The sequence below is a fragment of the Ptychodera flava genome, chromosome 2, assembly GCF_041260155.1.
Source record: "Ptychodera flava strain L36383 chromosome 2, AS_Pfla_20210202, whole genome shotgun sequence".
Classification (NCBI taxonomy): domain Eukaryota; kingdom Metazoa; phylum Hemichordata; class Enteropneusta; family Ptychoderidae; genus Ptychodera; species Ptychodera flava.
Genome location: NC_091929.1, coordinates 48116489 through 48188577, shown reverse-complemented (window position 1 = coordinate 48188577; position 72089 = coordinate 48116489). Strand labels below are relative to the sequence as shown.

The 72089-nt window shown below is 37.3% G+C and overlaps 1 protein-coding gene and 2 long non-coding RNA genes across 3 annotated transcripts; 1 reads left to right on the top strand and 2 right to left on the bottom strand.

The window, feature by feature from the left end:
* Positions 1 to 42373: 42373 nt before the first annotated feature.
* LOC139122637 (uncharacterized) lies at positions 42374 to 47122 on the top strand. The gene is made up of 5 exons (XM_070688216.1): positions 42374 to 42535; positions 43935 to 44019; positions 45740 to 45935; positions 46033 to 46172; positions 46758 to 47122. The coding sequence occupies exons 1-5, from the start codon at positions 42439 to 42441 to the stop codon at positions 47008 to 47010; spliced, it is 771 nt and encodes a 256-aa protein (XP_070544317.1). The 5' UTR covers positions 42374 to 42438; the 3' UTR covers positions 47011 to 47122.
* A 4303-nt stretch (positions 47123 to 51425) lies between these two features.
* Positions 51426 to 53245, bottom strand: LOC139122631 (uncharacterized). The gene is made up of 2 exons (XR_011549507.1): positions 53141 to 53245; positions 51426 to 52131 (listed from the first exon to the last, which is right to left on the bottom strand). It is a non-coding gene; the product is annotated as an uncharacterized lncRNA (long non-coding RNA).
* Positions 53246 to 53901: 656 nt separating this feature from the next.
* LOC139122622 (uncharacterized) lies at positions 53902 to 56120 on the bottom strand. Its single transcript, XR_011549505.1, has 3 exons — positions 55498 to 56120; positions 54873 to 54986; positions 53902 to 54038 (listed from the first exon to the last, which is right to left on the bottom strand). It is a non-coding gene; the product is annotated as an uncharacterized lncRNA (long non-coding RNA).
* Positions 56121 to 72089: the final 15969 nt, after the last annotated feature.

Genomic DNA, 72089 nt, shown 5'->3' with positions numbered 1-72089 from the left:
CACACAATTCCATGTTCCTTACGTATTGCCAAATATGAGTCATGTACATCTCCCAGGTTAAAAACAGCTCCTTCAGCGAAAGCATTTTCCAACAAGGAAAAAAGTCGATATATGCAGCAAGCATGGTGGTATTGTCATTACCGACATTTGCAGATGCACTCTAACACAATGAGTGTAAGTCTGCATTTGTGTTTAAATTTCTCAAGACATTTTCAACGTTTTTGGTCCAACATCTTTTGTGATATTTAATACCAATGGCTCTAGCATCCTTTGAATCTATTGCACCACTGAGTCTGACTTTCAACAAGTCTGATTTTCCTTTGTTTACTGCCCTTTGTAGTTTTTCCCAGCATTTAATGGGGAGGACCTAAAGAAAAACTATATTGTTGAGAGAAAAAACACATGCTTTTGTCGTATGTACAAGCTGATGGTCTAGTGAAAGCAACTTTAGGTTCAGATGATACAGCACTTTCCATGGTAGATGAGGTTTAAAGTTGCTTTACTTAATAATACAGAGCTATCACCTTGCTCTAATGCTTTTTCATAGCGTAATGTTGCTCTCTGGAGTAGGCCTCTGTGGCAAGTATTTGCATAGCATTCCCTATGCCAGCTACCACCACAAGCTCGAAGGGAAAAAGAATCTTCATCCCCGAGTCTTGAACTTATTTTTGGAAAGACACCATCATCAAATTCACCTCTCTGGTGAACAAACTCCGCACTGTGTCATATGCAGTGGGATTTGACACAAGCTCACCACTTGCTTCCTGACGTATAAGGCACAAAGAGAACGTTCTGAAAAAGACTGTAAGTCTGTTTCAGAACGTCCTCTTTTCGGAGGAATGGTATGTTTTGGTTAGTACAATTTTATGTGTACTGGAGTTGATTTTTAAAAGATACAGATAATAGCCTATATTTCTCAGTGCAGAGGCTTAGTTTTGATAAATGGCTTCTACATGTAGCCTTTGTTTAGCAGCAAGTCTCTAATCCTTGCTATTATTACTAAGGAAACATCCAAATCGTTTTACAAGACTTGGAGAGAAATGCGAGGAAAAGCCTGAGGGATGACTTACTCTCACTACAAGCAAAGAGTACACTGCCAGCTGCACAGTAATCCAGTCTACACTAGTTAAATTCTGCGCAGAGGTCTGGATTTTACAACCTACCAGAGCTGATAATACTGTGGATGGCTTATGCTGAAATGCACAGAAATTGATAAAATAAAGTCTATGATGTAGTTGTCAAGCGCAGTGCATGTCAGAAACTGATCCATGTCATTATGCATGGTTAAAATGTACAACTGCAGCACAAGCAAATGCTTATAATTGCATATATATCCACATAAAACGGTCAAAAACAGAAACAATAATGCCTCAAACAAGGTATTTTAAATCTATTATGAGCTGTTAAGTTCCTTTACACCACTGAAGGTACTATGAAGTAGTTTGGTCAATGATTATAGCCAATTTGTATGCACTACAATGCTAAATCAATGGAATTTGCTGAGTAACGAATGACCTTGAATTTGACCTTGACAAAGTGGAAAGAAAAAATGCCAACAATGTTTTTTGGACTGTCCAGGTATTAAGGAACAAAATGATATATGTTGACAAGAGTCTTCACGAAATGCACACGGAAGCCAAAATCACGACAAGTGACCCCGGACTAATGACCAAACCTATAAGTCCCCCAGGACGTTGTCCGTGGGGACTAAAAATCAACTTTTTCTGGTCTGTACCAGATGCGTGATAAGTAAAGCATCATGGGAAAATCAATTCAGACTACTTTATTCCAGGTAGTTTTTGTGTAACAAAAAATCAGAATTTCTCAAACACTTCACTCTGGCAGAAATCAGTGAAGCATAACAGACTAAGGAAAAATGTCTGAAATGATTTTTACCACAACCAACTGGCATTTCTATCCTTTGCACACAAACTATCGCATGAAAAGTCCTTTGACTCAAAACTACGTTAACCATGGCACATGGCACATAATATTTTTCATGTCATTTCTTTCTACTAGAGGTATTTTCAAATTGTGATATTGCATTTTTTTTTTCATTTGGAAGCTATACCTTTCTGTATAATTACATGAATTGAGAAACTATCATTTTTGCCAATTTAAATAGATGCTTACACAACCTAAACTTCCCTTACCGAAGATTATTTCTACTGCAAATTTGCCATAAGTTTGCTGCAAATATGCAGCAAGCATATACCTTGCAGGAAGGAGTTGCAGAAGTTTGCAGCTAGCTGTGACCCTCCTGCAAACCGTTAAATCAGTTTGCAGCAAATTTGCGGTAAACGACTAAGTTGCTGCAAATTTGCGGCAAACCAGGTTATTGCTGCAAATATGCAGCAACATGATTGACATATTGCCCACTATTTCATTACCAGGGAGTACACACTGTGTACCATTGCACTTTGTGACCGGTCATATATAAGCAACACAAAATTGATCTTTCATGTATATTTTATATTCATTTATTTGTATAACAGACATTCGACTTTTTAAAATTATAATAACTGGTAGATAATGGACAGCTTCAGTTAAGCTGGTGAAAGTGACATAACTCAGCAACATTGCATCTATTGAGTGCATCCATAGTATACCGTAGTGACATTATTATGTAATAAGAGTACCCTTTCCAATCTGGTTGGGTAAATCACCGTGGGTAAGTTATGGTCGGATCGACAACTGAATTTTTTGGAAAACAAATTTTTAAAACAGAGACTTGTCTGTCTTGCAAGTTAAACCCTGTATTTGCTACGAATGATACCACGATGCAAGCAGTTTCGAACGAAATGTGCGTCTGATGGTCTGTAAGGACACGTCGTAGACTTTTGTTTACTGCAAATCTGTTCCTTAAAAATATCGACTGATGAGAACTTTTCATTGTAGAAACAGACAAGTAAATGTCAATGCATTCAATGTTTGGTATAAGCAAGGACCCGCTACTATATACTACCTCCAAGCAGAGTAGTGGAGTGTATGTATCCCATCATAGTATACACGGTGCGTACAATGCACTGAACGCTTACAGTCTGTGTCCCATCGATATCGCTAACAAAATCTCGCCTTCTGATGACATGAATTGTGGTAAAGGCTTGTCCATGCTTCAGCGTTAGAGTTATATTGCCAAGCACAAATTTGAGGTTTCGGATTACCTTCCGTCCTTAGCAGCTGTACAAAAATTCAATACGCTACTTCGCCAGCGTCTAACGCGTCCTGCATTGAGCAGTCGACATGTTTACACTCTCAGGTCACGGTTCATCAAGTTCAGTTCGCGCATTGATATTAATTCTTCGTGCTGAAAGAATTTTACTCTCTTTTTAAGTCTTTTATGATAACAATAACCGTTTTCATTAAACTAATAAATTAAATGCTATATTAAGTATGAAATATAACGGATTGGTGCAGATGTAGAGTCAATTCAAGCGTTTAAAAACGGGACTACATTATCAATCGCGTAATGATTTATAGATCGTACTTCCGTTAAGTTCATGAGGCTTGATCGGCGCGAAGTTAGATTTTGGTACCATCGGCTGCGTACTTGTGATCAAGGAGTTATCTAGTGGACAACAATTTTGTGATCTTTCTATGGAATCGCCATTCAAATGATATCACAGTGTTGCAAAAACGTGTATACAGTACCAGGGACAGATGCAGTTCTAAATTTGTGAACGCGAAAAGCAGTGAAGATGCTGACTATATTTTCTAAGTTTGTGCACACAGCACGGAGAGACCTGCAACCGGGAATCGTCCAGCGTACGTCTGTCTGCGAGCCGTTCACAAATGTAAGTCAATGTACCGTTCGTCTGTACATCGCTATTATGTTCTATAATCGTTGTATTGCTATTTTTACCCACAGTTAAATTTTCTTTGAGTACTGATTCATACTGAACTCACTTTCGTTTCACAATAGTAAGTGCTGAGATTTTTGCAGATTGTCGCCGCCGTGTATGTAAACAACATACGGCGAGTTCAAGTTGTCCGCTGTCGGACATTTTAATTATTATTAATTCGATCATAAATATTTATGCATTTGTTTGCTTCAATTTTTCAACTTTTGGTAAGGGAAATCCTCATTATACATGCAAATTAGGTACCCGGCTCTCAGCGTGAATGATCGAGTTACAACGATGATAGCATCGGACGATCGCTAGGCAAGGTCACAGGCTGAGCAGTTCCTTTTTGGCAGAGAGCGAGTCTTTGTGCGATGAAAAATGCATCTGAGTAGCTAACAGTCGATTTCCCCGGTCTGTCATCTCTCAAATGCGTAATAAAAATATATTTTGTTATGCAAATAGTATTCGTCATTTACATACGGCTCCCTAGGCTATACAAACCTCGAATACATCAACACAGTAAAAATCACATGTCAGCTCAGGGTAGTTTAGACCATAACTGCTCAAACTAACAGCTTCCGACCGACAAACATGGAAAAATGATAATCGGCCTCGTGGTCACCCACGCCTCAGTGTTAATATACAAGTCAACAGTTCATTGACATGATAATTGTACATATCAATACATGCCATTACACCACCAAAAGATCAATATCTTTGCCACGTTTCCTAATTCGATGCAACAACTCTAGACTGATCACAATAATTGCAAAATTTGATCAAATATACAAATTAGCAATTCATTGACATGATAGTGCTTAATGTCTTCACACAATATTACAGTACTGAGAGATCAACATCTGTACCGTGTTTCATCAAATTGATGCAGTGGTTCTTGTCAGGCCAATATTTAGAAAAGTTCATTGTATGTTCATTGAGTTTAAAGAATGGGTTGCTTCAATAAAGAGGTGCTTTGCTCTTACCTTGTTTGTTGTGAAATCAATGCGTTTTATATGACAGATATAGTAGGGAGAGAACTTTTGTTTTAGTTAGACCTGTGTGATTTCGTATTACGGATCAGTCGACCAAGGTGATCCGTATTGCCGGGGCATTTGTTGTTTACTTTGCATTTTTCCCAGCATTCTAAATTAGATTTGTGATGTGATCGTCGGAGAGTTGTGTATTTTTTGCATGTTGCCACTTATGTGCAAGGGTGAATCAGAAATAGACAAGGTGCTAATAAAAAAGGATCGGTAAACCTAACACCGATCAACGAACTATTTGGTAATCTTTTGTTTCACTTGGCGCTTGCATTTTGTCATCAAAGTAAATAAGTAAGGCCTATATTAACTAATTTGCATAAAAAGTCAACCACGTCATGGCGAATCCATCCATAATTGCATATCAAATAGCTTGTTAACCGTCATTTTCCTGAGTTATAGGGTCTCTGACCTGTCAATTCCTAGCGGCGTTACTTGCCACGTGTTGTCAAAATGAAAACAAAATCTTAGTTTTATGTGTTATCAACAAACAAGCAACGATGATATGTTTCGTAATATCTTTTCACAGGTTGCACTTTCAGACTAAAATTTCCTCAAAAATTAGATAATATCTACATACAGCATACCTGTAGCACAATTTGTGAGTCCTCTTTAACAACCCCTTCTGGAACTACCATCTTGATTTCCTCATTTTTTTTAGATTGCAGAGTTTGGCGTGTTTTCGTAATGACAAAGGTTTCCTCAAAGGCCTTTGAAATCGCAATAAACCACGATAGATGATTAACTTCCGCTACCGTGTATCCATTCTCCTACACAAATAAAAATAAAGCTGGTGAGGAATTTCCCCCTTGGTATACTTTCAGATAAATAATGGAACAATAAAGAACGCATGCAAACATTTATGTCTTAATAATTTTGCATATTAACACATCTTATGTGAAAGGATCTGCAATAAAATTAAAATGACATTAAAGAAAGATTTATTCCACAACCATTTCACTTTCTTTTTTTCTTTTGCTAACGTTGCATTATTTCATTTTCCAAACCGCCATCCAAATCTTAGTATTGGTCTTACAGCAAATATTCGTGAACAATTCTTTATTTGAAGGAGGTAGCATACCTCGTAAGTGCTTATCTCTTCCCAATGTTTACCATCATTACTCCTTAGAAATGCAAGCACTCTCTCATATGGTCTCACTTGAAGGCATTTCCTCATAAGGCGTATGGACAGTTTAGATTTACATTTTACATTGCTTTGTGTAATATTGATGATATTAGATTGATAAAACTGATAGTCTTGAAGAGGAGGCTTTTGCATTTTTTCTTCACAGGTAACGATCAACTCGAAGTTTTCTTCAGAGAATTCCATTGTCTCAAGTACAAAGCCAGAGAACAACTGATGCTGACGTTTTTCCTAGTAAAACGGTAACAGAGCAATTTTACATTAAAATTCACATTGTTTGATAACAATTAGCTTCCCTAATACCATATGGCCTATGGGTATACGGGAATTCAACGATGTAACAAACAACACGAGTATTTAATAACTAAAGACAAACAGATAAACAATAGAAAATGTAAAATTAAAAGTAATACTTTATCGGTATCTAGTTTATCATTTTTCTTATTAGAAGTGACTACACGATGTCATGTCATGTCATTCATGACATAAAAACTGAAATCCGGTTGAATTCTCAAATTTTGCTTAAGTTGTGTCAAATTACCCAATACTTAAAATAAATCCACAGATGTTATTTCAAGTGACTTTGCCAAATACTAACATTTCCTTCCATGGAATGAAAAAAATAGAAAATCTGTAACCTTTGTTCGTGTTTCTGAGATTTAACGGACATAGAGATAAAGACTATAATATTATTGAAGGTTAATTTGCAATAATCCCAAAAATAGTTTACAATGGAAACATTAATAACATTTGAATCATGGTACTTTTGGAATTTTCATTTAAAAAGCAAGAAAAGATCTTTCATTTTGAATTAAAATTGCATTCTTAAAATGTCGCATGTGCTAAAATAATACAAAATCTTAGTAAACAAACAACATAACCTTTTCAAAATTTATTTACCTATGAAATACCGTTACGTCGGTATGGTAATTCTTTTACCTATAGAATGTCTGTCCGTTATGAGTGCGTTAAAGGAATTAGAGAGACAGAAAAAGCTATGAGAGAAGATATAGTCCAACAAAGGGTGTGTGTAATTAATAAACAGCACCACCAAAGACTGAGAAACGTACACAGATGATCGCAGGGCTTATGGCTTGGTGAGCAATGAATCACTGCTTAAAGACTTGAACTGTACAATCCGGATATTATGTCTTTAAAATGTTTAATTCGTTTACTTCAAATAGAAAACAAATTATCCACATTGAAATAAAAATTTCTAATGCTCTATCAACATCTACATTTAGTACTATCTTTTTGGCCTTTTCCATATTGTTCCTTTACGATTTCCAAATGGTTGTTAGCAATCTCATTCACTTTACATGCTAGTGATTCTAGAGTCATGGCAAATATACACATCAGGCTAACAGAAAACCGTTTAATAAATTGCTTTGTATTAGTTGCAAATTTATGCACGCACCACAATTAATTTCTAAACATTATAATTTTGCCATACAAAATTACACAGAAATGGATTTCAGTGTTTAAATCCTTGAAATTTTTTGTACCGCCATCTGTCCATCAGGGTCACAGCGGTCTGACTGAGGCTATCTTAATGATTTTAAAATTTCTTGGTCGAAAGTCGGTAATGTTGAGTGGAAGGGCTGAAATCTTCGGAAATCCTTCCCTTTTTTAGTCCTTTTACGTATAAAATTATTGATTGTTCTACGTTTAAAAGATTTTAAAATGTGTATCTGTCCATTAACAATTCCATAGTTGTTGTATTTCAGATCTAGTAATCGTAAGGTTCCAGGAGTGAAACCTTTTTTAGAGATCACCTACAATAAACAACGTTAAACTCAAAAGCGAGAATTATAAGTACTGAATACTCGTACTCAATAATTTTGAAATAACTTTAAAAGGACATTTCTCATCTATGAAAAAAAATATTTCTATAACAGACTTCATAGCATTTTTAAGTAAAAAGTAGCTTTTTTACACACATTACAAATATATGCATACATTTATTCGTGTTTATGAACGGACGCTGATTAAAGCATTGACTATATTTGTGCTTTATAACTCATAATGGTACTGTGTTGTGGAGCGTAAACATACCTGTCCAGCACCAACAGCAATCTTTATGCATCCTGAAAGAATCAACACCTTTATGTAACTATATTATTTTTGACCGGTAACATCTTTGCATAAATTAATGCCATTTAGCTTTCAATTTGTTTAATCAGACAAGGTAGCATCAGTGTTGCAGGATCTTACACTTGACAAAATGCTTGATACACGTTTAGTATATTTACATACATTAACGTATATGGTACATTTACGTACAGTTACGTATATGGTACATATACGTAACATTTGTGTATGGGACATTTCAATTCGTTGATACGCGTAGTGTATACACTCAGTGTGACAGTTTTCGGACGACCTCAGTTTTCGGACATTTAGTGATATGCTGTTAGTTACACTCACTTCGCTCCGTATCGATAGCGTTTTACAGGTCATGTGACCTCATATTAGGTCAGGTGACATTGTTGTCCCGTTTTCGATAGTTTTTTTGGTAGAAGCTATTGAGGGCACTACGAGCGGCGGTAACAAACTGTCGTCTGACACCGCGTCAGTGATACTGTCAACATACTGCCGTCAGGTCAAAGTAACTGAAATTTTGACTAAAGTCCTGATTTAGCATTGAATTTTGAATGTGGGGGAGAATAATGATGTTGAAAATATTCTTTCCATTGTTCGCTACGATTGCATGTAGTTTTAACGAAAACTGCGCAGTTGTTTCGAGAAAAAAAGTACATTTAATGAACGTAAGAAGTGTACAAGTTTTCGGACAGAAAATATTTAGCATAATCGTGTGAACGTAGTAAGTGACTTACCGCGTAAAAACTTGACAGGTAAATAATTCCATACGATGAAATATACTCGCTATTTTTATTAAATAATGCCTGTGCGATTCTAATACAAACAAAATATGCGATGGAAACAATTATAAGTAATACTCACTGAACAAACTTACCGAAGTTAGCCACACCGTACGATACAAGGTGCCGAAAGCAACACACACAGACAGCCCATGTGCGGTAAAGTAAGCGCCACACACGTCGAAATATGGTTGAGTCGTCCATGGATTAAACATAACTAATTATCATGAAATATTCTTATATACAGCTTTCTAAACACATCGACATTAAAAATCGGTGGTTTGAAGTTTCAAATTATCAATACTTAGCTCCTAATCACATTCCAAACACGACGTCCGATTTCTGGGATTGCAGTCCGATTACTACGCCATCGACATGGGGTCAAAACTTTGGCAACTTTGACCCCGAAATATCACTCCCGTCGTGTCAACTGAGTTTGAGGATAACCACAATAAAGTTTTGAAAGGTATGGTAATAAGATTTCGTATTGCTGGTCATTTACAAAACGACTTTGGGCGAAATTTACTACCCTGTCCGAAAACTGTCACACTGAGTGATATATATATGCAGATCAAGAGTACGTAATGCAAATCTTCTTTGCACACCAATTTTGCACTGTACTTATGCATTATACTAGTAGGTATGCTTAAGTGTATACTTAACGTCTTTGACACATTTATAGAATCAGCATCTGTGTATATATTGTTGTATATCAAGCATTTTGCCAAGTGTTAAAATGACCGCAAATTATATATTATCACGAACTTTTCAAGTATTTAGGTTTACAATGAAAGCATTAAACTTGAATGTAGTGGACGGTGTGTGATAGTGTTTGAACAATAAGTAATATTTTAAAATAAACATCATTATATACACATGCGTCTGTAACCTATGGAGTTTTGGAGTCCAATAGCTTTGACGCAGAGTACAATAACTTTAGGTGTTATTGGACGCTATTTTACCTTTGACCTCAAAACACCTTTACGTCAACACGGAGAAAATGCAGAGAATATTTACACTTTTTACAAAAACATATACTTCTTAGTATTAAGTACTTCCCAAATAAAATAGTCAGTCCAAAACCTGCTGACGTACAATTTCTACCATGTGCACTGCACAGCGCGGGTTGAATTTTTTTCTACGCGCTTAGCGGACGCGCTCAACGCGTTTCTAGTCTGCTCGCGATCGCTCAGTACAGTGCGCGACGAGCATGCAAAAGGCGCCTTAGTTTCGACTTTTTGATTGTGAAGTTGGACCAGAAGGGTGTATAATAATAAGGTTATTCCCAACATACCGGGACTTATATCCTCGTTCATCTTACACTTTGATATTGTCCTCGACGCTAGGCGTCTCTGCCATACCTCCGCTGCAAGATGTACTCGGACATAAATCCTGGTATTTTGGGAATAACCTTATATTAGTTTAAGAATGGTTGCATACTTTTCTTCATTAAGCATTCATACATTTCCACATACAGAAACGTGCCAGGATGGATTAGTTGCCTCTCCTTTTTCTTTCAAGTCATTATAGACTATCATGGCAAAATACATGTTAGCGACTTAGTTAGAAACTACAACCGTACAATGAAGTATAAAATTCTGTGAAGACATAAAAATTGTAAATTGATAGACATTTCCTAGTTTCCATGTCATTATGTAGTCAGATTTAGAATCAATTACAAGCAATGATCGTGCTGCAAAACATAGCTTTCGCATTAAAATTGCAAACTGTAGTCGAACAACGCAGCAAAGAGTACCGAATGGTTGGAGTCCGTTAACGTACAATACAATCGCCCAAATGTACCAAGGAATCACACTGAAACGTGTTTTGCAATGAGGAGTGGCCAACAATCTAAATCACAGATCTTGATACTATTCTAATGAAAATCAAGAGTACGATTAAGTAACGGTAATATTAAGCAAAAGATCATGTATTTTGTTAGGGAATCCCAAAAATTAACTTTTTTCAAATGATTTTATTTTTAGTATCGACGTTTTTTTGATTGCAAAGAAAAACCATCTTGTTCATCACTTTGCAAGAGGATTGGCTGATTTCTTTGATTCCAATAGAAGAAATAAGCCTATTTGGCAGGAAAGTAATTTCTATGAAAATGTCACCGATCATGGATCATGCCAAGCAGTTAGTGGCATTACTCCCTAATTGGGACACAGAGATGTTAAAGCCACGCCACTTGTGTAACACAGGGGCCAGGCGGCCCATGCAAGGCTGGCAAACTAGTAAACAAAACGTTAATCTGCTAAACGTGGTCAGGTACCTCAGAAAGTACTCTCCCCTCTACTAATAAGGACGTGCACACATGATTACAATGCTCGAAATAGACTAGGCTGTTTGTCGATAACATCATCTTTGAGTGATAGCCCGGGAAAAGGCATCCATATGATATTTATTGTCACATATCTTATGCACGTCATTCTGGTACATTTCAAAATAAGTATTTTTGGTTTCAATTGAATTCCCTTAGGTATCAAAATAGTCTCTCTAAAGGTGTAAGTATTCTGTCTTTCGTTTGTTTCCTCATTTATATAAACAAATATTATGGGGTAAGGTTACTTTGGCTTTGAAATGTACTGTTTTAATACAAAGGTCAACAATAAATCATCAGTTTTGTAGACTTGCTTACAATTAAGGCTACTCTATAAGACTGAACGAGTTTAAAGTGAAAAGGCACTTCTTTATTATTTGAAGTTTGATACGGAAAGTGTATTCCTTGACGAAAACTTAATGAAGAACACAAGTTATATCATAAAAAGAACTTAACGAGCACTTTAAGTATCTACTAAAATGTTGCTACGGGATTGTAACATTGTAATCGAGCATATTTAATCTAAGAGAGTGTTGACAAAATGTAAATTCTTTAAATTTCATAACGTTAAAAAAGAACAATTATGGTTTGCAGGCGGTATAAATTTTGCATTTTATGCAATCTCGGTAGAATTGACTGCAATCCAAGAGCTTATACGGTAGTTTATACCAACGGTATTTCGTGGTTAAATAGTTGCGTATATTTTTGTCAGTAAATCATTCTCCATAGCTGTTTATAACACAAATCTGAAAATTTCCAAATAAAAAATATTTTATTTCACTTGATTCAGTATAAAAAATACGAACTAGTGTGAGCGTGGAAATGCATGTTTGGAAAAGAAATAAAAACATACTGTGTGATTTTGTCGCACAAATAAGATTTACATTATTAAGCAATGTATCATTGGGTGAATCAAGCTCAATTCAGTGCACTGAAGTTACGTGAAAATCGCTCTGATGCATTACATTTTAGCAGAAATGTCAATCAATACGACCAGACAAATTGGGTGTAGCTATCTTTCAGGGCTTTTACTTTTCTGTAAAACTGCAAACCGGAGACAAGTCTTATAATTGAATAAATCTTTGTAAAGACCAAATATTTTCAGGTATGTTTTCTATAAATTTTGCACTATGATTTTCAAAAAGTAAATAAAGATCTTATATTCAAATATTTAATATAATTACACACACTGCAGAAATTGGCATATTTGCGTATATTAACTCGTAGTTAAGAAATACACATTTATAGAGATATTCTTTGCAATGCTCATTCCCAGTTTCCCATGGAAAATACCGCAATTATACGGTGTCGCTCTAATTTGATCAGAATTAGTATATGCCATTATGGGTACCAAAGATCAACAATGAATGTTGTTTTAATCTGTTCAGTGCAGGAAATTCTACGTTGATGTTATGACAATGATTTCTGCGCAGCACAACCAGAAAAACAACAACAAATATTTAAACCAGAAAGACAAGACTGATAAAAGTAAATAAGGTCTGAAACTTTAGGTACTAGAGGTCAACTTTAGCAACATGCATAGCAGAAACAGCTAGCCCCTCTTAGTTTGAGCATAGACAGTTCCCCCCTCTACTGTCTATGGTTTGAACAGGTCTGTTCATATGTAACAGTTCATAAACAATGACAGGAAATGACTCAGGTCAGTGGAGTTAGCCTGTTTCAGTAACTTGCATGCCACCACTCCTGCACATTTGCAGGATTCCTCTTTTCTTACCTCATTTGCACATTTTTGACACTAACATGTTGATTTGAACAACGTCACATCTCAACCCCTGCATCTACCTGTACACCAAATACTGAGATGGCAGCTTTGGTGGTATGGTAGCCTTTGTGTGTGACGGACGTACATCCGCACATACATACCCACCTACATACATACATACAGACATACAGACGCCACCAACTAATCATACCAGTATAAGCTCTTTTCGGTATTTATATACAAACCAAATGTGAGCTAAAAATGGTGTCTAATGTACAAACATATTTAACACTTCTCGCCGGTTCTAATTCCTCAATTCTGAATCAATGACTGTGGAAAATGGCACGGTGATCTTTATATACAAAATTCATTTTTGTTTTAGATTTTTGAATTTTTTAACGCATTTTTTTTATTTGCATTTTATTTATTGGGCGAATATAAATCGTGAAAATTGCAGAAGATTGAAAAAAATAACACAGAACAGAGGCGAATGGGGACAGAGGCTCCACTGTAATCCTGCAGTGAACGTTATCGATCGATATTCTTTTGTCCGGAATTGATACATTGTGGTTTTGCTCACTTGCAGGTCATTGAAACTGGGCAAAAGTGCGCCAAAATATTCTGAAACATAAAAGTAAAACCAAAACTGAAGAAATAGTCGTCCATTTAATTGAGTACACGAAAACCAACAGATACGTTGATGGTATGGCATATACATTAATAAGTTTGGTAAATGTGGAAATATTCATGAGGTGAACGTGAACTGATTACACGAGTGGCACGCGATCAGATTTCAATCGATATACTATTGAATAAATTGACACAATGTTCACTGTCGTCAATAGCAACCGATTGAAAGTACCCTCGGGTAGGAAATATGCTTCGCCAAATACTGTCGAATTAGGCGCCCTTTGGCCCGCAATGAAATGGACCTCCCTCAAAGCAATGGGCCATGTCATGATGACCTGCTTACCCAATTCAAATTGAGTTACCTGAACAGGAACCTAGGAGGGGAAGTGACAAAACCACTAAAGCAATTGAACTGTTCCGCAAGACGGATCCCCTTACGTTCACACAGATCCATCATCTGGCAAAAGAGATGCTTGCCATAGGGATCAAGTTCACGACCTATCACAACTTCCTCTGCTTGAGTGCTCAGACATGAGTTGACCACGGAAAGGATTGACCAGCTGTACATCCCCAGCGTAATAATCTGGGATGAGGTCTGCACCATGTCCCGGCCATTTCTGCAGACTCTCCCTGACTGACTAAACCACTGGGAGTCAAAGTCATCTGCTGAGGTGACTAGGATCAGCTGCTGCCAATTGCTGTTGAGATGCCACATTAGTGGCTGCATCGGAAGGCTGATTACTGCGAGAAGATCGAGGTCGACCATCTAGCCAAGTTTGGCTCTCAAGGCCCTCAAAAGGAGTATCTGCCTCCAGCCTGACAAAGTCCAGTGCTGAGCGATGCAAAAGGCACTAATTCCCCACTGGCGAGGGTGTGATCAGTTTGTTCAGGCCTGGATGCCTTGTGACTTTATCTTGACTGCGAGACAGAACATTTGTAACCAAGTCCAGGGGCTGCTATTGCAGTGCCATAAGGACTGATTTCAAGGCACCTCTGTGCCCCTCCTGTACTACCCCAAAGACAATGAGCAGCAAAACATACAAGTCACCATCCCATGCACTGACAGCATAGACGACCCGATTCTTAATTCAGCCTCAGTGGAAGCAGCCATCTAAACTGACAACTGGCCCCTCTGATTCAACCTTTTGGTCCACTCCAGCCAGGGCCTTACAAATCATTACATCAAAAGGTCTCGATCATTGACAGCTATCTTCAGTGGTAAAATATTGCCTACCTGGCTGTGTCCTGAGTTGAGCATATGCACCAGCTCAAAAGGGTAGTCTGTCCCCAGAGGAGTGTCCCGAGGTCAGACCTCCAACTGAGCAGCAGCTCGATAAGGTTATTGCAAAGAAGCTCATTGCCAACCTGCCCCAAGACAAAGCAAAGGGATGGATGTTTCACCTTAAGGTCGATCACGCTCTGCATCGCAAGGAGGCCAAAACTAACAGTTGTGCTGCCTTCAGTGAAACATTTGATCTTCAGAATACGAAGCAACATATTAACAGCGCCACTCGTGCCACAGACAAGACCAGTACTTTGCTTGACATAGGCACCACTCCTGCCGCAATATCACCAGCCACATTGTGCGTTCTTCACTCATCTCTCATAGACCACTACTTGATCCATACTGTCCCTCCATATCGGTGTCCCTGTAAACGTCCTGCACTCATCTTCAAATAACACAATTGGAACTATTTTGTGATTATAAGATCTTGAGCATTTTGTTATAATCCATTTAAAAATCATCAATCTAACAGTGTTTTTGTGTGAAGGCGGGGGCAAATTTCATAAATTATTGATAATTGTACAATCATCAAATACATCTCGAACAAATTTTACATTTTTGTCTAGCTTTTCGCATGCTCAGGAAAGGAGAACCCATTAAACGTAACTGATTTGTCAATTTTGTTTAGTTTAAGTCAAAATACAAATTCCCTTTCCAAGGTTGATTTGTAGGCATTTACTGTTCTCACCAAACTATGCATGATAAAATTTTAAATTTTCGATGGGAAAATGGCCTTCTACCTCTACCCAAATCAGTTCTGCTGTAGTGCATGTTTTTTTGGTGATCTCTCTTTCAAATGATTTGGTAGATGTTAAGAAAATGTCTTGTACATATATTTATTTCATATACAAGGAAATGAGACCTGGTAAATTTGATTAAACTACCCTTTTCTTGTGAGTGTGCTAATTAATGCTGGAAAATTTTACAAAATCACTGAATTATTTCAGCCCTTCAATTAAAAATGACCTATTTTTGGTAGATGCAAAGAAATGTAATCAATATCATCTGTCTGTTGAAACCTTAAAATATTAACGGCAGGAACCAACAGTTTTTGTCTGGAATTTTTAGGGACTGTACATGGATGTCTTTGCAGCTTTCAGGGACCACTCCGAGTAGACCCTAAAACTTTTAGAGACCACACTGACTTGACCTTGAAACTTTCAGGGACCACCCAGATCAGTCCTTGAAACTTTTAGGGACCACCCAGATGTGACCCTAAATCTTTCAAGGACTATCCTGGTGTGACCTTGAAACTTTCAGGGACCACCCAGATGAGTCCTTGAAACTTTCAGGGACCACCCAGATGTGACCCTGAATCTTTCAAGGACTATCCTGGTGTGACCTTAAAACTTTCAGGGACCACCCGGATGAGTCCTTGAAACTTCTAGGGACCACCCAGATGAGACCCTGAATCTTTCAAGGACTATCCTGATGTGACCTTCGCTCATCAGCTTGTGCATTCACAAGCATTACTTGGTAAAGCTGACAGGCAGAGGAATCACTGGAAAGATTTGGTCCAACTTCAAGCACATAAGCGTCAATATTCAGCACCTCGAAGATAAGATTATGTAATGGCTTAACCCGGCGTCCTCATGGCTCCGATGTGTGACTGGTCGGCCGGCGCCGAAACACGTCTTTGCGTATTAATCACGCGACGAGATCTACAAGGCATGTTCTCCCTGGCATAAATGTGATGAACTAGGCAGTGGCTGAACCTTCAGTCGATTTAAACGAGTGTCTTGACGATTAATGGCAATGTACTCGCTTGTTGAAGTATGCTGTCGCGAGCGGACGCGACGCTGGTCTTAACAGTAAACAATTTGCATGATGGCATATTCCATTTTAATCTACAGGGACACCTAGGGTGCATCGCGCGATTGTGTAAGGTCCCGGGTAAGGTAAATGTTGCTCTTTTATGCTGTAAAGTTTTCCCACTGTTTAAAATACTGTGGTTGTATGTTACAGTCTTCATGATTAATTTGGAGATGTAGTCAATGATGCTTTTCTCGTTAAGCAAGACACCGAATCGTACACCAAATAATATGGTCCTTGCCAATTAACATAATAAAGGTCACGGGTCACATTGTTGTGAGTCTCTGCATTGTTTCAGGTCGATTGTGTAAACGACGCGACGTTCGAATGAATTTTGTCCACTGCACTAATTCCTTCGTCGGTAAAGGTTACCGATTCTGAATGTAGGACGTCCATTACCCCAATTATTTAATGACAGGACTACATGGAAAGCAACGGAATACAGGATATCGCCGATGAATTTGATGTCTGTTAGCAAGGTCCTTTGTGGAGTGACAGTGCTGTTCCTGATCTCGACAATGATGTCAGCAACTGTGATCGTAGCCAGAACACGACTAAGTCTTTGAGTCCTTGAATCTTTCAGGGACCAATTGAGGTGTCCCCGAATCTTTCGAGGACTATCCTAATGTGACCGTGAAACTTTCAAAGACCGCCAAGACGAGTCCTTGAAGCATTCAGGGACCACCCTGATATGTCCCTGGATCTTTTAGAGACCACTCTGATGTGACCTTGAAACTTTCAAGGACCACCCGGATGAGTCCTTGAAACATTCAGGGACCACCCGGATGAGTCCTTGAAACTTTCAGGGACCAACCTGAGGTGTCCCTGAATCTTTCAAGGACTATCCTGATGTGACCTTGAAACTTTGAGGGACCACCCGCATGAGTCCTTGAAACTTTTGGGGACCACCCTGATGTGTCCCTTAATCTTTTTAAGGGACCACTTAGATATGACCCCTAAACATTATTTGAAATAGTAAAGAACTAATCAGATATGATCCCGAAACCTTCAAATGCATCCAGGTCCTCTAAACAATACAGCAATCATCAAGTTTTGACCTTTAATCTTGACATTTTCAAGAATGTGTATCAATGAGATGAAATATCCTTAAAAAATTGTCAAAAAGGATAAATTTACAATTTTTGAATAGCAGATGGCTTTAAATACTACAATTTTTTCTATACTACTTTAACATTTAGTTCGATAATTACAGTTTTGATATTTTCACTAGAAAAATTGATAATTACTAAATGCTTTGAGTAAACCCTCTCTTAGAGAGCATATTCTGTGACTTTTACTGTTCATCTTATAATCACAAAATAGTTCCAATTGTGTTAAATACATATGCTGCATCAAGAAAATTGACTCTTCTAACTTTATTAACGACTTACAAATCTCCCCTTGAATAATGTAATGCCTGCAACGACATCAATACTGCCTTATCAACATGGAATTCAGGCTGTCAATTATAGCCGGTCCCGGCGGCAAATCGCCGTCTGACACAGGTCTTGCCGCCGCCTGTTTTCCCTATTCAAGGCCTGCAATAATGATCTTTACACACGTTATGAATTCTTTCCTGTCCAAATTCTACCGTTGGCTGCGCTGTGCTACAGAGGCGCAGCCCCTAAGGCTCGTTGGTAGCCGATTTCTGATTGGTTTTAATCGGTACTGTCAAAAAGCTTTACGTGTTCTGATTGGTTTTCGGACGTACACGATCGATATGGCTACGAAAGTCGACAGCCTCGTTGGATTTATGGGTCCAAAAAAGACCCCCGAGAGGCTCACACTAGCTCTGGATATAAAAGTAATGTGCAGATCGTGAACGCTCTTTACAATGAGTAAGAATCGTTTACTCAACGCAAAACAAACTTTGTGGGGATTGACATAATTTTTAGTGAGTTTTGACTACCACTGAATTTGTTTGCACCAAGCCGCCGTTCTATGAAATGTATTCATACGGTAGTACATGCTGTGTACTGTGATTGTTTCGAAGGCCCGAGTATTGAAGTTTGATAAATATTTTCCGACATCCGAAATCTTTCCTCAAAAGCAAATATCGGTATTCCGATCCTTAAAAATCATTTACCAAGACCAACATTTTTTAATGTTTAGGGCAATCACAAAATTTAGCTAGGCTTGACTATATACTTTCGCGGTATCTTGCACGCACGTGGCGGCGCGGCGGTAAACCATGTTTTGGATATGGATATAACATGCACTTGGCAGGCATGGGTTCGATAAAACTCTGACTACTGTGAGGGATATCAGAATAGATACTATGATAGTCATCAGGAGAAAATATTTGATCGTTAACTTTCACGCACAAGGATTTACTACGTAAATAAATCAACATACTCTCAATCTTGTCAACTGAGAGGCCGACGGACAACGAAGGCACGCAATTTCATTAGTGGATGTAAACTTGAGTATTGTAATTGTTTGTATGACGTAGCGTCTACTCAAATGTCTCTGGTAATGGTCTCGTATTTACCCCTTACATTTGTAAATTTTCACACTGGAAATTCATAGCTGGTAACTCTGAGGAGAGGTCTTGAAACAGACAAAATAAAATTACAGCAGTATCAACCAGACGCAGATCGGAATTTGTTGTCGTGACGTTATGACATCAGTTTTACAGTGGGGACAAGATTTTTTAGATTCTAATACGATTAGCTGTTTTTGAATGGGAACGTATTACAATTATTGAATTACTTTCTGCAGATGTTGTTTCTTAAGAAATAGTTTCTGCAGGTGTAGTTTCTAAAGCTACATCTGAACACGGTCTTTTGTGGAGGGACCGTGATCTGAAGAAATAGTTTTTGCAGATGTGGTTTCTGCTGAAGCTACTGTTTCATCAGCCTGAGAATCACACAATATTGAGGTATTGTCAGCTGGTACTGCTATACCGATACAAGCCTTGGGCTCAGATGAGTACTCCAGTGATTCTGATTATGGTTCAGATTATGATCTTTATTAAGCAGGTTGTAATTCAACACAATTTGTAGGCAAATAATAATAACCTGGTGTATCAATAAACATATAAACTCTGTAATACTTCTGTTTGTCTTCCATAATTTATTTCACAAGATTCAATTTCATGTTACTTTTTATACTTCAGTTATAATAAACTTGACAGTAAATTGCCCTCAAAAGTGCCACCACAGGCCACCAATTGAAGATGAATAATTAGAAAAGCTTCAGCTTCAGGAGGGGGGACACCCCCCTCCTGGCCTCCCCCGCGTGCGCTTCCGCGCACGCCGCCTTGCTCCGCTTCGCTCCGCACAAGGCTGTACCCTCCTGTTCTTTCACTTGTACCCTTCTATTCTGAAAAACATTGACAGCCCTGGGAATTCACTTTATACAAGTGTTCTTGACAATCATGCACCTATCATCAAAGTTAAAGCCGACCAAAATCCAGCCCATGGATGACAATCATGCACCTATCATCAAAGTCAAAAGTCAACCAAAATCCAGTCCATGGATGACAATCATGCACCTATCATCAAAGTCAAAAGCCAACCAAAATCCAGTCCATGGATGACAATCATGCACCTATCATCAAAGTCAAAAGCCAACCAAAATCCAGTCCATGGATGACAATCATGCACCTATCATCAAAGTTAAAAGCCGACCAAAATCCAGCCCATGGATGACAATCATGCACCTATCATCAAAGTCAAAAGCCAACCAAAATCCAGTCCATGGATGACAATCATGCACCTATCATCAAAGTCAAAAGCCAACCAAAATCCAGTCCATGATGACAATCATGCACCTATCATCAAAGTCAAAAGCCAACCAAAATCCAGTCCATGGATGACAATCATGCACCTATCATCAAAGTCAAAAAGCCAACCAAATCCAGTCCATGGATGACAATCATGCACCTATCATCAAAGTTAAAGCCGACCAAAATCCAGCCCATGGATGACAATCATGCACCTATCATCAAAGTCAAAAGCCAACCAAAATCCAGTCCATGGATGACAATCATGCACCTATCATCAAAGTCAAAAGCCAACCAAAATCAAGTCCATGGATGACAATCATGCACCTATCATCAAAGTTAAAAGCCGACCAAAATCCAGTCCATGGATGACAATCATGCACCTATCATCAAAGTCAAAAGCCAACCAAAATCCAGTCCATGGATGACAATCATGCACCTATCATCAAAGTCAAAAGCCAACCAAAATCCAGTCCATAGTTAAAAGCCAACCAAAATCCAGTCCATGGATGACAATCATGCACCTATCATCAAAGTTAAAAGCCAACCAAAATCCAGCCCATGGATGACTATCATGCACCTATCATCAAAGTCAAAAGCCGACCAAAATCCAGCCCATGGATGACAATCATGCACCTATCATCAAAGTCAAAAGCCGACCAAAATCCAGTCCATGGATGACAATCATGCACCTATCATCAAAGTTAAAAGCCAACCAAAATCCAGTCCATGGATGACAACAGAAATAAAGAAGAAAATGCAGCTTTGTGACTGGTTTCGAAAAATGCACCATCACTCCAGTCTTCATGTCTACTGGTTTGAGTTTGTGAAATATCGAAACTTGATAAAAAACGAGATAGTGAGTGCTAAATCTCGTTTTTACGAAAACATAATCAACGAAAACATCGACAACACCTACAAAGTCTGGAAAGGATAAATAATTTACTGAATCCTTCCTGCAATGTACTACCTGCTCATGATGATCCCGCTTTCAACCATTACTTTTCCAACGTTGGTACGCTTGTCCAGAAGAGGCTCAATTCTGCAAAACCACTACTGGATCACATCAAATTGCCTTCGAACAGTTTCAAACTTCAAGTGTTACAGAACAACAAGTCACCTCTGTTTCGTCTTCACTGCCATCTAACTAGTCCTCGTCAGAGAACGACCTTGACTCTCACTTAATCAAACTGTCCATACCAACCATTGTTCCTTCACTGACGTATATATTCAATATGTCTATATCTCAGGGAATAGTGCCAACTGACTGGAAGAATGCTACAATTATTCCCATTTTTGCTCACGTGTTCACACACGTGAGCATATGTCGCAGCGATGTCTGTGTGTCAGTATGTCAGTGTGTCTGTCTGTGTGTCTGTCTGTCTGTCTGTCTGTCTGTTGGTCCGATATCTTAAAAACAGCTGATGAGATCAGAATCAAATCTGGTACATACATTGAGTTTGCAAACGGCAAGAACTGATTAGTTTTTGGTGGGTCTGGCTTGCATACTTTTTACTCATTTGCATAATTAATGATTTTAGAAAAAACGGATATACATTAAAAACGACTACACACAATTTGATGAGATTTGCTACACATGTTGATCACACCGAGATATATCAGCAGTGGGAACCATTAAGGGGTGACATGAAAGATAGTTGCTAATTTGCATATTTCATGAACTTTCCTAATTAGGGATATATATCTGAATTGACTTGACCAAAGTTGACAAAACTTGCTACATGTATTGGAGATACTATGATACAGCATTATTGAAAATCATTAAGCATTTTTACTTCAGCCAATTCCCAATTTACATATTTAATGAACTTTCCTAATTAGGGATATATGTCTGATTTGACCCGATCAAAATTGACCAAACTTGGTATGTATATTAAAGATACTATTATTTAACATTATTGAAAGTCATTAAGCGTTTTAACTTTAGCCAATTCCTAATTTGCACATTTAATGAACTTTGCTAATTAGGGATATATATTTGAATTGACTGGACCGACGTTGATGAAACTTGCTACATGTATTTGGAGCTACTATGATACAATATTTTTGAAAGTCTTGAAGCATTTTACTTCAGCCAATTCCGAATTTGCGTATTTAGTAAACTTTCCCAATTAGGGATATATATCTGAATTAACTTGATTGTAGTTGTTGAAACTTGCTATATACATCAAAGATACTGTGATATAACATTATTGAAAGTCCAAAGACATTTTTACTTCAGCCAATTCCGAATTTGCATATCAAATGAATTTTCATAATTAGGGATATTTATCTGAATTGACGAGATCAAAATTGATGAAACTTGCTATGTACATTAATGACATTATAATACAATATTATTGAAAGTCATTAAGCATTTTCTCTTCAGCCAATTCCTAATTTGCATATTTAATGAACTTTCCTAATTAGAGATATATATCTGAATTGATTAACCAAAGTTGACAAAACTTGCTACATATATTGCAGATACCATGATACAACATTATTGACAATCATTAAGCATTTTTACTTAAGTCAATTCCTAATTTACATATTTAATGAACTTTCCTAATTAGGGATATATGTCAGATTCGACCCGATCAAAATTGACCAAACTTGGTATGTATATTAAAGATACTATTATTTAACATTATTGAAAGTCATTAAGCGTTTTAACTTTAGCCAATTCCTAATTTGCACATTTAATGAACTTTGCTAATTAGGGATATATATTTGAATTGACTGGACCGACGTTGATGAAACTTGCTACATGTATTTGGAGCTACTATGATACAATATTTTTGAAAGTCTTTAAGCATTTTTACTTCAGCCAATTCCGAATTTGCATATTTAATAAACTTTCCCAATTAGGGATATATATCTGAATTAACTTGATTGTAGTTGTTGAAACTTGCTATATACATCAAAGATACTGTGATATAACATTATTGAAAGTCAAAAGACATTTTTACTTCAGCCAATTCCGAATTTGCATATTAAATGAATTTTCATAATTAGGGATATTTATCTGAATTGACTGGATCAAAATTGATGAAACTTGCTATGTACATTAATGACATTATAATACAATATTATTGAAAGTCATTAAGCATTTTCTCTTCAGCCAATTCCTAATTTGCATATTTAATGAACTTTCCTAATTAGAGATATATATCTGAATTGACTTAAGCAAAGTTGACAAAACTTGCTACATATATTGCAGATACCATGATACAACATTATTGACAATCATTAAGCATTTTACTTAAGTCAATTCCTAATTTACATATTTAATGAACTTTGCTTATTAGGGATATATACTGGGATTTACTTGATCAAAGTTGGCAAAACATGCTATGTACATTGATGATTATACCTGGTTAAAACAATATCGAAAGTCATTTCACATTTTCATGTCAGCTAATTTATAATTTGCATATCTAATGAGCTTTCACAGCTCGGCATATATGGCTTGAAGGACTTGGCCAACGGTAACTACACTTGCTATATAAAATGGTGATACAATGACAGCAGTCAAAGAACTTTAATATTTTTATTTCAGCTAACTACATATTTTTATACTTCATGACCTTTTAGAATTAATCGGCGGTGATTATTGTTCATTATGTTGATCATAATAATTTAAATGAAGTTGCAAACATGTGGCAAAGGTTCAATTTACACATTACCGGTATATAACGAAATACGTGAGCATTTTCAGTTCATATCTGGTTTAAAAAAGGGAAACAAGATAAGCAAGATGTTACAAATTACCGTCCGATCTCGCTACTCCCTACCCTGTCAAAAGTTCTTGAACGTTTAGTCTGCAACCAGCTCAACTTATTTTTAGAATCAAATAATATTCTCTTTCCAACTTTTTCTGGTTTTCGTCCCAAACACTCTACAGCTACTTTACTACAGCGTTTAACCGATGACATCCTTGATAACATGTACAATAAGAAAATTTCCTCTCTTCTCATGTTAGACCTTTCAAGGCATTTGATTCAGTTAAGGTGGCTGGAAAGGCTATTTTTGCACCAATTCTTTTCTCAGAGTTAATGCCAAGTTTCAAGTGTTAGAATCAAGATATTTAGTTCAAATTTTCAGGATAACTCCCTTACTTAATACTGTCTCCAAAGAATATAAAATTGTATATTTGCAGCCATGATTTTGAAATATGACACCAGTAAATATTAAATGTAATTTTTCATTTTTTTTACATATTTGAATTTAATAATAATTGGATAGTATTGATATTACCAAATTAGTTATAAATATGTTGACACTATTTATTGTAAGATCTGTATGGCAGGATTTGTAAATAAAATTTGTTTTTATGATTTTACATGGGTTTACATAGCAAAATATTATTAAAAATTCTTTCAAATTTAAAAATGTGATATTTCTAAAAGTACTTCATATACAGGAAAATTGTGCCATACAAATATTATCTGTAACCTTGTTAATAGGCTGTAAAAATTCCATGCCCATATCTCATTTCAAAGGTTGGATTAAATTGGTATACAGTTATGTAGGAAAACTGTTATTCTGTCAAAAATGTTGAAAACAAGCCATATTTGCACCCCTCTTTTGAAGTCACTGAGCAGTTTTGTGGTTAATGTCACTTTTGACACCTCTTTGACACTCAAAGAATCTAAAAATGCATTTACAATAGCAGAGTCACTCACTCTGAATGAAAGCACTGCCTTGTCAAACTTTCCTGAAAAACAGCAAATAATGACTTTCCCATTTCAAACATTTATTTAAAGCTAGGGGACCTCTACCATAGTTAATACTTACACTAAGGACTCCCCAACGTCTTCTTATTTGGTCAGTTTTTCAGAAGTTTCAACAACTCTGCAATGCCTTTGACCCAAAATGTCTATTTTTTTATTCCACAGAGAATGTTGACTACTTTTATATTTTAATAGTTTTATTGAAGTTTATAACTGACGCTCTAGCCTTTCCAGCCACCTTAACCATAACATTATGCTCAGTAAATTGAAACGCTACAATTTTCACCCGTCTACAATTCAATGCTTTAGTAGCTACCTAACAGGCCGTACTCAGTGTGTTAAAATTGGTAACATTTCATCCAACTTTATTCAAGTCAAAACGGGTGTACCTCAAGGTAGTGTTTGTGGACCGATTTTATTTTCACTTTATATTAACGATCTCCCCACATGGCTTCAATCCACAACACCAATTTATGGTTTTGCTGATGACATAAACATCCTAAAAGCGTCCACAATTTCTGATATTGATAACCTTCACGATGATCTGGAACATGAAATTCATCATCTAACTACTTGGTTCCATTCCAATTCTCTGAAACCCAACATTTCGAAATATCAATACATGCTCTTCGGTACTAGGCAACAACTCAAGAAAATACCAAATCACATAAAAGTTCTTTCCAATCAAAGTACTACAATCAAAGCATCTCCTTCTGCTACCTGTTTAGGTTTAAGACTTGACCAAGAACTCAGCTGGTCCAACCATGTCGCCTACCTCCGTCGAGCATGTGGCTATCGTCTGACGAAATTGGCCCGTGTCGAACGATGTATTCCAGAAAAGGTTCGCCAAAAATGTTATGTCAGCTACAGTTTTCTCCATTTTAGTTAAACTACTGCGACACTGTCTTTTCCAACTGTAATATAACTCTCAAAAGCAATCTACAACGCATAATTAATTTTCAGTTCGCATTCAGTGTGGACTAAAAAAGTCAGACCATGTTACATCTTACAGAAATTTACTCAACTGGCAAACTATCCAGGAAAGGCACGACCAACACTTAAAAAATCTAGTTCACAAATATATCAAAAAAAAAGTTCCTGTCTACTTGTCTGACCTTCTCACAAAAAATTCAACAATTAACCAGTATAACACCAGAAGTAAATATCATGTTTCAAAGCCCACAGTCGCTCATTCAAATATCGTTCATCCACCATTGCCAATACTATAATTTAAACTACTTTAAGGGGGTCTCTATGCTGATGAATATTTTCATGTAAGGTTTCCGGATCATATCCTAGAGAGAAACCTACACATAAATGCTCTAGAGCTGTTAGTAGTTACTGTTGCCATTAAACTGTGGGGCCATCTCTGGGGTGGTAACAAGGTGCAAGTATTTTGTGATAATCAAGCCACGGTTTGGGTGATCAATACAGGGAGAGTAGGAGATAAATTTATGCTTAGTTGCTTGAGAGAGTTGTGTTTGGTCAAAGCTGTACACAATTTCGAATTGCGCGCTGTACATATTGAAGGCATGAGAAATGTGTCAGCTGACTACTTAAGCAGATGGCATTTAGGCCCACAATATGAAACACAGTTCTTTGAACGGCTTGGAAACCAATATAAGATCAACAGACCAGTTAATAACTCACTTTTTGAGTTTTCTTATAAGTGGTAATGCGTTTATTGATGTTGCATTGCAGGCATCAGGAAACCAGCACTCCATTAGCCTTAGATGCAGAGGTCCGTCGCTCACAACAGTCAGCTCTGGCCGAAGGTACACGCAGTGACATTCATTCACAGTTGAAAGGTTATTTACTGTTTTGTAGAGCATTTAGTTTAGTCCCGTTGCCAGCATCTACTGACACCATTTGTCATTTCATTCATTTTTGGCACGTTCTGTTAAAGCTGCTGGAACCATTCACAACTATTTATATGCGGTTAAAGTGTATCATCGACTCAATGGTTATGACACAGCTCCTTGCCAGCATTATCTTGTCAAACTTACTATTCGCGGTTTGCGTAGAACCACCTTGCTCCCACCCAAGCCTAAATTGCCTATCACGCCTCGCATACTGTTAGATATGTCTTCTTTCCTCAATTTAGCGCCACCTAAAGATGCTACAGTGTGGGCGGCTATTTTAGTCGGTTTTTTCTCCTTTTTCCGCAAGTCAAACCTAGTACCCAAAACTCCCTCTGCATTTGCCCCTGAAAAACATTTGTCCAGGGGTAAGATAGTATGCACAGATTCTGGCTTGCTGGTGGGTGCAACATGGTCAAAAACCATCCAGTTGGTGAAAAATGTTTAACCATCCCCCTAGCCGAGATTCCCAAATCTCCACTCTGCCCTCTACAAGCGTACAAACACATGTGTTCTCTCATACCTGCTTCCCCATCTAGCCCAGCCTTCATTTTTCCAGTTGGTGGGAGTGTGTCATGCTTAACCCATTTGGGATTAGTTTCTTCTCTCAAAGAGCTCCTCCTAAAGGCAGGTTATCAACCTGGTCTGTATTCTGGCCATAGTTTGCGCAGAGGCGGAGCATCGTTTGCTTTCAGTTGCAATGTACCAGGAGAATTAATAAAGCTTCAGGGAGATTGGCAGTCCAGTGCTTATCTCAGGTACTTAAAGATTCCATTTCACACGCGCTACCAAGTCACCTGGGTTATGAGCACGCACATTCAGTCAATGTTCCAGGCTTAGTATGTTTATCACTATCAGTGGGCTGGACACTTGTTTGGCAGTGGTTGGGCCTGCAAGAGCCTCTCTTCCAGTTACCTTCATTAAAACATTACAGGCTCTTGCCTACTGACTGCCAAACTCGTGTCCTTGTCAGTTATTTCACTTCATAATTACGCATGTTGCATGTCAATTAAAGTATGGAAAAGCGTTTATATAATTGCAAATTCCGTGCAACAAGATGTTAATATTAGAAAGAACATGCCAGTTAGTGGACGCTTAAATCGTTCTCTCTCTCTCTCTCTCTCTCTCTCTCTCTCTCTCTCTCTCTCTCTCTCTCTCTCTCTCTCTCTCTCTCTCTCTCAGTTTATAGCCGTTTCGATGTTTTTATTTTGCCAAAATTAATTTACGGGTTCTCGGTCACCATTTGGTGTCCCTTTCAAGTATCGGATATGTCTCTGTCGTCACTTTAATATTTAATTCTTTCTGTGTTCAATATCAGACACTCAAAACAAGAATAACGCTGGTAATTTATATTATATTTTGTTTCCGAATGGACGTATCTAAATTGACGGAGCAATGATACCGATTTCAGAGGTTCAGTGTATTTTTTATCGTGAAAGCCGGCGAGTAGGTTTGGTTGGTCCTCACTTAAAAGTAACACCAAGAAAAGTTGAGTATTTTCTTAGTAAACAAGAAGCACCTGACACACTTCTTACAATATGATTCTTTACAATATGCCAGCACATCTTTCTGTCACGACTTTGACTGACATGTGTACCCGTGCTTTTGATTCATAGAGAAACATAATAACTACCGACCTGTTGCACTAACGTCAATTCCAATGAAATGCCTGGCACGAATCCTTCTGCAATATTTGGTTTCTCAAACATTACCGTATCAACACCTACTACAAATTGCTTACCCTCAACACAGGAATAAGGAAGATGCAGTTCTTTATCTTCTGCATAACCTCACACAACACCTTGACACTTCAAATAAGTCTGTTCGAATTTTATTTGCCGACTGCTCAAGTACGTTTGCTATATCACCAAACTTTTTATAAGAAAATTGAAGAAATGTCATTCCACAGGCAGCTAGTCGGTCGGGTTGCAGTTTTGTTCTTTGTTTGTTTTCTTTGTTTTTTTATTAGTAGACCACAGTTTGTTAAGGTACATTCGACACGAACGTATGAGCGATTGACAAATGCCGGCTCGTCTCGACGTTAGGTTATACAACCATAATTATTCACCATTTTTACATCGAAGTGTACTCCTATGCTTGAGGACAGTAATGATAACCTTTACAAATTTGCTGATGATAAGGCTTTAGCTGGCCTCATCAGCAGATCAGACAAATCTATAAGCAAGACTGGAGTGAGCATATTAGTTACATCATTTGATTGTAGTTCCTGAATGTAAAGAAAACCAAAAAAATGAAAATTTATTTAGGAAAAAAGTTCAACTGAGTCCACCTCCGTTCAAAATCAATTTTAGGGAGATTGAAAGGATAAACAGTTTTAATATATCGGGGACTTTCTTACAAACATGGATTCTTGTGATGACCGGCCACATTAATATGTCAAATCGTAAATGTCAACAAAGATTGTTTTTCCTACGTAATTCAGTTGCATACATTTGAAGTATCAGGGAATCTTATATCATATGTTTTACAGATCAATGGTTGAGTCTATCATTTTGTCATTGTATTTCCTGCTGGGGTGGTATATTGCCTCCTCTGATGAAAATCAGATAAATAGTGTCATCGAAGCAGCTAGGAATATTCTAGGCATATCATTGCCTAGTTTTGATGACATGTACATGAAATCAATGAAAAACAAATAAAGGACTATAATATCTTACAAAGCTCATCCACTGCATAGAAATTTTATTAAAATGAGGTCTGGTCCAGATATCACTCAATTAGGTGCGGCACTAACAAGTTTAAAACTATTTTTGTGCCCTTAGCAGTTAGGATTCCTAACTAATTTTTTTCTATGAGGTGAAAATCGCATTGCGGAGATGGCTAAGGTCACAATTATTTCAAATTTCATGAAAAAGTACTGTAGCGCCAGAAAATGAACCGTTGTTTTGTGATACGATCCAATACAGCCGCCGTGCGGCCATTTTTTACGATTTTTTCATGTATGGAGCCATAACTCAAGCACATCTCAACCGATTATATTCAAATTGGTACAAGGACATTGACCTATACGAAACATATGCACGTCAATTGTTTTACGATATAATCCAATATGGCCGCATGGTGGCCATTCTGTTACAATTTTTCATGTCCTTAGCCATGACTCAGACATGCATCATTGGATTTTAATCAAAGTTGGTACAAGGACATTGACCTATGTCATAAATATGCATGTCATTTCCCTTACAAAAGAGTCCTATTGGACTCCAATAAGAATCAGTCCGATAGGATTGTCCAATAGTATTTTGAGACAATGTCCTATGAGACAGTCCCATAGTAGTCCAATAGGAATGCGACACCTGTCCTATGAGACTGTCCCATGGTAGTCCAATAGGAATGCGACACCTGTCCTACGAGACTGTCCCATCATAGTCCAATAGGAAAATTAGACATGCCCTATTAGACAGTCCTATGGTAGTCTAAAATATGTCATATTAGAAAGTCCTATGGTAATCCAATCGGAACATAAGAACGTTCCATTGAACTCAGCCTATACATGTGTAGACATTGTTATTGTTGAGAAATAAATTCTTGTCTGGACTGGAATTAAAATGTAAACAATAATAATTTTCATTTTACACATACAGACGCTAAGAAGACAAGCTATATAGTGGGTGTTTCAATGTTCATTAGGGAGAAGAATAAGAACTTACAATGGATATACTTTTGAACAAAGAAATTTTATTTCTATAATCAGAAAGAATGACAGGAAATTGAAGAGAAGTATAAAATATTATACAAAGCTGTATGTAACAACTATCTAATTAAGCTATTATAGCTGAGACTACAGAAGCATATTACACATAGAAATTAAGGTTTGCCTTCATGAAATTTTTGATTTGCAGCTTTATAATATGGCTCTTGTTTTATGTGATAAGTTCATTTGATGCTGCTATGTAATGTATCCAAAAGTTATGACACAGAACATTAAATTTTCAGTATCATAATTTTGATAATTCAATAGCCAAATGAGCTCTATCAGCATAGAAAGAATTCAGGTTTCATGATGACAACACTGAGCAGAAATTCTTGAGATATTAACTTCCTGTTTGTTATGTAACAGTGGGTCCAACCCCATTGTTCCATGACTCCTTTGTCTCACTTAAATATCAATGCATTTTGACCATATGTATCCAATCACTAACTACATTACTACCTTCGCTTTAAACTTCACTCCTGTTTATATTCTTTTTGTGGACTAAAATGCCATTGTCAACAAGCTAGAAATCACACAATGGGTATACACTGATCATGAGCAGGGAAGTAGACAAAGGACTATTGTAAACCTTGCTATTTCTGTAACTATTCAGTCTTTAAAAGGAAACACTGACATATAATAATCTGTCCTACCTAACTTTGCTGTACTACAGTGATATAAAAGCTGTCAAACACCCGGGTATGCTGCCACAGAGTCATTTTTCAGAGCTACAACTGCCTTTTGTCTGTTCTGCAGCGGCCATCTTGTTTTGATGATGCTAACCCATAATGCACTGCAGCCGCCCAAATGCATTCTTGGCTTAGGTTTTCCAATAGGACAGTCTTATAGGACTTTAGAAAGGTGTACAAAATATGTGTTGGTCAGACACATATAATATAATGAGGTGATATTGATTCTCATTTATGAATTTGAAGTGCTGGTAGTTGTAATAGTCCTCAGTCTGTGGAAACTCAATGATATTGTAACTGTGCGTTACTTATATGTATGTATGAGCCAGCATGTAAACTTGATTGCTGGGCCTATTTATTGATTATTTTATTGATTTAAGTGTTTGTTTATTTATTTATGTATTTTGCTTGCTTTTTTTCATTTAATTCTAGAAATAACAAAATGCAACATTTTTACAAACCATGTTTCCTTCAGTACCAGGCCAAAGATTAATTGCAAATTAATTTGCAAAATAGTTTACTCTCTGAGAATGATAAGAATAATTTTGTCAGAGCAACAGCAAAAGCTAATGATTCTGACAGCATTGAATAAATCCTATTTGAATGTCATTGACAAAAGGATTGTTCCCAAAGGACAAGCATGGTCCCACTAAGTTCCTATTGGAATTTCATTTGCAATGGGATTGTCCAATAGGACTTAAAATCATTATTCCTATAGGACCAGCCTGGTCCTACACTATTCCTGTGTTACTCCTATTGGACCACGGTCAATCCCACTTAGGTCCTATATGATTTCTCGTAAGGGTTGGTATCGCAAATGATGCAATATGGCTGCCTTATGGCCATTTTGTTATGATTTTGTCATGTCCTGAGCCATAATTTGGATATGTATCAAATGATTTTTTTCAATGTTGGTACAGGACATTGACCTATCACGTCATAAATATGCATGTCTATTGGTTTCACAATTCAATGCAATATAATAGCTGCCTGGTGGCCATTTTGTTAGGATTTTTTATATGTGCAGAGCTATAAGTCAGACATATTTCCACCAGAGTATCATTCAAAGTTGGTACAAGGACATTAACCTATGTCTTACATCTGCACATCAATTTGTTTAATGGCATGTAGCAGAATTATGTCAATTATTGAATTTTCGTAACTGGTCTGATATGTCAAGAAATACTGCATCAAATTTAATGAAACTTGGTACAGGTGTTAAGCTCACATTGCTTTACCAGTGATAAAGACATTTATCAGTGTCAAGTTAATTAATTTGTTATTGCATATGTTATGAAATGTTCTTAATTTGAGTGATATATCCACAAATAGAGCGTTAAATTTGATGAAACTTGGTACAGATTTTGATCTCATAGTGTTGTAAATACTATTCAATGAGACATAGTGGTATCATTTATATATGACACAAGACCACTAATTAATTCCCATAGGCCACCACAGTAGCGTTGAGCTGAATTTTCCTATTTTAAAACATTCAGGGGCACGAATCCTCTTAACAGGTGTTAGGTCAATGTCAGCTTGACTACTGATGATTTTTTCGTGCGGGCAAGTCCACGGAAATTTTGAGATAGCGATGAAAATAGCGCCGTCAGTGTGTTTTTGACAAAATTCAGGCTTATTGTTATGATTTCTATGGCCCCTAGAACTCCTCATATTACCACTGAATGCTTCAGCCATTATTCACAACAGTCTGCATTTTGATTCAGGCAGAAAAATATCTTTACAAAAATTCTTGACATTAAAGTTCAAACTAAACAAGCATCCATGCAGGTATCAAAACTTCAAGGTCTGCACTATTTTTCTTCCGAACTATCTTCGTGGGTAACGAACCGGAAGTGAATTAGTGATCTTGTGCCAATATAGTGAACCTTAAATTGACAAAAGTGCACAATTTTAACACCAATGAAAGTACTGGTGAATCTGACTCAAATACTAAAATTAAAGAAAATTTAATCTTACTATTTAATTGCTACACCTGCCTCAAAAATACATTCATTGGCCCTATGGCAGTAATTTGCGTCACCTCTGTACCAAGCCATATGACACCACATGACATAAAAACACATTCCTTGCAAACAAATTCTGTGTCCAAAACACTCATATCAGAATACTTTTACAATCGCTTTGTTGATTTTGTTATGTCCTGAGCCATAATTTGGATATGTATTAAATGATTTTCTCAAAGTTGGTACAAAGGAGATTGACCTATCATGCCATAAATATGTATGTCTATTGGTTTCACAATCCAATGCAATATAATAGCTGCCTGGTGGCCATTTTGTTACGATCTTTTTATGTACAGAGCTATAAGTCAGACATATTTCCACCAGAGTATCATTCAAAGTTGGTACAAGGACATCAACCTATGTCTTACATCTGCACATCAATTTGTTTAATGGCATGTAACAGTATTATGTCAATTATTGAATTTTCGTAACTGGTCCGATATGTCAAGAATACTGCATCAAATTTAATGAAACTTGGTACAGGTGTTAAGATCTTGTGTCATATCGAAATTAATTGCTAGTTTGCATTTACATATTAATGGATTTTTGTTTTTAGGGTGAATGTCCAACGTACTGCATCAAACTTTATGAAATATGGTACTGGTGATAACTATCAGTGTTAGGATAGGATGCAAAAATGTTTGGCAGCATTCTGTTGATTAAGTACTAAATGATTCATTTAATTACCTTTTATAATTTGTATGGCGACTTACATTGGTCTAATGTTTTCACAACCATGGAACTCATTTTTGACCATTAAGCCCCATCCTCATCGCAGTATTTTTAATCACATACCTAATTAATGAAGAGGACTCTTTCCTCCCAGAGGACTTGTAATTAAAGTACACATTAACAAGCAGGGACTGTGTCATTGTCAATGACTTGTTCCATATAGATAACTCTCTTCTGTTCACTCACCAGTTCCTTTCCATGATGGGGAGACTGGGAAACTGCCAAGAGATTTGTAAATGTAGCAATTTTGTCTGGTGGTATGATGTGTTTCAAAAAACGACTCGATACTTCTTTATAGTGTTAATGTTTTGCCCGTTTTAGATTAGCCGGGATACAAAGCCCTCCTTCTGATTCCGGCAGTTCGTATGTAGTGTTCTCTCAAAAGGGTTTGTAGCGTATCGAGCCCGATACCGTTTTCATTTGCCGATATCTGATCAATCAACTCGACAACATATCCGATAGGCTAAGAAAATACCCAGTTACTCGAGTTTTTCACGTCTGTCCTTGTTTCTTATCCGCACTCCTGTGTCTTTTGTACCAAACAATGCATATCGCATCGCGCAGTTACCTCCATGATCGTATTTTATTGTGCTGTCAGAGTTCGCATTTTCAAAGCTTGCTCTATTTGAGCGATTGACACAGTGACAATGCCATCTTCAAATGTAAAATAAGAGATCGAGCGATACAAAATAGACGACGTGGAGCAAAGTCAGCGTGAAAAGAACTGACATCGCTGTCCGGTGCGGCAGGCTTATGATTAGCTATCTTGAGTAAATTGACAGTTAATAATAATAATTTATTTCACCATTAGAAATGTTTTACATTTCATGAATATGACTGTATGTACAATAGGTTGGGACCATGAAATATGGTTCAGCAGAACTAATCTTCCTTCATGGCCCCAACAAAATATATGAAATAAATAATTTTTATATAATGAAGGTATTTAGAGTTACAAAAAAATTATACATGTAGAACAAAGTAGGTGCGTACTCTGCTACTGAGTACATAAAGAAATAACTTCAAAAATAATCGGTATGGTGGGGAAAACAGAACAACACAGAATATCATAATTTAGGAAAAGGGATGATATCAAGAAATAAAAAAGAAACAGTACAACAATACTTATAACTGAAAATACTTATTGAAAAGAAATGAAGTCTGACAAATTACGAAGAAGAAAAACTAAATCAATCAACCATAGAATGGAGAAGGTGTTGTTTCAACTCCTTTTCAAATTTTTGTCTTGATGTTTTCTGTTGAATTGAGGAGGGAAGTGAGTTCCAATGTTTTGCAGCAGCGAACGTAATTTGATTTTCTGTGAGTGTGAGATTATGTTTTGGGATACAAACATTTCCAGCAAGGACTTGACGAGTAGAATAATCATGCACAAGTGATCGGAAAAATTTAGTGATGTCATGGGAATAACGATTATTTTTAGGTTTAAGACGAATTTACAAGTTAAACATTTACAAATTGATGGAAAAATGGATTAGAGTGGACGCAGAATCGGAGAAGGTAATAAACCGAACAATTTTCTTTTGTAACCTATGGATAGCTTCAGGGTGAGAAGAGTAGGTGTTGCCCAAGATCTCTATAGAGTAGCTAAGATGAGGTAGAATTAAGGTATTATAGAGAAGAATAGTGTGGATCTAGGGACATAATGACGAATACGAGATAATATTCGAATTTTAGTTGTGGCTACTTATTCGATTTGACCGCAGTTTTGGCTGTTCACCTTTTGTGAATTAAAATATCTTCCGATGTAACAATAGTGCCGTCATTGACAAGCGACGATGTAACTGAGCTGTCACGATCCCTATTCGATTTGCCCCGACGTTTGAATCGTGTCTATCCGAGTTTGAATAATACCCTGTACCTGTGGGTGACCGACCATTGCTGAAGATCAACCGAGTATAGTTCCTGGTATTCCAATGCTTGGTAATCACAGAAAAAAGTTGGTTTTGAAAACATTGTTTTCATGCAGCGTTGTCGGACTAGGTCCTGTTCGTAGGCAAGCTATATAGCTTTGAGCAAAGGAATTTTGTGTTTTTTCATTATTTGAGTAATGACATCGCCATTGTTGCAAATTTTTAACACGATCTTGTCTTCCCTCACCGCACAATCACGAAGTCACACGTGCCCTTGAAGAAGCAGGAATCGGAAAGTCGAAAGAAACAATTGCACGTCCTGCAGACTGAGTGGTTATGTCGCTTTCGGATATAGTTGTCATAATGGCACCAACCTTGGCAAAATACAACTACATCCTATAGGACTACAAAAACACGGAAAATAAAGAATCAGCAGTTCCGATTGCAAATATGTCTGCATGGTCCACTTCCTATGTTTTCTCTGAAACCGAGTAAATGGCCATTACAGGGCAATCACCTCCTCCAAAAAGAGAACTACCGTAAACGCATGTCTTCATGCTTATCAGATTGATTTCCCAATCATAACGTCAACCCAAACTTTGATGAATAGTCACAAATCTGAAACAGGGATTTGTAAAAATCCCCTTTTTTTACAAAGACTGAACACAAATTTTACAAAGCGTTGTGAATTACGGAATAAAGTTGAAAATTTTACATTTAGAGAATTTAAATGAATGGGTTGCTTCGGTTAGGTGTGTCGCTTTTATCTTGTTTGCTGTGCAATCAATGTGTTTTAATATGGACAGCACTAGTAAGGAGAGAAATTTGGCGTCAGTTTTGGGCCTTGTGATTTGGTACTGCTGATCAGTCGACCAAGCTCATCCATATTGCAGACGCATTTGTTGTGTACTTGGCATTTTTTCCAGCATTTTAAATTAGATCTGTGGTGTGATCATTGTAAAGTTGTGTATTTTGTGCGTGTCGGCACTTGTGTACAAGGGCCACGGTCCTTCTATCGTGCAAGGGCGAATCAGAAATAGATAAGGTTTTAATAAAAAGATCAGTCAACCTTCTGCCGATCCATCGATGAAGCTGCAGGTGTGAACAACAAATATTAGGCCATCTATTGTTTCACTTGACGTTTTGCATTGATACTTAATTGTCTCCTTTTGTCATGAAAGTAAATAGCCACTCACATGAGTGGCAGCTTGTAGAATGGAAGTTAAAGTGACGAAACCGCGAGTACAACCAAACATTTTGCAGTAATATTCAAAGCCTAAGCACATAGCGAAAATATTCCGCCAGGTGTGAACTAATAAATATTCATGAATACAACAAAGTATAAAGTAGTCCCAAGGTGAGACAAGGTGTCATTGCTCACACAGCCAGGGCGGCGACGACAACGAGCTCAGAGGTTTAAGCTTCCACTCTTCATACCAGCAGTGCAACCTCGGCGACTGCCCAGGCATTTCAGCGCATGGAGAAATCCAGACTCCAAAACAAGCTCCAGCAGTCGCTACGTTCATGGGCGCACATGCATTAACATGGCAGAACAGAATGTTGCCGTGCTCTCAGGCCTAAGCTACTCCTACTGTGCCACATGCGTTTGCCGGTATGGCGTCCACTAACATTAGTGGGGATGTCCAACTCTCGGGTAGAGAAAGCGTCCAGGTACGTGTATTTTTGAATGAGCCACGTATTGTGGATGGATTTTGTCTCAGACATTACAGAGACCATGACAGCATTGATGTACATCCATGATGACAGTTACATAGCTCTTCATCATTATGATTTGTGTGTGGCAGTGGGATACTTATTTAGCTGTAAAGCAAGCTATACTATTACAAGTTTAGTCCATAAATGGTGCAGTTGTCCCATTATTTTCCTGCGTAAGAATTGAAAATGCATATAATAACGAGTTGATAAATGCAGTTAAGAGTTTCTTACACAGTTTCTTATAATGTCCATATTTTTTCCTTGTAAGGGACGGAATGTATATTAAGGTGGTGCATGCGATGCACACCCTGTCTTCCTTGCGAGGGAATGATGTAGTCCCTGTGAAGGACTGAATGTATAGTAAGGAGGTTGCATGTGATGCCAACTCTGTCTTCCCTGCGAGGGAATGATGAAGTCCCTGTAAGGGAGAAATGTATAGTAAGGTGGCTGCATGCGATGCCAACCCTGTCTTCCCCGCGAGGATGTGGAAGATGTAGTGACTGTGGTCACGGCCAAGGCTAAATGGGAACGAATTTCTCTCGGCGAGGTATTGAATGAGTAGTAAGGTGATGCATGTGATGCCCACCGTTGCAGTTTCTGAGAAACTTCTAGACATTTGAGGTGTGCTATTTTGAGACTGTCTTTCTGTGTATATGCTTATAGATGCGGCTGCAACTGTCGGAGTTATAGAACAAAATATTTGATGAGTTGAAGAAGTCTGCTACTACATCCCAGCGACAGAGTTGAAGTGCTTTATCTGTTGTGTCAATTTTCGCTTTTTGCTCAGTTTGGTATTCCAAACTGGAAGATGTAATATACAGTTGATCAGTGTTCAGCGTCGGATAACTTTTACCTGGGTAAGCTAGAGGGCACGTTCAGACATGGATCAGACACGCGTGTCCATAAATAGAAGCAGTTTTGGCAGGCAGGAATAAGTCTCCCATAACGACTTGACCTTCAGAACCCTAAATGTGTTCATTGCAGGAAAGGTGCATTATCATTTGCAACTTAGCATTTGTTGAATGAAAATCTGAAAGGTAATCCCATTTTAACTTTGGCTCTCTGAAGGGGTAAAAGTATCAGAGTGCAGAACTTCGTTTAAGGGCATGTTTAGAGGGAAGTGTTATCACCACCCATCCCCATCTCCTGTGACACGTCAGAAGAATTTGTCATGCAAATATTTCGGCAAGTTCATTGCATCCGCTATCTATGACAGATGTACCAGAATATCGGAGGTTATATCAGTCGGGGTATAGTATAATTTCTTGAATTTTTTTGTGAAATGATTTTTCAGTGCTCTTTTATTTCAAATGTATATGAGTATGTATGGGGAGAATTGTGGACTGGGAGAATTAGGATTTATGTGGTTGAGATTTTATGGTAGACTAGGTTTTAGTAAAGGAATACGTTGTGTTTGGTGTGAAGCAACGATGCTCGCATCCTATCCAATCCTTCATACAATAGGCAATATCACTGAGCAAAGTGATTAGTCTCTACACTGCAAATTCTTCTGGCTTGAAATATAACCACTTGGTTTGTAGGTGGCTTGTGGGTGAACCAGTGTGTATATGTTTGAAATATTTCGGTTTGCCCGAAATCCACTAAGATTTTTTGGTTTGAAGTCACGCCACCACACAGAGTATGAATGGCATGTATTCATACCAATACATAAGTGGCTTATTATCAAGCCAGTCATGGCATAAATTTAAGCCGAATGGCTTCTTTTTAAGCCCCTCAGAATATAATTTATTGGTTTAAAGTTGAGCCACTGGCGTCGTTGGTTTGTTTATATACCGACAATTTCATTGGTTCATCTTTAAGCCAACCACAAGTGGCAACTTTGTGAGTATGGCTTAAGTTTAAACCATTCAAGCACTTGAAATCAATCGGCTTATTTTCAAGCCATTGTCATGACAGTCACTGGTTAATATCTTAACCAGAATTGAACATCACGTCACTACATTGATAACAGTGAGGACGATGAGCATCCATGCCTGAATTCTGTTTAATTTTGTAGTACGATACAATTTTGTGAAGTTTCCAATTGAACAGAAGACATGGACTTGCTTCAAGTATGTAGGCATAAGCTTATAAATATCAAAACAATAAATTGAACTGACAAATACTGAAATATCGTTGATCGCAAATGACGTCATTTTTCTTTCATTAACATGCAAAAATAAATGTAGGGCCTATGCGTCGGATGGTCCGCGTTTTCACAGAACATCGAAAGTAAAAACCACAATAATGTATGATTTAGACTAACATTGCAACAACAAACTTTGGTCGAATTTCAGGCAGCGATTGTCGCTCGCGTACAGCTAGGCCTAAGCTTATAGCATGGAGGTAGCAGAGCCCATGCGTAACAAACCTGAAATCGCGATCAACGCTATTGTTGGCATATCCTGATTTTTTTTCAAAGCCACAGCCTTGATCCTGGGACAATGCCGATGTATTTCATTAATAAGGACATGTTTGAAATGGATATTCCAATCCCCTGAATTGTGCCAAAAATATGCAAGCCATAGCATGCTAGCACAGCTGATGACTAGACGCGAGCGTGTGTCAATAATAATGGTCAACGGTCGCGGTCGTTCCGTAACCTTTCACCCACGGTACGGTTCACCCTTTGTAACATTACGCTTGAACATAGTTCAATTTTACACAATGATTTGCCGAGCCAATGTTAACTCCGTTATAGATATTATATCTTCTTATGTAAGAATTATAGTACTTGCTGATTGATCGTACTCTTAAAGTGACCGCTCGCCAGTGGAATCCTCACCCCTTAACTTTAAGGGAGTGGCGTATTAATTCCTTCTCTGAGCACAGAGAGCAAAGAGCGCGCCAAACTTCCAATTTAATACGGGCCTTGCAGTGCCGCAAAGATTGTATTCTACGATCGTCCTACGATTTCATTCCATACAACCTACAAATTTCCCACACAACAGTCGACAGTAAGGGACTGGACACAATTACAGGGGGGGTGGGCCGGTGTTTTTTGGGGGTGGGTCGCCATTTTTCGCGCAAGCATTTTTGAAGGGTCATAAAATTTGTGCAAGCCTATGGGGGAGGGTCACCTTTTTTCATGCATCAAAGCTGAAATTGCATGTGCACGTTATGGAATACTGAAAAAAGAAAAAATACCTCCTGGCACTTTCATTTTTTGCCATTACTATTTTCGGCGCGCCCTTCGGGCGCAAATTTCAGGTATAATAAACAATGTATTGATGATCCAAGCAGCCACATTGATTTAAGTTGTCATGATTTCTACTTATTCAACACTATTGTGCATAACTGTCCCCTATAATAACTCTTTCAATAACAATTTGGGAGATTACTTATTTGACATCATTCTCCCATTGACAATACATTGGGTATATGTCGGTGTCAAACGTTCATGTCGCTGTTTGTACATTTTTTAATTTCTTGAGGACATTGACAAAATACAAAATGTTCAGAATAGTGCATAGTGTCTTCAATAACAACTGGAAGCTTCAGGTCGAACAACTTTTGAATAACAATTTAGGATCAGATAACCTATGAGTTATTTGTAGTTTCCTCATAGCCTACAATGTATAGTGAATCAACATTTTGGTGAAATTCCAAAATCAAATTTCTTGCACAACCATTGACTTGAAACCACTCTAGTCTAATCATGAATATTAATACTAATAATTAGGTGTACATAAATGCACAGGTTTACCAAGTTTTGTATTGGAAAAAAATTATTCATAGTTTCATCATAGACTGCCATGTATAGTGAATGGACATTTCAGTGAAATTCCAAAATCAAATTTCTTGCACACCCATTGACTTGAAACTACTCTAGTCTAATCATGAACATTAATACCAATAATCAAGTGTACATAAATGCACAGATTTTCCTATTTTTTTTATTGGAAAAAAATTATTCATAGTTTCATCATAGACTGCCATGTATAGTGAATCGACATTTAAGTGATATGCCAAAATCAAATTTCTTGCACAACCATTGACTTGAAACCACTCTAGTCTATCATGAACATTAGTACCAATAATGCAGTGTACATAAATGCACAGATTTACCTATTTTTGTATTGGAAAAAAATTATTCATAGGGTTTCACCATAGACTGCCATGTATAGTGAATCAACATTTCGGTGAAATTCCAAAATCAAATTTCTTACACACACATGGACTTGTAACCACTCTAGTCTAATCAAGAACATAAATATTAATAGTCAAGCATACATAAATACACAGATTTGTCAAGTTTTGTATTTAAAAAATTATTCATAGTTTCTTCATAGACTACAATGTATAATGGATCCACATTTCATGCGAAATTCCAAAAACAAAGTTATTGTACACAGATGCACGTGTTACACACCCTCTTCTAATCAAGCACAATTATGTCAATTATTCAGGGTCATATATACACAAATAGTGCATATTTTTAATTCTGAAATTTTTTTTTTACAGTTTTGTCATAGACTCCCATGTATAGTGGATCAACATTTTATGCGAAATTCCAAAAACAAAGTTATTGTACACAGATGCACATTTTACCACCCTCTTCTAATCAAGCACAATTCCTGATTTTCGAAATAAGAACTCTCGCGAGATTTCATGTGCGCGCATGCGTATTTATCTTAGTAACGGGAAAAGGTAGAACAACAGATTGCGTAACATTTCGAACAATGGCTTCAAGCACACGGAAGAAAACAGTCGGTGAATTGAGAAAGTATTTAAGAGAGAGGGGAGTGAACACGAACAATTATAGAAAACAGGAGTTAGGGGTGGACCATTTGATATCCTGGGGGGCTTGGAAGATTTGGGGAAAAAAAAAGATGCCAGGTGGAGTTGCTCGAAAAAAAAATCTGGCTTTAAGTGGCTGATGGAAAAAAATTATGGACCATTGCGACTCGGAAAAAAAAATCTTGGCAATTGTTCGATGCACACTGCAGCATCAATAAAAATCAAGCAGTAGCTCTGGAGTTTTATAAAGCATAAACCATTTCAAGCTTGAGGAACAATAACTGAATATGAACAATTGTACAGTATACATGACCTTCTGATTAGAGGAAGTATGCTGAAATTGAAATTGCTCACCAGTGTTTTCCAGAAATGTGTAAATCTGAATGTAAGGATTTTGTCAAAATACCACAAGAAGAGAGACAGCCTGCAAACATTTTACTATTATCGTTTGCGTATAGAAAACTCACAACAATGAAAAATGCGTAGAGACTCAATCCAATGTGTAATATTATTACACATTGGATCGACTCTCTACACATTTTTTCATTGTTATGAGTTTTCTATATACGCTTGTTTTATTCGTAAATGCGAACACTGTTATAGTGAATTATCTTACCAATGTTTTTCTTACAAAAGCGAATGTTTTTTGATTAGAATTGAATGAGTTTGATGGTTTTGGGGAAACTACTATGTGGTAATGAAGAATGGAAATGAGCAATGAAATGAGCAGACAGCAGGTGATTTAAGATTAAATGTTACATCTTCACTGCAAATAAAACCATAAGTGTGTCATAAATAATACAAACAAAACAAAATCATGTTTGTTTGTTTTGTTGTATGTGAGCCACGTCCAAGACACACAACAAAAGTACTGTTTCAGTCTGTAAATGTCACCTCAGATGCCACCAGAGAAAACCATTTCCACTCCAAAATTTCATCTTTCGCCTTGCGAGAGGGGGGACACCCCCCTCTCGCGCTCTCCCGCCCTCGTTCGCTACGCTCACTCGCCACTCAGTCGCTTCGCTCCTTCGCAGTCCACCCGTCTACTTTCTTAAATTACCCGTCTACTTTCAATGTAAGGACAACACTGACAAGTAAATGCCATAAATGTACATAATTTTACAAATATGTTTTTGTAAAGTGAATCAAAAATGTACATGTATTTACATAACTTCATTTCGTTTCTTGAATATATAGTCTGTGTGCGATAGAACAGCATCTTGTTACTGGGTGTGAAAAACCAAGCAAACAAACATTGCACCGAAATTTGGTAAAAAAAAATATATCTCGAAGAAGGAAAGTGAAAAAAAAAGTTGCCAGCATATGCCCTGTAGAAAAAAAATAATTCATGGTGAAGCAGGTGGGAAAAAAAATAATGGCTCTCCACCAATCTTCCAAGCCCCCCCCCCCCCAGGATATCAAATGGTCCACCCCTTAGAAGAACTATATAAGAACGCAGCAGAGAGGAAGATACCAATCGAGAGAGATGATTTTTGTCGGGAGAGTGATCTGAAAAGGAGAAGGTTTGTAAAGTTTTATTTGTTGTACCGTAATTTTGTTTGCAAAATGTCAGCCGTGGTAAAGTTCTTTAAAAAAGTTGGTTTTTCACAAAATTCAAAATTTAAGATGTTATTGGTGTGCGCCAACTAAATTTATCGATAGCATTGTATGACATGTTGTTTGAAAGGAGTAGATACGATGAGGTTTTTGCGTTTTTTCATCAATGTTTTCCCCAGATTCGCGTCGGTGAGCGTCCATCTCTGTTCGATGGCACAATAGCATTTCGTTCGGTTTTTCGTGAACGCGTCTATCGAACATGTGAAGAAATTCGGTGACGTACTGCTGAATAAAACGGTATTCAGATCGTCAATTTACACTAGAAATGCTTCTTCAAGCTGAAAGAAAGTCGTGTACAATAATATATGAATGACACGTAATTGTGTCGGGTTGAAAACTGTTTGTGGAGAGGCCGCGCCGTAGTAGCTGTGATTGAGCTCAGCGGCTTTGGCCGCAGTGCGATCGATCACGCATCGTTGCCCAATGTTGTACAACAAGGCTAACTTACCCTAGACCTGGTCTGAAATATTTTAGCAACGCCTGTATTGCTACTATTTACAATCACCTAAAGCTCGCCAAAATGATGGCGTAAAGAAATAGCCCTCGTTTTACAGTAGTAGCCCTGCGTACAGGTCTGTGTGTTGCCGGCGTTATACGGCATCCGCCACATAACGCCGGGAACACACAGACCTGTACGCAGGGCTATCGTTTTAGCTGCCGTAAATGTAACTCGTTTGGGACATGCAATGCCTTTCTGAACATCTCGTTTCTCAGGCTCAGTCATGTATTTTATTTTGTCATTCGGGCTGAAAACTGAATTATACGCCATAACGGCAACACGTAATGTCGCCCGGGCCTCTATACATAGTTTGAATGAATTTGGAGGCCGACTGGCGAAAAAACGGGAGGGGTGTCAATAGCCAAACAGAGGGCCTGTTGGCTATTGACACCCGGGTGTCAATAGCCAGGAGAAGCTCTATATGGCTATTGACACCGGGTAATAGACTCGGCCATACATTAAGGATACACAAATGGTCGACTTGGCGGGTCGCGTAACATCGAACAGGAACCAGTTTGCTGGGGTGCGTATAGATAATACTGACGCTATTATTTGTATTTGAGGCTGCGGTGATGGCAAACGAAACAAACGCAAACCTTAGGCATTATAATAGATCATGAAGATCCATTCGTGGATTTTTTGAAACGAAAGCCTGACTTTGACCGCGACCACGGAAGCTCGTATCGTACCTCCATGACATGATCAGGCTTTTCTTGCTACTGGGGCAAAGTTCACTGTGTAAGCTTACTAAACGTGTTGTGATTGGATATTAAGTTGATTTATGTTAATTAAGAGGGTCAGAGAAAGGCGCTGGGTTGTAAATTGTAATGTTTATAATGCAGTGTTTTTTTTGCTATTAAATGATTTTTTTTAATTCTACTTTAACATCTCATTTAATATCAACCCAATCCCAATAAATGATTCATAATTGTTGAAAAACATAAGGAGTTACTCAATATCCACTTGTTAATATGGACTCATATAGATCATGGTGCAGCTCCTTCTTTAATAATTCACTTTACCTGTTAAATACTTAGAACTTGTACAATGAATTTTGAGTAAATATATATTTGACACTGTACATTATAATGTTGGTTTTTTTGGTTTTTTTATTTTCAAATGGAAAGGACCACTACTGATGGCAGATTGCTGATCAACCCAGACAATGTAAGGCAGTGGGAAGATGACCTGAAGAGTTTGCCAGACGTTGAACTTCCACATGTGATTGTGTACTTACTCAGTAATGGATGGTCAAAATCAATGATTAATAATTATAAATTGTCAGATGGTTGGAGGCTCCATAATGATGGTCATGTTAATAAAGTAAGTAGTTTTTTCGTCTTATTATCATTTTCTTTTAATTTGAGCAACATCATATTTATTTTTACTTGACTTTTCAAAAAAATTTCATTTATTTCAGGTACAACTTTACAAACATGACAACAATTTCTTGTATGTCAGAGGAGTGTGTGTCAGGGAAACAGAGCAACATGCAGTTTACAAGATCTGGTTAATTTTGGATACAAATAATATAATGTCATCATCTTGTGAGTGCCCTGCGTAAGTAAAAATAAAGTCATGAATTCTAGAACTATGTCAAGTTTGTAATTTGAACATTAACCCATTATAATATTTTTGACTTCAATGTATGCAGCAAATGCTTTTTGAATTCCTGAGAGAGTAACAGTGGGAGAAGTCCTCTCATTTAAAACCATCCTGTTCTAAGATCATCACACAAATGTTAGTTTTTGTTGATATCAGTATCATTAAGTTTGAGTTTCGATTTAGTTGTTATGAACCAGTCTGCCAAAATGAATAAAAATACCACATTTTTTACTATGCTTCAATCATGCATAATGTTTGCACAGGTGAACTAGGAATGAAGTCTAAGAAATATCATATAATATCATAGCTAATATCAACAATCATGAAATAGTAATGCGTCATGATCTTGTATCAGGGCCTCTCAGTAATATTTGAAAATTCACAGAACATGTATGTTTTATATGTGACATATAGTCTACAGAGTACCCAGTTGGTATTAATAATTCTGATATTAATATAATTTATTCTTTTGATTATTCATTTCTAGTATATTTTATTATAACATGGTTATAATTAAGTAAACTAAATTTCTTTGCACAGTGATGATCAAGCTTGTAAACATGTGGCAGCTTTGCTGTTTGGATTGTGGTCATTTACTGACCGACACCAGGATCGACACACTGCTGTTGGTACTGATATAGCTTGTACATGGAATCGTCCGAAAAAGGCAGTAACCCCACAGCTCCTAGATGAAATTGATATACGTATGAAAAGGTCCTCTCCTCTTGTTAAACCAACAATTGACAAGTACAAACCCATACTTGACATACCTGATGATCTAGAGAAAAGGTGAGCTTCACAACTTATGAATATCATTTTGATGGTTTACAGGAAAGCATTTCCATAATAATTTATTAAAATGTTCTATGAATCTAATTTACAAACACACACACCCCCAGCCTCACATCCCCACACAGAAACAGATAACAATTGTACAGTTACATTTGCCTATAAACAATATCATACAAATCCATAACTGCATAGTAATTCAGATAATCTACATAAACATGTGCATTTCATAATATAGTAAAAATCTATATATCCTTCATACATACATACATACATGTATGTATACATACATACATACATACATACATACATACATACATACATACATACATACATACATACATACATACATACATACATACATACATACACATACATGCATGCATATACATATACATACAAATACATACATACATACATACATACATACATACAGACATCTATACATAAAGACATACACACATGCATGCATGCATCTATACATACATACATCTATTCATTCATACATACACACATACATGCATGCATGCATGCATACACGCCTGCATACAGACATACATACACACATCCATTTGTTCATTCATTCATACATCCAATGGACCCATCAATATATATGTACCCATAAATACAAACATACATACCTAATTCATACAAAAACTTTTATAAATACACACATATACATGCATACAGATCTACATACATACACACACACACATACATACATACATACATACATACATACATTCATACTATACGTACATTCATACATGCTTTAATTGGTCAACCGCAACCCATCCGTTTATACATAAACACAAAAATACATACCTAATCCATGAAAAAACTTTTAGAAATACACACATGTGCATGCATACATATCTACATACATACACACATACACATACATGTATGTATACATACATTCATACTGTACATACATTCATGCATGCATTATGCACCAAACCCTTTGTATATAAATACAAACATACTCGCATACATACATACATACATACATACGTACATGCATCCATACATACATACATACAGTGTTTTTACATACATACATACATCTACATCTATACATACATATTCATACATATACATATATACATACATAAACCGGTACATACATACATACATACATACTTGCATGCATGCATATATACATACATACATACATTTAATCATACATGCATTGCACCCATATACATAAATACAAAAATACATAACTAATCCATACAAAAACTTTCATAAATACACACATATACATCCATACATATATACATACATACGCATACATACATACATATACATACATACATACATACATACATACATACATACATACATACATACATACATACATACATACATACATACATACATACATACATACATACATACATACATACATACATACATACATACATACATCCAAAGGTAAGTCCATCCATCCTTCCATTGTCTACATGCTGACATGCATATATTCATCTATACATTCATTAAAAAATCCAACCATTCATATGTTCATATTCATAAATATATAAAATACAAACACACTGACATACATTATATGTATACATACATACATACATACATACATACATATATACATACATACCTACCTACCTACCTACCTATATACCTACATATATGCATTCACATCCATCCCCATTTATACACACATGCATCTCCAATATTTACATATATTTAAATTCATACATACATACATTCAGACATCCATCTATCCCATTCATACACATATCTCTTGATATATATATATATATATATATATATATATATATATATATATATATATATATATATATATATATATATATATACATACATACATACATACATACATACATAAGGCTGTTTTCCCGAGGTACAATGTTTTATATTTGGATGTGGTTACAAATCCAATAGGGAGATACCGGTATATTTGAAATTAAAAACTATCTACTGTTGATTGACCAATCAGAGTGCTCAATTCAGGGTGTTTTATCTGCTCGTAAAGCCTTGGTCACCAAATTCCAGAAACGAATGACAGCGCCATAGTAAAGTACTGTCCAATCAAAAGTGAACATGTCATATTCTGTAGACATCTGGTACGTTTTAATATTCAAATTTGGTAACACAGCGGAAACCAGCTGCAACACAAAATCTGCTGTGCCCTAGGGCATTTAAACTAATGTGCCCTAGGGCATTTATAGGATGTTCCATTACATTAGAAGGCTATTTCACAAATAAAAGTTTTAATTCATATCCTAAACATGTTACATTGACAAAGGGGACGGTTGACGTAAACACATTGAAAACGAAAATATATCAGTTTGGGGCGATAGTTTTTAAGTCGGATAAAACCCTCGTACTCGGGCTCTTCTGGTATATAAAATCCAACCCTACGATAAAATGTCTCGGCCTGCAGCCTCGACATTTTATCGTTGGGTTGGACTTTATATACCAGAAGAGCCCTCGTACTCGGGCTTTATTCTATACATAAAGTAAAAAGTTGATGGGGACTAGGAGAAACTATATAATATAATTTCACCTCAGGGGAAGATTCACTTGCTATCCGGTATTTGTCTGGCAGTTCAAGTAGTGATTCTGATACAGATGACATGACAGCCCCTACATTCTTAGAACTTTGTAGACAACATAGAAATGGTGGACTTGAAACTCTTGCATCTGAATTTACACAGGGCACATGTGATGCTATTGAGGAAAATACCAGGGGTCAAGCAAATAATCAAGAGTGGGTAAATCAAAGGTTAGGGAGAATAACAGCCAGTGTTGCTCATCAAGTCATGCATGTACAACATCTTTCTCAGACTCATTCACTTCTCAAATCTATCCTTGGCCAAAGCAATTTTTCCGGGAACATGCATACACAATATGGTAAAGAGAGAGAATGTGTTGCACGCAGTATGTACAGTGAGCAAATAGGTAAATTACACAAGAATTTCAAGATTTGGGAAACAGGGCTGATTGTTGTTCCTGATAAACCCCACCTAGGAGCAAGCCCTGATGCCATGGTTGAATGTAAATGTCATGGGAGAGGAGTTATTGAAATAAAGTGCCCAAGTACAGGTGCTGATTGTAGTTTGGAAGAGTTTGCTAATCTCAAAAGCAATAATATAAGTATAGATGAGAACAAGTGTGTTCACCTTGGTTCTGGTCCATGGATGACACAAATTCAGATGCAGATGGCATTGGCTAAAGTGGAGTACTGTGATTTTGTACTGTTTTTAGGCAAACATCCATACATTCATGTAGAGAGAATTTACCATGATCAAGCATTATGGGATGTGTGGCACTCCAAGCTTACAGACTTGTTCATGTCATGGATTTTTCCAAATATTCAAAGGCAATCTTACTTTTAATCATTGTCCATTGCATTACTGTGGTTTGGTGAGTATATTGTTTGACATGTTGAAAGATACTGAATGAATGGGTGACCATGCATATATTCAACCCTGGTTTTGGACAAATCAAACCATCGCGAAAATGAATTAATGGTCATGACCATTAATTCATTTTTGCAATGGTTTCATATATCATGTCTAAAACCGGGGTCGAATATGTGAATGGTCACCCATTCATTCAGTATATTTCAACATGTCAAACAATGAGTAGTATCTCTTATCAAACAAAATTCAGGAAAAATGGCAGACTTTGTCCCTTTAATGGAAAATCAAAATTTGCTGTTCCTCGTAATTGAATTTATACTAGTACTAAGGGCAATTGACATTAGCATGGCTATAAATGATGAGAAGAAATCAAGAAATATTTATGTATCTGTCATAAAAGTAATACTGTAGAGTTTTTATTCACAGTAATGAATGTATCAACATGTAATTTCAACACTGATTTTATGCAAATAAATCAAGTTTCTTATTTATTATCCATCTTTTAATGTTTGGTGTAAATATGTCTTTCAATTAAAAAAGACAACAATTGCTTCCTGGAAGATGTTTAATGGACACACTGTCAACTACTTGATTGCTGCCGTCAACAATTTGTTTGTTTAAGTGTTAGAAGTATCCCATGACTCACTCCAATTTGTGTCATCACAGATGACAAAAAGAAACATGGAAATATGACAGAGGGAAGCACGGTAAGAGAAATTCTGATGAAATACATCAAAGAGAAACATTCTTTCCATAAGCACTCTTCAAAATATGTGACCTATGTTTTCACAGTAATAACCTGTTCATCAGCACAAGAATTGAGCACTCAAAAGGTCTATCCATTACTGGCAAACTTGTGAGACACACTCCGTGACATGTCTCTGAATCATGCTACCTCTTCACAAGTGGTTCATAAAGATTGCACAGTGCTGCTGCAACTATCAACATCTGATTGGCTACAGGTTTTAGAGACAATGGTACTGTACTTGATAAAAGAGAAAAAAAATTATCTTTCGATGGCTCTCTCAACATGAATTCTCAATCGAGCAATATTTCGTGTCTGAATGATTTCTTTTAGACTCAAATGTTTCCCCTTGCCCCATGAGCACTTGCGTGTGAAAGGTGGAATTGCAAGATCAGCATGTCTCTTTAAACATAAGTCTCTGATCAAAAACCCTCTATCTGCCATGACCAGGTCCCCCCTTTCGAGCAAATCAATGATACCACATTCCTTGGTAATATAACGATCGGATGCATTCCCTCCCCACAACTCTGAGACAAAACTGATGTAGCCATCTGGTGTTATACCTATAAGAGCCTTACATGTATTTCGTGATTTATAATTAGAATATGTAATGTACTGAGCTTTGGGCATTGATGGTTTTTGAATGTAAAACTCTGTGCAATCAATTATAACTCTAGTGGCCCTATATTTCACCTTAAAACTATGTGGCATGTTTTTTAACACTCGTCTCTTCGAGGGCCATTTCAAAAGTGGAGACATAGCAGTACTCATTACAGTAATCCAGGTGATGAAAACCTGGGACACCCTAGTAGCTGACGTACCAAACATATCAGCTAAAATAAATAATGACAATCCCTGTCGAAGCCTCAAAAGCGTTATCAAAAACTCTTGAAAAGGACTGAGTTTCCTTTTCCTTCCAGGTTTTGAATTGGATCTTTCACTATGATGTTGTCTTCTGTTGTCCATGTCACTGAAAATTGAACAGAAAGATTAAAAAGTTAATTTCATTCTATAGACTGATTATGTTAATGCTATCTGTAATTTGGCATATTTTTTTAATTTGGACATCAAACACACTTTCATCTTCTTCACCATTATATATAGTGTTCTGCACGTCAACAAAGCCAATACATTTAGTGATTAAACACAATATGGAAAGTGCATAACATTTTCAAACCAATGAGAAGTTTCTGAAAAACTTTTATCTTGACCCTTGGCCTAATATTTTTTCTACCAATCCTTTAGCTTTACCTACCAGCACTCTTTAAATGTTCAAATGTTCTACGTGAAGTAGTTTTCATACTCTCTACAGTATGCTAAAATGCACAGTCATGTTTGTCAACACAACTAGGATATGTAATGACCACTGTTTATAAATGAAATAATTTTTACAAAATACTCATTTATGAATGCTAAGGGGCAGTTATGATAACTTTTCATGATTTTTTCACTATTTTTGTTTTCAATGTCAGCTCACTGAATTTATTATTATACTCCTCAAGCAATATTTAGATAAACAGTATATAGCTTGTCAACTCAGCATGTGTGTAAACTGAACTGTTATCATTGAAAAGTTAACCCTGATCTGGACTAGATTTCACAAGTTGTCAATAACAGTACTCATATAGACTCTATGTTGATATACTAAACAGTAGATGTTTTAACACTCTTTAGGGAGTAGAATACAAAGTTGAAATTGTTTTCTAAAATAAAAATTTGAACAAATCATCAAAAGTTAGTATTACTGGCCCATTACTCACTTTAAAGTAGAGTAATGTATGTAAAGATAATTTAGAGTATCATTGAACATATTGGGTACATACTTAAGTCTACACTAGACAAATAAGAAGACTTCTATCACAAGAACATGATATACAGACCTACCATGTACATTGAGCAAATTGAATTGTTTAAACATTGTTATGTTGTCATTTATTTCTAGATTTGATCAAAAACAATTCACAAGCCTACAAAATTACCTGAGACTATGTTTGCCATACCAGTATCCAATATTTTTACCACCAGCTGTTGCTGTTGATACTGTATTGAAAACATCAGTTAGCTGGCTCCTTGATTTTATACCTATTAGTAAATACACAGTACAGAGAAAAGAAATTAAAGAGCTGTAAAACACTTGAAAAATATATTAGCGCAAGATCTATGACCAGTCACTTTCCACCAATACTGTAGTCATACAGGGCCATACATTATGAGTTTCAAGAGAAAGAATTGATCCTGGATGAGAAAAAATACAAAGCGATAAAATAAAACTTTTCATCAGAGTCTGAGACCCAGGTACTTTTGACTGTTTGTAAGTTGATTGGATGTACAAACTGTAATTGTACAGAATAGAAATGTGCAGTATTCTTAGCTCTTACATTTTCTTTGTGAAAACTGCTTGATTCCCAGGTTTGTGACTAAAGTGTCCAGTCTTTTTTATTCTGTGTAACAAATTTATTTTATTTTATACTTTCTCTCTTCTTATATTTTATACTTTCTCTCTTCTTATTGCATCCCAATGTAAAATCAATATTGTTTTAGCAAATAGAAATCAAGACCAGACTTAAACATCAGACACTAAGCAAGAAGGTACCTCCTGAGAAAATGACTACAAGAGAGATGAATGTCATTTGTACTTCTATACTGCTAGATACCGAAATATGGCTAGCCAACATGAGTCTTTTTTACTATACAAGCATGATTTTATGAGAAAATTAAACCTACCTGTATATTTCATGCAGCTTTTATTATCTTTGAGAACACTGTCTACAATCAGGTCTCGCCGCAATATTTCTTTATCAGTGAGAGCATTCTCAAACTCATGAATCCTCCCTTGTAAGAGCAAATTTTCTTCTTGGATTTGTGATATATATGACCCTATTTATAAATTAATAACAATGAAGGGTTGTTGTCCTAATATCAGATAAAATTACATTATAGTTGTATTATGTGAGATTTAGTATTATGTATATGAAAAAATATCAAAATCACACTAAATAAAGTATTGAAAGCACTATGAAATGCAACCATATTTCTGCTGTTTGTATATCAGTACCCTAAGAAATTTTGATGAGGTTCCCTTTAAAATACCAATACAAGTGTAATGGTATTGTGTTGCAATACCATCTTCCAAAACCTTTGCAAAAACACTGAAAAAACTGAATTGTGTTTCAGGTATAAATTTCTACTCAAAATACACAAAACTTTCACTGGACAAAATGCTTGGTATGCACTTAGCATATTTACGTATATTGATGTATATGGAACACAATACTAATTGCATACGCTGTGTATATCTTTGTATATGGAACATCCCAATACGTTGATATGCATAGCGTATTTCTATGCAGATCATGAGTATACGTAATGCAGATCTTTGCACACTAAGTGTACACTGTAGTTTTGCATTTTATTAGTATACGTACTGTATACTTAATGTATTTGACACGTGTACAGAATCAGTATATGTGTATATATTGTTGTATATCAAGCATTTTGCCCAGTGTTTAATCAAGTGAAGTTCATCATTTCCAATGATGACATGACAATCAGACTAACATTTATGTATTGTGACTATGATCAACTATTGACAAAGTAAACAAAGATGAACAAATTTTTGAGGCTTTCTTATATTCAGCAGTAAAAAGATAAAAATATTATTGCAGCTTTTGAGTTAATTATAGGTACATTTTACGATGAGAATGGTGATACCTGTAATGCCAGTCTGAGTTGCAACGCACACACTTGATACTTCATTTACATCATGATCAATTTTGCAATACACATGATCATCACTTGGTGGGTTGGTGATGGTAATTACTGCGTCTATCAAGGAAAGAAAACAAAATAAATTACATGAGTACTACTACTTGTATATATTGACTACTAAAACTTTCGACGAGACCACTACTAAGGCGACAATACGAAAAGATGCATGCAAGAACAAAAATTCCAAATTCTATTAATAGAATGATCACAGACGCGCTCGGGCGTACGACGCGCAAACTTTTGAACGCGTACTAGAAATTATTATGTTTACATCACATCGGTCAATAAAATTGTATTACTTACATTACAAATGCATTGTAACTCATATTCGATTGCAAGAAATATGAGAAGCCAATCCTTATACAATCAAAATTTCGTTCATGCAAGGCAGCCGGCGCCGGCTACAAGACGTGGAAGTCGCGCAGAAGATCATCTGGCCGGGTAAAATGGCCATCGATGCACGACCGTGAACAATGAAAATGAATTTGGAAAGATATAAAAAAGCACACACACACAAACAAACAACATAAGACTCTAGCAAGCATGACATTAAAATTAATAAACTTACTTTTCATGCACACGGACGGATAACTCTGTCGATTTCTAGAATCCGTCGATATCGTGACGTCAAGAGATGTAAGTTGAGTGTCAGTCTCGATGTCATGGTCAACTTCTACGTTATTCTCCGTTTGTTGTGCACGAGCGCTGTCTAAACTGCGGTTTACCTGCCACTGGTTTCTCGGACGGGATGGATCTGACAAATTCCCCCAGTTGTTGTAAGGGAATTTGTAGGGAACGATACAGTGATTCCGGTTACGGGCAGCGGGTAAATTGTCAGGATCAAAGTGACGTGAACAAACTCTGGAGAACTTGTTGGGGACCCATGATGGCTCGCGATGACAGAGATCAATCCATTTCCGGCGAAGATTTCTCTGCGATATTCGAAGAGGGAAGGCGTGGAAAGTCACCCCACTCATCCATGGATACTTTTCCAAATTTCGGAGCTTATGGGTATGCGATTTGCAATCCCGTACTGCACACTGGAACTCCGGCATATCCCTAGCAACCGCTGCATGTACTCGTGATTCGCGGTAAAAAATTGTCCTACCGTCTGCTCCAAAACAGGAAAATCACATTCAATGCGCATGCGCACAATGTTAACTCACGCGAGAGTTCGCAATTCGAAAATCAGGAATTATCTCAATTATGAGGGTCCATATATGCACAAATAGTGCAAATTTTTAATTCTGAAAATTTTTGACAGTGTTGTCATAGACTCCCATGTATAGTTTTTGTCATAGACTCCCATGTATAGTGGATCAACATTTTGACAGAAATTCCAAAATCAAATATCTTGTTCACATGTGCACTTGTAAACAACCCATGCTAATCAAGTATATCTATATCAGTTATTAAACATCTGTATATGAACAGATATAGCTAGTTTTATACTGGAAAATACACGTTCGTGGTTTTCTTATAGTCGACTACATGTATAGTGAATCAACATTATCGATAAAATCTAAAAATTACATTTTTTGTACAGGCATGCACTTTTTACCTGCCACTTCAAGCAAAGTACATTTACATGAATTATCACACACATATGATTTGATATTTCTTGGACAATGCATTATATCGGCCACATTTTGCCTTCCTTTCGGGAGGGCGACTTAAAAAGTATAGCAAGTCAGAAGGGGGTCTTTAACACATTGCGGGTTTTTTTGGGGGGTATTGAGTAACAGGGGAGGGTCACTTATTTTCATGCACGGATAAGGGGGAGGGTCACTAATTTTTGTGCATGAACTTTTGAAGGGTCACTATTTTTTACGCAGCGGTTTTTCGAAAAACACCGGCCCACCCCCCCTGTAATTTATGTCCAGTCCCTAATGGCTTCCATCAACGATGAGAATGACTTCGGAAGAACTGGTTATGTAGCGATAACTATTATTTGCGTTCATACGTCTCTGCTAGTGCTACCTCCATGGTTCAACCATGGTCCATGGCATGGAGCCTGTACTAGAAAGAACGAAGCGACGTCTGGAATTGAAGGCATGTAAGCGTACGGTACGTATTTGTTTTATTCCCTGTTATATTCCGTGTAAGATGTGCAAAGTCATTTATTTAAACCGGGCTTGAATTTGTTCAAACACGTCGATGCCATTCCGAAAAGCGAAAACATTTCTGGGAGCCGCCATCACCAACTTCCGGTACAGGCGGCTCCCGTTTGAAACACAGATGCACGGATGCCCCACGCTCAATATTTATGGAACGCGATCGATGTGTTTGAACAAATTCCAAACCCCATGAACGACAAGGTTAGTGTAGTATGGTGTTTAGTCTTCAGAAGTGATAAATCGGTACGACCAAATGCAGCAAATGTGTAGCATTTCACATCAACACGCCTCGTCCAGTTATTTGGAACTCTACAGGGCGGGCCGGGCCGTCGGCTGCTGGTGAGCGAGGTCACAAACACCAAAACTCACCGACTGCCTCACCGTAGTGCTACAATTTTGCAGCTAGTGCTAGTATAGTAAGCTAGTGCATATATTCATATCAATGATCATTGCCAATAATGTAACAAATTGGCCTTCAATTTCATTTTATGAGACTGAACTGATGTGTGTGTGTCCCTTTTATATGTTATTGTGTTTGTATGGCTTTGCATGACTGCGACATTGTGAAAAACCCCAGAAAAAGTTCAGTAAACTGCACATTTGTTTTAGCTACCTTTCTGTGTGATCTTCAGGCAAACTGACTTGCCATGGTTTAGATGTATCCTCATGCCAATCGTTCAATAACAAACATAGACTGTTTCATGGATGATATTTCTTGTTTATGTTGATAATAACCTCAAACTGGCAACTTTTTTTTTTATGTATTTTTTTTATTTCGGGAGATACGAGCAAAAAATAATTACATAACTTGAAAAAAAAAAAAAAAAACATGAGCTCTTTATATATTGGCAATCAAAGCAAAAATGTTACAATTACAGAACTTGAGTAGTGTTTTTGAAGGTTTATGAAGGCTGATATTTCATGCCTGATAAATATAATTACACTTCAAAATTTTCCCACTAAAGTAGAGCTCTTTCATACAGTTATTTCTTTTGGCAATGTACATTTCAACTTTCTTGGCGGTTTTAACATTTATTCTCACAAGATTAAAAGACGGTATGGCATTTTTAAGTTTGCAATCATAAATAGACTTTTTGGCGATGAGGATCACCTGATTTAACAATAAGTTGAAAGACTTGTCTCCAAGCAGAATTTGCTTAGCTGAGAAACTGGATGGTGCTTCGAGAGCAGCACCCCACAGTCCCAAAAGGCTTTTCCATATTGATTCTACACATTCGCAATGCAAAAATAAATGAAGAATTGTTTCATCAACTTCCTTGCAAAATGAACATAAGCTGTTGATTACTCTTGGTGGACTCATGCGAGATAGGACATAATTAGTATAAATGATATTGTGGACAACTTTCCATTGAAAAGCTTGCAGTTTTGTTTCCATGGTTACATTAAATGGTAGTAAAAAGATATCCGTCCACTCGTTTTCATCTACATCGAGAAATTGTGAAAAAAACAATTTAAATTTCGGTGTGATAAAATAATCTGATGTAAAACGTTTTTCTGATACTCTTTACTGTACAATTTTTGAGTGGCATTATCTTATCATTGATAACAATACTGACAGGCAATTCCGGTCTAACTAACTCTGGCTTGCACTTCTTCCATAACGGTGGTATTGACAGTAAAATACCTTGCCATTGTAACAAGTGGTTTAAATTACAACCCATTGCTGATAAGTCATTCCATGTTTTAAACTTATTTTCTTCATTGAAAATATCTGCAACATATACAATACCTTTTTTGAAAAGAAAATTATCAAAGATCGACCTCTTTTTTACAAGAATATCTTTGTTGTTCCAGATGATTTCGTGGGCAATACCAAGGGAATTACACGGGTTTATCTCACTCCAAAAATCCAACATTTCTCTGTAAAATTTTGGCAAATGAATAGGAAGAAGCTTGGTGCTAAAATTGCAACAAAAGACAAGATTGCCACCAACTGGAAGTAAAAGAAAATTCAAAAATACTTTCCATGGGTGATGTACATCGTCTGCTAAAAAACGTTTTATCCATGAAACTTTAAACGCCTTATACATTGCAAAAACGTCAACCATTCCTAAACCCCCATCTTTGATATCGCCTATCAATGAATTTCTACTGATACGATCAGGTCCTTTCCAAATGAAGCGATGAATGACACTGTTAATGATTTTAAATCAGCCATCTTAATGTTAATAAGGTTAAATAAATACAAAACTTGGGAATAATCAATGCCTTAATTATTTGGATTTTACCAATCAGAGAGAGACCTCTGGAGCTCCATAGGTTCAGCAAGCGGGACATAGAATCTAGAGGGCCACTAATATTATCATGGTAGGCACACTCGGAGTTGTACGAAAAATAAACACCAACAATCTTGATAGGAGAGTTGGGCCAATTGATACCCAAAGGCTTGTCCTTTCTGAACCTCCACTTCCCCAACCATAAAGCTTCAGTTTTGCTACGATTTATTGACAGACCAGAAACAGAATGAAAACTGTTAAGCAGAGAAAGGAGATTTGAAGCTGACACTTTATCTGCCAGGAAACACGTCAAGTCATCTGCAAATGCAGAGTTTTTGATAACACTGTTGAGAATCTCAACTCCACGAATAGAATCATCTTGTTGAATTGCTGCTAAAAGAACCTCTATTCCAATAATAAAGAGCGCAGGAGAAAGGGGATCCCCTTGGCGAACACCCCGTTCAAGTTCAAAATAGCCTGTAGATAGGCCGCGATTAAGGACGCAACTGGAAGGGTGTGAATAGAAAGTGCGAATCCACTTGATAAGTGAGGGGCCAAAATTGAAGACTTCGAGTGCTTTATACAGAAAGGACCACTCTAAACTATCGAAAGCCTTCTCGAAGTCTATTGCCATTAGAATACCAGGTAAGTTCTCCCTCTGTGTGTAATCCATTATGCCCTCAATAATTCGAACACAATCACCTATTTGACGCCCCTTGATGAAGGCTGACTGGGTTTCATTAATAATTTTGGGCAGAATCTTGTCTATACGTCTTGAAATACATTTAGCAGCAATCTTGTAATCTACATTTAAAAGTGTGATGGGCCTCCAATTTTTAATGTAACGCTTATCTTTCCCTTTCTTTTCAATAAGAGTAATTACTCCCTGTTTTTGGCTATTGCCAAGGTCACCTTTTTCATATGCCATATTTAGAGCACTGACAACATACGGGCTGATCAGGGGCCATAATTTAACATAGAACTCTACAGAAAGACCATCGTTACCGGGTGATTTATTTGTGGGCATGCTGTTCAGGGCTTGAAGGGCTTCGTTAGCAGTGATTGGGCCATCACAGGACGTCTTCTCAAAATCACTTAACTTGGGAAGACTGATTCTGTTAAAAAAGTCCGTAATAGAGTTAAGGTCATTCTTATTTTGTCTGCTACTGTAAAGTGTGTGGTAAAAGGACTTGAGCTCCACTAAAATGTCGGGGAAATTCGTAATTGCCTTGCCATCATTGTTTACAATCTGCGTAAGATGTGATTTTCTAGAGTTTACCTTTTCGAGACCTAAAAAGTACTTTGTGTTCTTTTCTCCAAACTCGTACCAGTTTGACCTCGAACGGATTATACTACCTTCAATTCTGTGATCCAATTCCACCTGTAATTCTTTTCTAACTCCTTCGATTTCATTGCTTAAATAGTTAGAAGAATCTGACGCTAACGCAGCCTCCAAAAGCGTGAGCTTAGACTCAAGCTCTTCAATACTGTCCTTTCTGGCTTTCGCCTTTTGCCGGCCATACGTACAGGAAACCTTTTTAACTTTGTATTTTATAAATTCCCATAAATGAATTGGATCTTGTGAATGATACTCTTCAACCCAGCTTTCAAAATTACTGTAAATGAGATTTATAAACTCCTTGTCCTGAAGGAAACTATTATTAAACTTCCAGTAAGAACGTCCAAGGTTTTTACGACTATCTCCTATGGAAAGTGTAATTGCAGAATGATCGCTATAACTACAAGAAATAATATCTGTGTCTATAACAGCCAGCTGAAGAGAACTACTTACAAGAAAGTAATCCAAGCGACTCTGTATTAACTCAGGACGCAGTCTCCGCCAAGTAAAGCGCTTCATAGAAGGATTTCGAACTCTCCAAATATCGGTGAGATCGTGCTTGGAACAGATATCGGTCAGAGAAGAAGCGGACTTTTTCTATATTATGGGGTTGCCTCCTTGTCTATCTGCGTTTACATCTATTGCCATATTGTGGTCCCCTCCCCATATTATCTCTCTATCTTGTTCTATATTCATATCACGAATCATTTCACCAATGTGCAAAAGGTAGGAAGCATGCTCATTTTCATTATTTGGGCCATAGCAATTGATCAACAAAAATGGCTTATCAAAAATGTCAACTGAAATAATAATAGTTCTGCCCTCATCGTCAGTATTAACCTTCTTAATCGAAAAGTTGATATTTCTAAGAATAGTGGTTACGCCTCTGCTATTAGAGGAACCGTGCGAAAAATGAAATGGCCCGGAAATAAGCTAGGCCACATTAACTCGTCTTTTTGGACACTGTGGGTCTCTTGTAAAAAAATAATATTGGGATTTTTCTTACTTAACCACTGAAAAACCCCTTTTCTCTTCTTATAATTGGCTATACCACGAACATTGACGGAAATAACATTGAAATTCTCAGTCATCAAAACTAGTTAGTAATGTAACACTACTGCACAAATCTCGTTCAAAACTTGTATGGCTCCCGAGTTTTACAAAAGGACAAACGAAAAAAAGAAAAGGAACCCTGATTTCTACAACGAAATCAGGAAAAACGAAAAACAAAAAAAGGAACAGAAACGACAAAAACAAAAGCAAAAACAAAAGGCAAAAAGTGAGGCAAAAACATGGCTTAAAGGCACATGTTTCACAGAGATGTAACGACGTCATGGCCTAATAGCAACTACCAAACCCCAAAAAAGAAACTAAGTAAAAACAGTGGCAGTTGTCAGTTGCCAAAAGCTGGTTACACTAAGAAACACATAAATACAACCTAACAGAGATACGTTTAACTTACGGTCGAACACGAAAACAAAATTCTCACATGACTATAGATGCAAATGATTATGGAAGAGGAGATAACATCTCCAAAGTATCCGTTCAGACACATAAGCGCAACACATTCCGTCAAACAGTTGACTCTATAGCCTGCTATAATGTTATTTTTCCGATGGAGATTTGTACAACATGTTGTTAATGAAGAGCTGACCATTGATGAATCTAACTGTCTTCTTCTCGTGGTATGCTTTATCCATTACCTTCCGAAGACTCTGCTTGACTTTGTAATCCGCATGGCAGAGGTCCGTTTTAACAAAAATCTCCGTATCTTCGAGAGCTTTACGCCAGTTGCTCAATATAACACTTCTTTGTACCCTAAGAGGGAGTTTTGCAATTATGTGCCGCGGTTTCCTTCTGGTGTCTGCGTTCTCCCAGTTCTTGCTTGGAGCGCGGTGGGCATTGTCAATCAATAAGTCCTCCATTTTGAATTTCTCGGCCGCGAGCTTCTTCACAATATCAATGCAATCTTCACCTTTTCTTTCAGGTATTCCCCCAATGCGGAGATTATAGTTGCGCGAATATCTTTCCAAATTTAGGGCAGATTTCTCGACCAATGCTATTCTTTTTGTGGAAGCTTGTAATTCAGCTCGCAAATTCTCCACTTCTTTCAAAAAATTTTGGTTCTGGGCTTTCACTTGCTCTAAGTCGTCGTCGAAAAAATGCATGGCTTTATCGAGCTCAGTATATTTCGCTTCTACGACTTCAATTCTACTTGACAGCTGTCATTGTTCAGATATAATAGTCGATACGCTTTCTGAAATCGTCTCAACCTTTTGTTCTAAATCATGCAGACATTCTTTCACTATGGATTTCAGCAAAGTGGGAGACATGCTGCCTTCTTCGCTCACCTTACGTAACGGTAAAGGTGTGCTCTCGCCATCTTGAAAGTACGTTGAAATTCCCTGGCTGTCAGCGCCAACCTTTTTGGATTTATTACGACGTCCGCTTGCCATGCCAATCGTGAAAACCTCAATAAAGAGGTTGCTGGTCACTTTGAAGAGCAGTTCGTAACGACGAGTATCTCAGCTAGGAGTTCTACACGCAATAAATCAAACCAGCCTTTGGCAACGACGCAACCACGCTGTCTACTCCGGCATCATGACCTGTGACCTCTACCCAAACTGGCAACTTAGATGATTTAATACAGACAGATATACCTCACAAATCATTTGTCCAAAATGACGTAATGGTTGATTCTGTTATTCAAGGCAAATTTATTTTTCCACAGCTTGATTTTAACTTGGGTCCTTCAACATCATTGCTTACAAAAATCGTGTGAGCCATCTTGTCATTCAAGACAGGAACATACTAAAGTGATTCATTTTCAGCAAATAACTTAATGTACAAATGTTGACCATTGACTTCCACTTACCAGTAATAGAAAATTATTTGTTTCTTTTTCAACATATTGTCCAGGACATGATATACTTGATACAGAAAATGCCTTCAGCTCCACAAATTTAACAATGGATTCTCTGAGTACAATGTGGAAGCAGAATGAAGACACTGCCCTCAGATATGGTGGAACTCAGAAAGTGGATATAAAAGGTGATCAAATATTGTTGTGTACAGCGATAATAATCACGTCAGGCATGAATGTTCCTCATATTTCCGCACTTTGTTTTTGTTCAAATTCAGCTGTTATTACATATCTGTGACGTCTCTTTGTCATGGTCACATAACAGACATACACGTTTACACTTATCATTGTTATAATTTAAGGTTACTCACAAAATACTGGGATTTATGTCCGAGTACATCATGCAGCAGGGATGTTGTCATCGACGCTACACCTCTCGGACATACTGAAGTGTACGATGTATAAGGACATAAATCCCAGTATTTTGTGAATAACCTGATTGTTACATCCCTTTTTTAGTCCAATTTTAGTGCAAAAAAAGTCAAAATTAAAGCGTTTTGGGGATACCCGTCGCGTAATACACATAGCAATCACAAGCGAACTGAGAACGCGTTCAGCGTGTCAGCTAAGTGCACAGAACGAAATTTCAAACCAGCGCAGCGCAATGTACGTGATAGAAATTGTAGGTCAGCAGCATAATTTCACTCTAATTCACAGGGTTTTGATTCACCACTAGTAACGTTGTAAATTACTGGATGTTTAGAAGTATACTTTTTGTTAAAAATTTAAAATCATCTCTCCTTTTTCCCTGCGCTAACGTAAAGGTTTTTTGAGGTCAAATGTCAAATAGCGTCCAATAACACCAAAAATTATTGTACTCAGCCACAAAGTTATTGGACTCCGCGTCCTCTGATACCAAAACTTACAGTACGACGAAACTCCATAGGTTACAGACGCAGGTGTATAATAATCAATCATATGAGGGGAGCCACTTGCATGCACCTTGTTTATGATATTGAATTTTACTTGGATGTATCAAAACTAAACATAATTTGCCATTTTTCTTACTGTTAAACAGGCATCAAAATGTTGGCAGCTTTTTTCTCAAGAGTGTCTTTGGCAGAAAAACTGCAGTTGAAAAATGGTTACAGTTGTGACGTAAGTATTTCTTGTCAAAAAAATTATGTTTAATTCAGTGCAAATTACATAAGGCACATTAGCTGCAAGTTTTAGCAATTTTGTTCAGTCTTTATTGTTTAGCAATTTTGTTCAGTCTTTATTGTTGTGTGTATAAACCGCATTTTCGATAGCTACAAAACAGCATCTTGAATACCAACATTCTGCTTGACAACATACTGTAAAACAACGGCTGATATTGTTGACAAATGAATTCTATTCCTGACTGAAATTCCAATTTTCTAAATATACACATATGAACTGGGTTGATGACCTAAATGCTGAAAATCATTATGCCTTAAGAAGTAGAACAAGAAACTGCAATACATACACAACACAAAACTAATACGAAACTGCAAATTGTTACAGCTAATGGAGATTTAAATATGCCGGGACTGATTTCTGTAAGACTCAGTACTAACACTTCTATATATTTTCTTAGGGCTTGTTCAGGGATGTGCATATAGCTGTACCAGCCCTGAGGAACTACAGAGACTACCAGCTATTACAAAGATATCCCCAGTACAGCATAGTCAGAAAAATAAATATGACAGCTGCATTTCACATTCATGTGCCTAGTGTGTCAACAGTCCAGTACAATAGTTTTGCAAATAGTACATGCAACATGGGTTTGAAAAACTCTGCTTGACCATCTGCTTCTCAGTCAGCCCTGTACCAGCAATGTATACAGTTCTGTATTGGGGAAATTCCAACATAGCTGGTGCATGAATGTGTGCATAGCCACAACGGCACTGTGTATTTACAATAAGACTAGTACAGGGAGGTAAGAATCTATGTGTCCAAGGTGAAAAAGGGCTGAAAATTTTAACAGGGCTGGTATGCGGATGCGTTCATCACTGTGCCACAAATGCTAAACACAGGCCCTGGTATAGGGAAGTGAAAAGCACTTCTGGTACATGTATATAGTGCTAGGCACAATACATACCTACAGCACACATCCCATACTAGAGCTCTGTACAAATTATGGCTGCTACAGTTTTGTCAAGTACATAGCTGGTACAGGGATGTGTTCCTCAAAGCTGTGCTAGGATGTTGGCACAGCCCTGTGCTAAGATGTGAAAGGTTCCCTGTGCACCTTCAGGGTATGTGATAGATAGGTTCATACTTATATTTTACTTCGAACCCCCCCCCCCCCATATTAGCTTTTCCGCACAAAATGATCCTTGTACTACGACCTTTTAAGATGACGTATTCTCAGTGAGTAAGATATGCCACAAAACGGGTACACATGAATTATATATTAACTTGGTAGATTATGGCTCAGTACTGTTATTCTTATCTCAATTAGCCACAACTTGGGGGCTTTTTTCCAGCATTTTTGTTCTGCACATCAACTGCAGTTTCCCATTCAAGTAATTGAAGCATGATGAAATCCCGAATGTTTAGCTTCTCAGGGCAGTCTTTTATACATGGATGGGATGAGAATTCATTTGTCAGTTAAAAAGATGATCATAACAAATATACAGGCTGTGTTTGCAAACATAATACTTGGCATTTTAGTATGCTGAAGGAAGGTCAAGAAACTGTAATTGATAAACATTATCATACATGCTATGCCTGTATTGCCATTCTTCTATTGTTCAGACGGTACTGATATGAGCCCATATTTTAACTAGTGAAAATACGAATTATATTTTCACTGTAACAGAACTACTTACAGCGACGCGGACGCGTGACCTTCGCTGTATGCATGACCTTTGTTGGTATATGTACACGAGCGAACAAGACAAATGACAATCCGAAACGTCATTATGATTATGGTCAAAATTCTGTTGTTTGCGGTCACTTCATGGGCATTGCCCTTAGGCAAGTACAGTTGTACCAAAAACATACAAACAAACGTATTGAAAATTTGTATAATTTGCCGACACCTGTTAATTCACGGCCGGTCCCGTGGCGGTGCACGGTGCAGTGTTTTCGTGTCGTCTACGCTGCTGAATATTTACACCATGGAAGTATCATTACACTAAAGATATCCGTTGACAGAGCATCATGATAGAATCGGTTTACGACAAGTTTCCTGTTGATGAGCTTAAAGTATCTGGGCGGTGAATTACATCGTTTACAGTCGTAAATGAGCCACGAAAATCCAACCGCACTGAAAATACTCGCGACAGACAAGGTTGAAGGTGCACATGATATTTCCGATTTGTACCTGTCAGTTCACAGGTCATGATCGTGTCTGGTGGCACCGATGCGGTGCGGGTTTCAGATACAATGTGCCATCTGGGGAAAGTCAAACTTTCGCTTCGGTTGTTAAAGGAAGTTTAGTTCTATTTAGGCAAGCCAGGAAGGAAAATATACGAGCAGACGACGGAAATACCTTTGAAATGTACTTTTATTCGTACAGCAACAAAATCACGAACGAGTTACGACACTACAGCTTACAGTGTACTCACTTCATGTTTTCACTAATCCGCTTACTGAGATGGTAAATTCGGCATATTTGACGTCTGGGAACATGTATAATTCTTCGAGATAAACTGACTGGTACGGATATTATATCCACTGTATGTGCATTCATAGATGTCGCAGAGCTGCTTGCTCTGTGCTCTCAGCTGTTCATACAAGAGTTTAAGCGTGGCGCGAGTATTTTGACCCGAGTTTGGCGGCCTCATAACTTTCACGCAGGGATGAGGTTATGTATTAAAACACGAAAACACACCCATTTTGTGGACTCCGGCCTATGTTTACATCTACCGCGGTACTGAACTCAAAAGTAAATGTTTTTCAAATTGTGAAATCTGTGTCGAAGTCTTATTATTTAAATTATTTGCTGTAAAAGTGCTCCATAACCCTCCTTTGCAGTGGAATGGCCCAATAGCGGAATAATATCAAGAAGTGATACGGTTGTCATCACTCCTTAGCACCAACTTTTATAAGTACAGCCTGGAGGAAGCAAGGTCGATTTCAAGTTGATTTCGTTGCTAATTTCGGAGCGTCAGTAGGAAAACAGTCATAACCAAAGCATGCATGTATGATAAAGGGGTTATTACACGAAGTTAGGGCGATACCGCGTCGTATTCTCGTGATGTGTCCGTATTTTGACTCGTTGCTGCGCAACTCGTCAAAATACGGACACATCACTCGAATACGACGCGGTATCGCCCAAACTTCGTGTAATAACCCCTAAGTACTGAAATACTGAAGAAGTAGCCAAATATTGCAAGTGATGGAGCCTAATTTTCTTATTTCAAATTTCATCGTATATGTTGGGTATGTCATTAATGATGAGTGTTGCATAGCCAGAGTTTTAAATATTTCCTCAAAGTTCTTTCCAACTTCTTTGCAAGTCTCAAAAGAACTTTGCACTATGACTCTAATATATTTTGCCTTTGAATAAATTCATTTTGATATTCTGGAATTGAAATTCATCATTGTGGCATTCAAACCATAGTTTTACTCATTATTGCCATTTCAGTGATGGAGCAAGGCCTATGACAATGGCAATGGCTTTTGAGAGCTATCTTTTTCATGCTAAGAGACGTTACACTGAACAGTCATTTCAGGTTATTTGTGCACCAGGGAAAGAATTAGGCCTTATGACCGTCGCAAACATACTCTGGCGATTCGACCAGCCGAGTTTCCATAGTTTTATTTTATTCTTTAAGTTTGCCTTTTCGTAAATCATATTTTTCTCCGGTTGAACGTATGGAGTAAGTACAGTATTGATATTCCCTTAACCCTTTGAGTGCTGCAATTTTTCCCACCAAAACTTTAGTGCAACATTATAACCAATTTAAATGAAGTTTTCTGTAAGTTTTTCCATAATTGTGAACCAAATGGACATCACATGTCATTGATTACTGTTTCTTATCAAAATTTTGGCAAAATTCTGAAGAAAATGACGGGGGTAAATTTTAAAAAGGCGGAAAAAATTGACCGTGGCACTCAAAGGGTTAATTGCCTTCATTGTACTAGTAGCTGGATACTGAGTGTTTTACCAGGAGCTAATCTTGTACCTAAATTTTTTAATGTTTGCATCTTTTTATTCCAGGATGCTGGAAAACTCACATTGCCAGGCACAGATGCAATATACGGATTAGGTGTGCTAGTCTATTAAGGAATAAGCAGTCTGTGTCGTTTCTTGAAGGTGTTACATTCTGCAACATGGAACGAGACAATGTTGTGCTATGTATGCTTAGTTATCTTGGGTTTCAAACTTTGATTACATCAGATGTGTGAAAGGAACATTTCAATTTGTAGAGACTTCTAACAATCAGCCTAAACTGGGATGCGAGGTAAATGGCCTGGTAATTATGAGTAGTCTGTAGTGTGCAGGGGTTTCCAGTGAAACTGCAAGCAATTTGGCATCAGATGCAAGAGGTAAATGTTATACCATCAAATTATGTTATCAATGTGATTTTACAAGTAGCATTCAAAAGAATGTCATTTTTAGTGAGTTTACCCTTGTAAATATAAGATTTGATTATGTTGCAACAATTACTGTTTCGTTTCTTGTCAAATTGCAATAAATTTTAGTCTGAGATTAATTGTAATACTTTGTTTGTTGTTTTTTTATGTAGTCTGCAGGATTTCTAACTACTACAGCTGTTGTCTGTGTTTCAGATGTGGTACAATCCTACTTAGTGTGGCTTCATCACATAGAGGACCCAATAGGCTATTCCATTTGATGATATCCTACCCTGTATCTACAAAAGTTGATGAAATCCAATTTGAATTCGAAGGATGGTCAGAAATAATTATTCACCCCACCCCCCCCACCCCAAAATGATTCATATTGAACTGGTTTGTGAGGAAGCCATACAATAGCCCTGGAGTGGCATGCCTGCAAGCCAGCTTATAATGGCTTGTTGGTAAACCAGAGGAATTCTCAAAGTGGCTTACCTGTAAACCAGAATTAGTCAAAAAATTGGTTTGTCTGTAAGCCACATTGCACTAATATTGGCTCATCTTCAAACCAGATGGAACCAGAATTGGCTTACTGTTGAGCCAGAGAAGTGTGGTATGGGTTTGTAAATAAGCCACTGTTCAGCATTCTCTGGTATATCAGCAAGCCATGTTCATATGATAGTGGATTGCCTGTAAACCATTGTTCAGTACAGACTGGCTTGCTGGCAAGCTGAAGTGATCTTTACTTGGCATGTATATATGCCACATCAAAAACAAAACTGGCATGCACAGAAACCAGACTTGGCATGCCAGAAAGCCAAAAATAAGCCAAAATTCACAACTCGAAACAATCCGTTTACTGACAAACAAGCCGGTTTATTTTTGGCTTGAATTTAGCTGGCCGGCAAACCAGAAAAATTTGCAGTGTAAATATTACTTCATTCAAAGCCTAAGTATATAGCAAAAATATTCATAAATACAACAAAGTATAAAGTAGTCCCCAAGGAACACAAGGTGTCATTCCTCACACAGCCAGGGCAGAGTGAGCAGTGAGCTAGATGGTACACTGTAAGGAACTATTTGTAATATACGACTAGTATCCAATCGGGTTTGAACCCACAACATACGGCATCGGTCGCCTAGCGGAGAGGCCACAGAGAGAACCGCTCGGCTAAATCTTCACTCCCAAAAAGAGTAGTTCAATAGCCGGTTAAGTTGTTACATTTTTTTGACTGAGACTGCTCCACACATTGTAGAGTTCGTGAAGCAGTCACGCACGCATGCTCACTATCACACATCGCACAAACAAACTTATCGAGGCGAAGAAACGAATTTCATCGCTTTAACTGGGCGAACGATAACCTCGGGGACAATTCTGTCCACCAGCAGAGTTACCAACCCAGGTTAGAAAATACGGCTAGTATCCAATCGGGTTCGAACCCACAACATACGGCAGCAGTCGCCTAGGGGAGAGGCCACAGGGAGAAGTAAGTCATGACGATAGCCGAATGGAAAGTATTGTTTGTTTGATTGTTTGTTTGTTTGTGTGTTTTTTTACATTGTGTTACAAGGTTACTTTACTCAAGATATGTCGCAATGATGCTCGCATCCTATCCAATCTTTCATTCAATAGGCAATATCATTGAGAAAAGTGATTAGGGTTTAAATATTACCTTATTTAATATACGGCCCAGTTTGATAATAGAAGAGTCATTTTGAAGTCATATCCACCCATGGCGTATGTATCCATCATAGCCGATATATCCAGGCCTTTGACGAGCTAGTCAAGCTAACTCGACATTGTAATTGCGATTGACGTTTGTTTTCTCGCTCAACACGGACTATTTTATAAGTCATGGTTCAAATGACGATGAATTTCACTGCTGACTGCTACGAATGTCAAGGCCATACCTTTTCTATTTTTTGATATCTGAAAGGTCTTTTTTATTTACATGCTGCACAGGCGTCCGGAAAAGGCGTACTGAGACGGCACAATACTAAATACTATAATACGGTTAAAAATGCTATTTAGTGAGCTCGGACAAGTCACGGTAACCGTGGACAAGCGGATTCACTCAGCCCTGTATTTGTGTATGCAATAGAAGTTTTATTGAATTTTGCTCTATTTCCCACATTTACTTGCATCGTACGGTCACATGCGCTGGTCGATGACGTTTTCTTTTAGCAAATCGAAGGAAACGAGTCCAGCAGCCAAAGCAACTGCATAGCTATGTTGTTTTGGGATATACCTGGCGATATGTCAACTGTGGTGTACCATGGTCAACAAGGTATTTGTAGGTTTTTGATGTTTGACCATGAACTACCATGGTTGGCCATGATATGAGACTACAGTAGGCATTCCAATACTATGGTCTACCACAGTAAACCATGGTCTACCACAGTAAACCATGGTCTATCATGGCTGACCTGTTTATGGATATCAGCTACCATGGTTGACCATGGTATTTGATTACTGATTGTATTTATGACCATGGTTATCGATGGTCAACTATGGTTGACCATGGTATTTGATGACTCATGGTAGTTTAATTTTGATGCCCAATTTTCTTGATGATCATATTGATAATAGGCTGTATGTATATACACTCCTATATTTACATGGTTGAGTCTCTTGACATCATTCACAGTTGTTAGAGAGAATCTATGTCGTTGCCTGAGAAGCTCTTGTTCATGTCAGAAGACTGTGGACACATATCGAGCTGAATTTTTTGGAATTATGGACATCAAGGGCATGAAAGCACTGCTGCAATGGCAGGAAGTTAAGACTATCTCAGTCTCACTCAATCTTTGCCACGAAACATGATATCAACATAGGCAAGGTCATAAGTCCATTGTCATTGGACCTTTGACCCTTTACCATGATGTCACATGTCATAAAGCAATGCATTTGATTGGCAGCCATCTTCAAAATTCACTTCAAACGGCTTGTCTGTTCAGTGAACAACTGGAAAAGTAGCAGTGTTTTTAACATTGATTTTGGGAGAAAGTTTGGACTATTTTGCTCATCGAACATTCAGGGAAACACACAGAAGA

What these genes read in the sequence shown, in the direction of transcription:
- LOC139122637 (XM_070688216.1), top strand. Translation starts at nt 42,439, where the DNA reads ATGGCTTCAAGCACACGGAAGAAAACAGTCGGTGAATTGAGAAAGTAT. An exon ending in TTATAGAAAACAGGAGTTAG is followed by an intron (nt 42,536 to 43,934) that starts GGGTGGACCATT and finishes TCCACCCCTTAG; the next exon opens with AAGAACTATATAAGAACGCA. An exon ending in TCATCTTGTGAGTGCCCTGC is followed by an intron (nt 46,173 to 46,757) that starts GTAAGTAAAAAT and finishes TTCTTTGCACAG; the next exon opens with TGATGATCAAGCTTGTAAAC.